General features: G+C 31.8%; 6 protein-coding genes across 10 annotated transcripts; 3 read left to right on the top strand and 3 right to left on the bottom strand.

Moving 5' to 3' along the window:
- Positions 1-2,482: 2,482 nt before the first annotated feature.
- LOC125862599 (nitrate regulatory gene2 protein) lies at positions 2,483-7,799 on the bottom strand. The gene is made up of 4 exons (XM_049542715.1): positions 6,226-7,799; positions 5,652-5,833; positions 4,383-4,606; positions 2,483-3,575 (listed from the first exon to the last, which is right to left on the bottom strand). Exons 1-4 carry the CDS (start codon positions 7,589-7,591, stop codon positions 2,789-2,791), a joined length of 2,559 nt encoding a protein of 852 aa, XP_049398672.1. The 5' UTR covers positions 7,592-7,799; the 3' UTR covers positions 2,483-2,788.
- Positions 7,800-13,196: 5,397 nt separating this feature from the next.
- On the bottom strand, positions 13,197-24,815 carry LOC125864923 (leucine carboxyl methyltransferase 1 homolog). Its single transcript, XM_049545048.1, has 13 exons — positions 24,656-24,815; positions 24,373-24,461; positions 24,132-24,274; positions 23,552-23,599; positions 23,303-23,384; positions 22,447-22,549; positions 21,617-21,737; positions 21,407-21,454; positions 19,336-19,419; positions 18,480-18,544; positions 14,810-14,861; positions 13,635-13,673; positions 13,197-13,530 (listed from the first exon to the last, which is right to left on the bottom strand). Exons 1-13 carry the CDS (start codon positions 24,733-24,735, stop codon positions 13,459-13,461), a joined length of 1,026 nt encoding a protein of 341 aa, XP_049401005.1. The 5' UTR covers positions 24,736-24,815; the 3' UTR covers positions 13,197-13,458.
- Positions 24,816-28,390: 3,575 nt separating this feature from the next.
- LOC125864930 (COP9 signalosome complex subunit 7) lies at positions 28,391-38,154 on the top strand. Of its 5 annotated transcripts, XM_049545070.1 has the most exons (10): positions 28,391-28,480; positions 28,610-28,772; positions 30,068-30,143; positions 32,139-32,227; positions 32,979-33,068; positions 33,409-33,453; positions 33,539-33,609; positions 36,817-36,955; positions 37,275-37,363; positions 37,866-38,154. In XM_049545070.1, exons 2-10 carry the CDS (start codon positions 28,614-28,616, stop codon positions 37,885-37,887), a joined length of 780 nt encoding a protein of 259 aa, XP_049401027.1. In that variant the 5' UTR covers positions 28,391-28,480; positions 28,610-28,613; the 3' UTR covers positions 37,888-38,154. The 5 variants fall into 5 exon arrangements, with proteins under 5 accessions (XP_049401027.1, XP_049401045.1, XP_049401053.1 ...); XM_049545062.1 differs by having other exon boundaries at positions 28,422-28,772; XM_049545078.1 differs by having other exon boundaries at positions 28,422-28,772; positions 37,255-37,363.
- Positions 38,155-41,341: 3,187 nt separating this feature from the next.
- LOC125864958 (ethylene-responsive transcription factor 13-like) lies at positions 41,342-41,964 on the top strand. The gene has a single exon (XM_049545108.1). The coding sequence runs from the start codon at positions 41,342-41,344 to the stop codon at positions 41,948-41,950; it is 609 nt and encodes a 202-aa protein (XP_049401065.1). The 3' UTR covers positions 41,951-41,964.
- A 19,803-nt stretch (positions 41,965-61,767) lies between these two features.
- Positions 61,768-62,473, top strand: LOC125864967 (ethylene-responsive transcription factor 13-like). Its single transcript, XM_049545118.1, has one exon. The coding sequence runs from the start codon at positions 61,780-61,782 to the stop codon at positions 62,320-62,322; it is 543 nt and encodes a 180-aa protein (XP_049401075.1). The 5' UTR covers positions 61,768-61,779; the 3' UTR covers positions 62,323-62,473.
- A 6,374-nt stretch (positions 62,474-68,847) lies between these two features.
- Positions 68,848-69,468, bottom strand: LOC125860897 (ethylene-responsive transcription factor 2-like). The gene has a single exon (XM_049540974.1). It carries the CDS (start codon positions 69,466-69,468, stop codon positions 68,848-68,850), a length of 621 nt encoding a protein of 206 aa, XP_049396931.1.
- Positions 69,469-72,089: the final 2,621 nt, after the last annotated feature.

Raw genomic sequence — 72,089 nt, 5'->3', positions numbered from 1 at the left:
AAAGTGTATATACAAATACAAATACACATATTTTCGTCTTATACACTTATAATTATACAAATACAGATCTTATTATACAAATTAAAATGTATAAATGAATTTATACAAAACTGAACAGTTTGTATAAAATTGGATGTATCTAGCGAATTATACAAATCAAAAGCTCCATAACAATTATTTAAACTATAGCTATAATACAAATATGATTTTTATATTTGCTATATGTGAAAGTTGCTCGCTTTATCCTAATTAGACTTAAAAAATGAAGTAAGAGAAAAGGATTACAAAGTAGAAATTGAACCTCCACCGATAAAGTGAAAATTCAACTAACTAATTAATTAACCTATTATGAAACTACACTAGGTAATCGGTTGTTGTAATATTATAAAATTTATGGTATAAAGACTTGGACATTTGTATAGCTTAAAATACAAATTTTGAGATTAACTTATTTCAAAAAAAAATATAAAAAGATAACAGTTTTTCCTGAGATAAATTTAAAAGAAGAATATCCCCCATGAATTGTGATAGAGGAAGTACAACTATTTATTACTCTTGCCTTGAAAGTAATACTACTATTCAAAAGGTTTGATAATGAAACAGAAAAAAACAACCACCACCACACTTGGAATCCTTGTATATGGTTTGGCGTGAGGTATAAGATATAACGATTTTAAGAAGAAAATATAATATTATTTTATCTTGTATTTGATTAAACGTATTAGACAATTTTGAGATTATTTATCTTATCATTTTCAGTGATGAGATAAGTTATTTCATATTATCTCAGAATAACTAATTATCTCAAGATAATTAATCTCAAGATAACTTGGTCCTAATTGTATCACAGTAACTCATCAAGTGTTTTTCTTTTCTTTTTCCCGAAAAAAAAAAAAATTGTTGGCCAAACATTATGCTTTCTCGCTTTTTTATTTTATTATATTTGGGTTCATTGGTTTTTGTAAATTGCTACCCTGTGTCACTGTGAGCTTCAGTTCAGTATACTCAGCAATGACTATGCACCCAGATCCAAGAAATATTTAACAGATAAATATCAGAAAATAATAGAACCCCATTATAAAATGAAGTAACAATATTATTTAAAAAAAGAAAAAAAAAAACAAGATGACAAATTTATGAACAAACAATTCACACGTTGCTGTTACACTTTTGTTTAGATTACCAACTTAGTAGGCGGATTTCAAGGGGGACACCCAAAAAAATCATGTCTATCTGACAATTTCATCATATCTTTACATATACTTGCATTTTAATAATAAAACTTCACTACCAAGACTCCAAGAGTAGAAATTCTAAATTCGAATCTTGAAGAGAAAAACTATAGTGTTTGGTAGAAAAACTATAGTGTTTGGTATGAAGGAAAATGTTCCAAAAAATATTTTACTTGAAAAACAAGTAGGTTTCTTGCTTATATTCTAGTAAATGGTAAGTAAGCAAAAACATATTATTCAAAAAGCATTTATATATTATCTAGCAAAATACTATGAGGTGAATTGGGGTAGGGAGGGTGGCGGGAGTTCGGATGGTGAATAGATGGGAGTTGAGGAAGTTCGGGAGGTGGGGAAGAGACAAATGATAATGAATTTTGATTGTAACTTATGGAATTGGTTTTCTCATTAGTAAAGTCATTTTTCTCACTATTAAAAAACTTATTTTTCGAGAGAAAACGTTCTCCAAAATATTTCGACCAACCGAGAAAATTGGACAAAGACACCCTAATATTCAACTGATTTTCCTCGTCTCTTACCTTGCATAACCCCCAACAGCCAACCAGCACAATAAACAGTGGAAAGTGTAGAAAAGTAGGTTAGTCATACCTGCTAGCTGCTAACCTTCTGTCAGTTTTTGTCATCATATAAGAGAGAAACATATATCTGAATCTTAATGTTTGCTTTAACCTGCATGCACATGCAAAGACAGTGGTGAAAGGATCATTTTCTGCATTATATAGGTCCATTGATCCAGTTATTACATGTGTACCTGAAGGTAAAGCAGAACAAAAAGAGCCAAAAGGGTATCTTCTTACAGCCTAATAATGACTAAAGGGGAGAAAGAACAGAAGAAATTTCATCATTTTGAGTTGAATTATTATGAAAGATATCAAGGGGATCCAAATCCATAAAAGCTCAAGACTTTACTGTCTTTACTCTCAAGCTTTTAAGTGTAAAAAAAGAACCCCACAAGGAGTAAATAAAGCTTTTGGTAAATTCCCTGATTTGTGGTCCATTTGAAACAAAAGATAGAGAGAGACACTCTGAAATGCTCAAGTAAAGTGGAGAAAGCACATTACATTATTCACTTGCACTGCTGTTTCAGCAGCAGAGTCTTCAACCAGAACTCAGATTTGAACTGCAATGGTCACATAAGCCTATGAGCAAAAGCACCAACGAACCCTGTCTAATGTTCTCAAAATTAGGCCATGTAATATATATTACAAAAGAGACAGAACAGTAAGAATATATTTCCACTTAGAAGGGAATACATTTATTCATCTGCTGAGAATGTTGACCTCAATGCAATAATGCAAATAATTTGCTATACATACAGAAAATATTCCTCTTCCCACCACTAGATAAAAGTACAAAACTGAAAAAATTCCACATATCTACAACATAGCAAAAAATCAAGGGAAAAAGCCAACTAGCTGAAAGGAGCCTATGACCAAAAATGCGCCGTTTCTCTTTCATCCTTGCCCGGAACGAAAGTAAGAATAGCCAAAGAAAAAAAGTAAATAAGTACTAGTATTCAGTTATCTGTAAGTTGTTTCCTACTTAATAGAATAAGAACGGGTGCATACAGCCTCAAGGGCCTCTGTCATCAAGGAAGAAAAGCTGGTCATAGCTTGGAAAACTCCTGGAAGCCCTGTCTGAATGTTGTTCAGAGTCATTGCTCTGGTTACCTCCACTGCTTTAGAATGCTTCACCATCTCATCTTCCACACGCCGTTGGCTAGCTGCAAGCTCAGCCTTTTTCTCAGCAAGAGGGTCTCGTGCATCTAAAACATTACCATTATCAGGTCCCACATCAGGAAGTCCAATGCCAACCATGGAGTAAGAATTGTAATACTTCCTTTCAATGCTCCTAACACTCGAAGCCTTTTTCTCAAGCTCCTTCGATGCAGATTCAGTCCGCTTTTTTATCTTCAGCTCCTCCGTTTGTTTCACATATATCGAATGAACAACATTTATGAAGCTTTTGATAGCTTCTGATGCAACAGTGTCAGGAATACGGTCAAGCGCTAGCTTCCATTCATCGCAAAAGATAAATGAATCTGAGAACTCCCTGTTGCCATTAGTTGGCTCAGTATTGACAGACACAAGGGTGAGCTTGAACCAACCATGAAGGGACCGGATAAAGTCCCTTTGAAATTTTATCAGGCGACAATAACTCGAGTGCCATGCAGATACAGCAGACTCAAGGTCACGTGTTGCCTGCCGGTGTAGGTCAGATGTTGATTGACCATTAACTTCTCTATTGATGAGGCCACGCACCTGCTGCACAATGTCATTCTGAACTTGATGGAACTGGTTCATGGATTTCCACATGTACATAAATCTGCATCAGTTTATACCAATATCAGTTGAGGACTAGTCAGGGGTAAACAGTAAACACTTTATTATCAGCCCATTCAAACTCAAAACATAAGCATATACAAACTATCTATTAATCTATAAGTAGAAGAGCACATATCTTCACAACAATCATCTTAGTGATTGCCAAAATTCCAGATTGAGCTTTATCAATACTGACAGGCCTAAGAACCATCACTATATTTAGCCATCAATTAGACAATTACACACATCAAAGCACAGGAGATATTCCAAATTTCAAAAATAGTGATTCCATCATGGCCACAATCTCTCCTGGAGAGGCTGTCAGACTCTAGAAAGATGCTCCGTGGACATCCTTTCATGGTCAGGAAGACAAAAGGCAAACATTTAAAGATCCATAAGTTTTCAGCTACCCACTGAAACAGACAAATATTAACACCAACACATTTTACATGTGAGAGCATGACTTTAGGTGAGATCAATATCAGGTAGGATATGTTGAGCCTATTCAATTCAATGGCAAGGAAATAAGTCTTGAGACAGCACATAATTACATGGGTGATTTAGGTTCTGGAAATGATTTCCAAAAGAAAAGAATAACTTGGAAGAAATTCCGGAAAGGAAGTAACCAGATTTCTTCAATCTCATAATGGTAGAAGGTTGGCTCCAATAAGTTGAGTTTCCTCTAAGCAGTATTGCAACATAGTATCATTCAACCTATAACCCATGCATGTGTCCACCAGCAAGTAATCTGAATAAAATTGGTTGTCAACAAATTTCAAATCAAGTATTCACAAACACAAGGGCTTACCCATGACAAAGTTCAACAAGCTGTGGGACAAGGTCAGAGTCTCTTAGACCAATAATGGCAGAGGACGTAGTGGAAACAGCCTGTGATGTGACCACCATCAGTGACTGCAACCTCGTTATTGAAGCCTTGGTTTTGTCCAACTTGGCTACGTCATCACTTCTGCTTTCCTGACTCTGTAATGTTGCTAACTTCTTTTCATGCTCAATTTTAACTCCTTCCCTGGCCTACATTTACAGTACTCAGATTAAACAAATGTGTGGGGCTAAAGCATCGTGCAAGGAAGTAGCCGCTCAAGTTGCCCAACTTTTCTTCAATTTTTTCCCCGAATAGTTTGAACTCAATGTCATCGCAATATAACCAAAAAACATAAAAATGAACACATGATGAACTTACTACTGCAAGAGCAAGACACTAGGAAAATCAAAATCAAATAGATGCGAGTCACCAATAAATAGACAAACAACGAACACGTATATGCAGCTACATGCAAACAGTTTATAATCAAGTCAAGACGAGTTCCTGTCTATATGGATTTGAAAGGATCTTAAAATTGCGCACAATTCCAATGCTACTTCTCTATTCTGCACTAAAACCCACAAAAAGAAGCAGAAGTCTATGAAAATAAGGCTTATAGTGTTGAAGATATAGTTCATTAAATAAAAGTGTGTTCTCTTTAATAAGTTAATCTTTTAGATGCTATATAATTAATTAAATAAAAGTGTATTCTCTCTAATAACTTAAACTTAAGTTTTAGAGAGATGGTCACACACTTCAGCATATATGACCAGAATGTAGATATAAGTTATTTGAATAGGTTAGTTTTAAGGCAGGCAGGGAAACCTGCATGTTCTATATCGAAATCTAATAATAGCTCAAAGTTGTCCATGTCAAGTGATGTAACTACGTGGGGTACTTTAGTCATTACACCATTATTGACTAAATTGAGTGCAAACAAGTTAGATTACACAAGTCTTTGGATGAGTATGACCCAACTGATTTTCACATGTCTATCTACCATAACATTTATAAGATCCCAACCGAAAACCTGGCACTCTGTCACTCTACTTAAATATCAATATCCCATCACAATAATTGAGTATAGTTTACCCAATTCTTGATTGAATTGGAGTGGATTTAACTACAGCTTTTTATCTTTGCAGACAACCAGTTAACCGACCGAGATGATGATTGCAAAAGACCAATTGGTATAAAACACAAAAAAGTAAATATTTCTTGAAGACTAAGAGCAAGTGGAATTGAGAAGAGCACCTTCACTTCCTGATACAGTTTCTTTTCCCATGCCAAGAGTCGCTCCAAGGTGGAACAAAGACTCTTTTGGCCACCTTCATCAATAGAACTAGGTTCAAAACGATACTTGACCGCCAATGGAGGTTTTGAAGACCAGGTGGAGCTTATGGTGCTAAATACTCCACTGGAATGATACACAGTTTCTGCAATGCACGGAAAAAACAATATTAAATCCTAAACAAAGAATCAAAAATTTTCAACAAAATTTGCTCAACTGGATTGCAAGGTGAAGATAAGTCAATGTCAATCAACTAAACCTCAACCTCAAAATAGTTGTAGCAAATGATATGAATCATCTTGATTGGTCAAAATTTGACTAATTTTACCATGAGTATCAAGCTACCACAACTCTACTCCTTTATCCAAACCTGGAACTGGCTATGCTAAGCTCACATAAGTGTATTCACATATGCATCACAGAAAACATACAACACCCACTAATTGCTATGTTATGATCAAAAAGCACAGATAAAGCAATAAAAAATCAAAATTTACAGTCCACAAAAATGAAGATTCCAAAAACAAAAAAACTCACTCTTCAACTGCTTAAAGCTCCGGTCAAGCTGCGCTCGACCTGTCTCCAACATTTCAGACACCTGCTCACCAGCAGAAGCAGTCTTATCAAAGTATTCCTTAATGGCAGCAACAATCTCTGCTAGATCCTTGTGCCTAACCACCATACTTCTATCAGATACCACCTCCACTTTCCCATTTCCGTTCCCCCAACTCATCGAAGACGACCCACCGTCCTCTGACATCTTATCAGATTTCTTCACTGAGAAATTCTTTGAATTCACATTAATATTAGAACCTTCCTCATTCTTCACGGAAGCAGTAGACCCGAAATTCGACCGGGATGGCCCATACCCAGATCTTATCTCATCCTTTTCCTCTACTTCTTCTTCTTCATCATCATCATCATCAGATGAAGTTGTAGTACTGTAATGATCGTGATCTCCCCACTCGCTGCACTGTACTTCTTCTCTCTCAGCTTCACTTTCCCAGTTATTCAAATGGTGGGCTGCATAGTTCTGCTTGTTTTCACCAACCTTTTTCTGATTCCGGACAGACCCATTTGCCAATTTCTCATCGTTAACGCTATCAGTATCGAAAAAGTCAAATTGCTTGTTCGATTTCCCATGAAGTGATTGGTCACTAGGATGATGTTGGTGCTGATGCTGATGATGATGTTGAGAGTATTGTGAATGAGATGTGTAGTTTGATGCCTTATCATCCTCATCATCCTCCAGATCAGCTTCCCGAGAAAAATTGTTCTTATTGTGGACGCGTTCGAAGTACTCTGAACTTGGAGGGGAAGGAGGGTAGAAATTTTCCCAGTTCCAAACAGAGGAAGCTTGTGAAGGAGTACTAGAATACGTCGAATTTGCTTTCGCATCGTATGTATAATCCTCGTTATATGAATTCAAACTTGACCCAGAAAGAATGTGTGGAAGCTTCAGGGGTTTTTTCTGCTGCACCGGGAGCTGACGCTGATGAGAGGAAACAGAGGAGGCAGAAAGTATATGAGGAAGCTTTGAAGAAGCTATCGTCGGTGACGGAGACGGAAAAAACGGCGGTGGGGGTGGTGGTGGGTGAAGAGAAGGAGAAGGAGATGGGATACGAATAGGGGGTGGGGGTGGAGGGATTTTGATGGTAGTAGCAGCAGTAGTAGAAAAAGACGTACGGAGGAGAACAGCAGGAGTATGATCAGAAACAGAAAGTGGTTCACCGGCGGCAAAGGTAGATAAAGCAGAGCCGGTAACACGAAGTGAACGGCAGTAATCAGAATGAGCTGCTGCTAAGTGATGACGAGCATAAACAGCTTCTTTCATCAATCGCCTGCGGTCTTTACACCGCCGGACAGTATCTTCGTTATCTAGCTTCGACGCCGCGCAACCCATCGGTAAATATCAAAAAATAAATCAAGTGGGTCTCCGCCGTTAACGGTGGTTATTGCGGCGGCGCAGTGAGTGGTGCTGCTATGGAGTTAAAGAAGTTGCGACGGCGATGGGCGGAGACGGTGAAGAAGAAGAAAAAATGCCATGAAAGTGTTTCACACACAGTGAGTTAGAGATACTTCACTTTCCTTCTCCACTCAAAAAGTACTTTTAACAATGACTGGATATGACTAATTTTTTTCAACATTTAAAAGTTTATTTTTCTATTTAAATATTAAAATTAAACACTATTACTACTTTATTCTAAAAGAAAATGATAATTAACCATTTAAGAAGTTAAAATCATTTTGTCAACAATAAAATTTTCAATATAGTTTTATAATAAAGAAAACGTAGGTTCTAGTAATTACATCCAATAATCCTATATCAATAGATCTCAATAAATTTACATCCGCACATTATAAATCTCTATTCTCATATACTCGGACATGGAACATCTAATTATAAGTTGAAGAATTGCATATTATACACGCTTAAAAGCATAAATTAATTTATTATTTTACTAAATTGACTTTATAAACTATATTTTAAAAACAAAATCTAACTAGTAATACTTTAATAAATTGAAAAAAATAATTACTTAGTAATAAAAGTAAAATTATAAATAAATAAATAAAAGATTTAGTTCTCTCTTGATTTAATAAAAGTTTTAATTATATTTTGTATACTAAATGAGAATTAAAACAAATGGCTTATATAAAAATTAAGAAATTAATCTTAAAATTAAATGTATTGATTCTCCTACTCTATAGAGTTTAGACATCTTATTATATTCTTATACGAAAAGAGTAATATTATTAATGTGTTTTTTTTTAATGTTTGGAATGTTTAAGATAATTATTTAATTTTTCAATAAGAAACGGGGTTTCCAAAATAGTGATGAATTTCCCTAATAGGATTAAAATAATATAGTCTATAATATATAATTATATTTTAATTAAAGTTTGTTTTGATTTTTTAGAAGAGAAAAAGGCTGCTTTTTGTATTTAGCTTGGATATGGGTGGCAGCTGGCAGACAACAAGAAAGTAGGGTTCACAACCCCATTAGTTTAGGGTAGTCGAATGCGGAGTTAGAATTTTAATTGGAAAAATTATTGGAATATACGTCTTATATTTTTTTTATTTTTAATAATCTTTTTTATCTCTAAAAATTTTTAAAATTTTTTATTTCTTTAATGTATTCGAGCTATGTATTGTGTACCCTTTATTTTATAATATACTCGAACTAGTTTTTAATGTATCCGAGCTACATATTATGTATTTGGTTTGTGTTATAATGTATCCGAGCTACATATTATGTATTCGGTTTGTGTTATAATGTATCCGAGCTACATATTATGTATCCGATTTGTGTTACTTTTTAAGGAATTAATGTAATTACAAACTAAAGAGAGATAAATTGTAATTTCATATTAAAATTATGTGATTCCTAAAATTTACCCATTTTAATTTATGACATTTTGAAATTATGATGATGATTTTAAATAATAATAATTAAATTTTAAATATAATATATTAACATAAATACACTAATTAAATAAAATTTATCAAATTCAACTAAACTCGTATGCAAACTACTAGCTCTGCTCTTGGAATAGCTAGGTGGTAGGTTGCTTCGGGATCTTGGAATAGAGGCCACTATTGTTGAATAGAGAATTGAATATTTTTTTAATTACCTATTTTAGAATGTTTTCTTTTTTGGTAGATTGTTGTCTTAATTCTACTACTCCCTCCGTCTCTATTTACTTGTCCATATTTCCTTTTTTAGTTGTTCCTATTTAGTTGTCCATTTTGATAAATCAAGAAAGGACAACAAATTTTTTCCTATTATACCCTTATTTACACTTCTTGAAAATTGTAAAAGTGTATGTTGTTTCCCTCCAATTTATTTCACTTGAATTCAAATAAGTGGTTGTAATTTTGAAGTGAAAAATTGTCATAAGGGTAAAATTGTAACTTCACTGTGCTAATCATTGTTGTCTTAATCTGTGTGTCATTTCTAAAGTGGACAACTAAAAAGGGACGGAGGGAGTATTATTTCTAATGTCTTTTTTGGTTGATTGTTGTCTTAATTAATTCTATTACTAGTATACATGTAATGATAAAAAAAATTGCATTTTGTTTCTTGGGAATCAAATTAAGTACAAATAATTTAGTCATTATGATATTGTTTACGTTTCAACATAGCAAAAATTATAATAATTTGTTTTCAGTTAAGTCTCATTTTAATACTGATTAGAATTCTTCAATTTTGTTCAAAATAATATTTATCTGATTTTTATATGGTTAATTTTGAAACTCACGCTATTGCATACAAAACTCGTTGGCTCATAACGTGACACAAGATAATCTTCATCTTGTGTATTTTTTTTAAACGCTATCTCTAAATTACCATAGATTGATTTCGAGTTATGTAGCTCTTAAGCATAAAATATATATTTAGAATATAGGATATAAAAAGAAAGATTAGTAGATTGAGGACCAAATAAATAATTTAAGGCAAATGGACATTATAAAAATGCAATCATTTCATTAAGACAACTACAAAAGATTAAATTTTTTATAATGTCCAAGACTATTTGAATTTTTTACACGTTGGTGTTGTGTTTGGTTATATATTTTTTTTAAGATTAATTGCAATAATATTCATGTTTAAATTCAATTGCTTAAGGAGAAGTGAGATGAAAAATAGATTATATATTATTTTCAAATTGAATCAATTTTTTTACGATCAATCTAAATTAAATAAAAAAACCATCTCAATAAATAAATAATTTTTATGATCAAACGAGTTCTAAAATTCGTATCGAGAATTATTCCAAATAAACCAAAATCTTGGGTAATGGATAAACACTACATAGGGCAAGAAAGGAAACTTTTTTTTTAGAGTAACTTTATTTCTCTTTTTTGTAAATAAAAGATATCACAAAGAGTATTCTCACATTTGGTCAAAACGATATTTCACATTTTAGGGTTTTAAGGGGAAGTGAGCCATGAAAATTCACAAAAAATTAACATTTTACCTATGCCATCAAAAAGACCATTCACTAATAAGCAATATGTTAAATTAGTGTAATTTCATTTCAACTTTTATCAAATACAGAAATTATAGTGTAATTCAAAACATTACAACTATATAGATTTGTTAAATATACAAATCAAACCAAACTAAATAAAATGTTTTTTTATATATACGTTTTCCCCATATAAAACACACATTCAATTTATTCAATATACAATAGCTCCATCCAATATGAACAAAATTTACTAGATTCAATCGAAAATCACCATGCGAACTATAGCTCTAGCCGTGGTTTCTTTAGAGGTATTAGTTTATGCTTACAGAATTTTTGTTTTATGGCAATTGTGAAACAGAACTTTTTGTAAATATTTTAAGGTAGAAAATTTAAAAGGTAAATCTTCTTCATTACGATTAATTCTTAATCCAAGCTTTATGTTAATGATAAAGTACCCTTTTTTTAGAAGATTAATGTGAAAAGGAAGAAAAAGAAACAAGAGACGAAAAAGGGAAGAATAAAATAGTGATTCTTGATTTTTGAAAGTGTGAATGTTATTTAAAGATTTTTTTAAAAAAAAGGAGCAGTGAAAAGTTCGAAAAAATTGTGTGGCCAATTCTTTTTTTCTCACATGTTTCTCTTTTTCTTTCTCACTTTTCCTCTTTTTTCTTATCTTTATTTTTTACAAAATTTTCAGATGCTTTTAATCTTCCTTTTAATTTTTTTTTTAAAAAATTGAGTTATACCACTTGAGCAAAATAACGCAGCTAAAATTTTGAATCTATGGTCAGAAAAGACGAAAGTATATGTATATTAGAATCTGAATAAGTTGTTTATATACATCAGTAGATTTTAGACATAAAAACAACGTTTTAAGTCAAAATTACTATGATAAAACTATAACACCGCTCTACTCAAATGCTATAATACTTCTCATAGACATACTTCAACATGATATAAAAGCAAATAGGTGTCATAAGCAGAGGCGTATCCAAGGGGGGTCACGAGGTTCATGTGAACTCATGCTCCCCTCCCGAGATCATATATAGTAATGTTATATTTTGTTTAAAATATTGAAATATAGATGTGTGAACCCACACTCGGAGTATCACATAATGCGATAATGATTGGGTGCACCTCTTTACGTGAGGTTAGAAATTTGAATTTTATATTTATCTTGTTTTATTTTTCTTTCAAAAATTATGTAACACTTCTCTAAGTGGTAGTTGGTAGCACTTTTGACATTTTAATTAACTCTCTCTATATATAGTAAAAACCTAAATGTCGAACCAATTAAATTTATATCATAGACCAACTTTTTTGTAATAATGCACCCATCATCTCAAAATCCTAAATACGCCTCTGGACTCACTCATAAGTTGAGTTTAATTGCCATAATTATTACTAGGGAATTGTTAATTTTACTTGTACATTATATGACACAAGAGTCGAAGGACCCAAAATGTTAGTCACTATAATAAAATTATGTGTATAGTTGAAAAGAGTCCAAATATAGCAAGGTCAACAAAGTAAGGCTGGTAATGTGTGTCTTTAAACTATGTAATAAGGACCACATTGCTCACTGTTTTTCAAGTACAAATTGATCTTTGTTTAATACTGGCTGGACTAATATTATTTTTCTTAACGGTCGTAAAACTGTTTAGGAACAACATAGTGCATGCAGTAAACAAAGAGGTTTCTTAAAGCTGCAACAAAAATAAGTTAAATGTATATGTATTATTCTTTAAAAAAAATGGTTTAGGTAGAGGCAAATAGTGTATAGATAGTGTGTATAGGGCTGCAATCCATAGAAAATGATGGAACTATAATACTATTCCCTTCCCTTCCTAAAAAGGTGAACACAAAGGGGGACCCTTTTTTCTTTGCTCTTTGCTTCAATTTCATTTGTCAGGATTTACATTATTCCAATCTCCACTTGGTGCAACCACTTTTTTCTTGCTTTGGGCCCTGCTCCCTCCCTCTTTTACTTCAATGCACTCTAGTCTATGGTCATGAGTCATGACTATCGAAAAACTTACTCTCGATATTTACATCAAAGTAATATATCAATGTCAAGAGTTGAACAAGGCAGGGTTAAGATTGTGTAGACTTCACTTGTGAGATTACATAGAAAAAGGAAATGTTTTTTTAGTTTTCCATTGCTATGAATAGTATTTTGAGGTACAAAAGTTGTTGTCATGATGAAGCATTGAGTTATCATATCTACCAATTCGGTGGTACAATAGTCAAATTAAATACAAAAGGATGATGCAAATAGATATAAAGAAAGAGAAGAGTATCTAATATATCTAATAGAAAAAAGGAGACAACAACCATGCAAGTGTTTCCCCACACAACAAGGGCCAAAAACAACACAATTCCCTTCTCATAGGGGCCCTACCACGTTTTAGCTTTTGCCAAACAGCTAGCAAAAGAGGATCTACCCTTTCATAATCAAACATCAACTCCACCTCAATCCGAAACAAGCTGGGTTCGGCTATATGAACTCTCATTGCACGTGCCACTCAAACTCATTTCAGTCCAACATTATATAAAATAAAATTAAAAAATATTTGGAGAAGATCTTCCCCTTTACGTCAAAACAAATATATGTATAGATGCATTCACACTAAGATCGTCCCTAATGCACCTAACTAGGAGCCAGTTTGAGACCCTTTCAGTACCTGAAACCCCTTTTATCCTGACAGTTGACAACTGGTAATAAGCTTTCCATTCATATTCTGATGACCTGAGATTGGAAAGAATGATTTTGTCTAAGATAGGATCCTCTTCTCATGTGGATGTTGCAATGGAGGTATTTGTTGTAGGATGTGTTTTAGGAAAACCAAATTCCTTGAACAAACCCTGAAGTATAAGACCAATTTAAAGATGAAACACAATTAGTGGAATACTCCTGGAAAAGTCTGGAACTAATTACGTAGTTTAATGTAGCTGAGATATAAGCATACCATAGCATCATTGATTGCATATGTAACACAATAGTGCTCCTGCAATTGGGTTTTAAATTATTTTTTTTAAAAAACGAATGAAAAGGAGCATTATACAAGATATATAAGGTATGCATTTTTTTATCAGTATAAAATGAAGCAATTTTCCCTAGCATATAAGTATGCACTTTTTCATCAGTATAAAATAAAGTAGCATTTTCCCCATCTTTTTTAGTCTTTCAAATACTCCCTCAAGTCCTTTCTTACTTAACCTACTACCTTTTTTGTCGATACCAATTTACTTCACCTCTTCTCATAGATCATAGATGATAAAATTTTGCCAGATCCTACAGTCCAAACTACCACAACGCTACTACTTTATATAGTTGTAGCTTTAATATAACATGTTTTCAACAAACAATACCAGTTCTCGAAAACTTAAGCAGTTCTCTGAATTACTCCGACATGATGAAATATTCCACTTTGTTCTGTTTTTTTTTTGAAACTGAAGAGGAGAAGTTTTCACTTTGTTCTGTTTTTATTTTTTAATCTCCAATTTGTCAAACAGGGTCTACATGATGAAAGGAGTATCAATTTTTGTACTCTCATTCCCAAATTCTCTTGATATAATCCAACTATTTACAGGTTCCCAAGTTACATAATGCAAATATATTGCTGTGACAGATTAAGAACTTTTAATCAGTCAAAGTCACTTCACCAAAAGGTAGGTCAGCAAATGACATAAAAGGCAGTAAACCCATCTCGGATTTCTTTGTTTTGATTGGTAAAAGGAACTTTCAGATACTACATCACTTAACTTTGTTATGGAATAACGTAATACAGAAAGGTTGTCTTAAGACTAAAGGAGAATATAGGTGTAGGCAAATAAAAAATAAAAAAACAAAAGAAAGAGCAGCATCTTGATCCTTGAAAACATAAGGTCAAGAAAAGGCAAGCCTTGGGAAAGGGCCAATCATAATAAAGCAGCCTGCATTTTGCATCATGGCGTCTACATTATCTAGGGTTATAGATCGTAAATACAATATGAGGCCAAATGCCAGAAATACTGGTCAGAAACTTGCGATACAAAAAAACAACAAAGCTGGAACAAAGTGCTCAACTTTCATGGTGGTATAGAATGCAAGCACACTGAAATATATTTTGCAGTCAAAAGCAGAAGAGTAATAGAAACTTACCTGCATCATATACCACTCTTCAAATTCATCAAATATTTCCAATCTTTCAATCCTGTCCAGAAAATTACATGCAAATATTTGAGGACTGAAACATTTTTTTTTTTGTGTCTGTGTGTGTTGTGGGGGGGGGGGGGGGGGGGGGNAGGGGAGCACAAAGTAGATAAAATGAAGGTGCACACAGGAAAAAGAGGAATCAGCCTTTATCCTGGGAAAAGGATATATCAGAATCTAAAAAAGGTAAAAATATATTTTATGAAACCCAAAGTAGCTTTTATAAAATAGAAAGTTTTTCAAGATATGAAAGCTTCTATTTTGTTTCGTAGTGAAAAAAGCATATTTTGTTTGTTGTAAAGACACAAAAAAATAACAGACAATCATATATGAGACCAAAATGTTAGCATCAGATCAGCCTAAAATATTTGATGTTCTCTTAAATGAGTCTCTTATATATTCTTAAAATTGTGATTTGTTTTTCTGCAACAAGGTAATCACTTTTTACCAGCGCAGAATCATGAAGGACAAAGTGGACAGTACAAATATAAGGAGTTATATCCCTCTACCAAAAGTCTAGGTGAACTTTATCAAATCATTTGGCACAATATTTACAAATTCAAACCAACACCAAAATGCAAGAGATCCCATGATACTAATATTTGAACATCAACTTTTGAGAAGGACTATGAACTCTTAAAAACATCTTAAATTCTATCCCTCTGCAATGTCCCAATGGATGGTGTACCAAACCTTGTTATTTCGTCCTTCTGTTGAGACCACGTGAGGTCTACAAGAGAGTGAGTGAGTCGCGGGAAAAGCTAGAGAGATAGGCAAATAGCGACCCAGGATATGAAGATGCCATGTGCACCATTACCTTTAGTGTACAATGTCACACGCCATATGTAGAGTCAGAGTAGGGATATGTATTTGGTCATTTTGCTCCATTTTAAGTTCATTCAGTTAAGTTTTTTTTGCTTGAATTTGGGTTAAGTTTTGTTTGGTTTATATAGTTTTTGATTCCTCCTAGATAGATAAACCAACCGTCCAACAGTAATGAGTTAAATTTGATATTTTGTTGGATTTCTTTCATTATGATAGGTGTACTATTGTACATTCACAAGCTAATGGTCACATATGCGGAGAGGCGAGTAAGAGCTTGTTTGGATTTACTTATTTGAAGTGCTTTTTAGCCAAAATAGTTTTTAAGCACAATTGGGGTGTTTGGGTAGATTAAAAAAGTGCATATAAGCACTTGACTTTAAGCTAAAATGATAAAAAATAAGAATTCTAACTTATGGCTTTTGGCTTATAAGTCAAAAAAAGTGAATCCAAATAGGCTCTAAGACTGAGAAGTGAAGAATTTCACACTTCGAAAGTTAGATTTAGCCACATAGTGCTTGAATTAAATTCGAGTTTGTGGATAATTAGGAGGGTACAAAAGGGTTAAGAGCACAAGGGAAAATATAATCTCTTGTAAAATAAAATAAAAAACTGACACATTGGAGCAACGATAAAATTGTCTCCACGTGACTTATGCCTCACGGGTTCAAGCGGTGCAGTCAGCCATTGATGTTTGCGTCAGTGTAGACTGTTTACATTACATCCCCTCAGGATGTGGCCCTTCCCCGGACTCTGCGTGAATGTTGGACGCTTCGTGCACCGGACTGCTCTTTTTAACACATTGACCGAATAAACAGGAACGAAAAAGAGATTAAAAGGGAAGGACTATATTAGTGCAAGGTTGAACAAGAAAAACAATAAGAGTAAATATAAAACGAAAAAGAAAAAGTTTTTGAATTATAAGAGTCTAAAATCTGAAGTTTTGTTGGGTTTGTTATGAAGTTAGACTTTGGCAATTTTCCAGATTAGCTTCGGTTTTCCATATTAATAGACAATTGTGTGATAAAATAAATGATTTTGGGTGGTTTTGAAACCAAAAACTATTGTATTCCAGAGGTGAAAAAGTAATGATTCATTCCCAAAGAGATTAAATCACTGGGGTTCATTGGAGGAAATTCCAAAGCGCCTTGGGAGGCTCCTTGATTCAGTGCACATGCCTAACTCTTCTGATTGGAGGTGCCACTTTGGCTAAATAAATGTGTTACAGATTCCTATACATACTTAAATGCAACTAAGCAGGCGGGTGCCGGTGAACACTTAGCTAATTAGGTGTCTCGGCCTCTGGAATCTGGAGATAGGCAACACAAGTACTACTGTGAAATAGACAAGAACGGGAATGGAGACCAGAACCATTGTATGATTAGAGCTCAAGCATAAAGCTAAACTTAATAAGAATTATTGATGACAGGTTGCATTAAAAAGTAGCAACTAAAAGTTTTAGGAATGTCCAAAAGTCTTGGACCTTGAAGAATCGTAATGGTGGAATGAGGAGGTGCGAAGAGTTGTTAAAACAAAAAGTGAGAAGTATAGGAAGTTACCGAAAGCAGAAGATGGTGAAACCTTTGAAGAGTACAAGAAATCTCAGAGAGGCTAAAAAGGCAATTTGCAAAGCCTACAGTAAAGAGTACGATGACTTGTATCAAATTTAGGGACACGTAAGGAAGAGAAAGAAACGTATAAATAGCAAAAAATGAGAGACTTAAAAGTAGAACTAAACTAGAGCGTCTTAAAAGATGACTGCCGACAAGTACCATAAGGGAGTGCTCTAGCATTCGAGAGATGGAGATAACCTTGGGAACCAAGGTTGACACATAGCAGTACAATGAGTTCTTCTCATCTACCTAGGTCTTGTTGGACAGATTTATCGAGAACTTGTGATGGTGGAAGGTATAAACTACCCAGTCAACAAGTTAAGCCAGATTGCCGTTCAAAAGGGTAGTTGCCAACAAGTTTTTAGATGATAGGGAGATCAAAGAGAGAGGAGATGCATTTTTGATCATTTTTTTTCAACTTAAATCATGAGAATAACTTAGCAGATCTTAATAAATCACTAATTGATAATATAGAAGATGAGTTTCCATACATGTTATTTGCAAATGATATTATATTAATTGACGAAACTGCACAAGAGTCAAACAAAGGCTAGAATTATGAAATGCACTCTAGAGAGTAACAGTTTTTGTACAAGTAGAAGCAAGACAAAATATATGCACAATAAATTGAGCCTCAAGAAGAATGAAGTTAAAGTCAGATAATATGGAACGATGGTGTCTCATATATAGACTCAGTATTTTCCAGAAAAGCGATATGATAGCTGAAAAGTTAATATATAAACAGAGTGCTATAAGAGTATGTGGCGATAGGAAGATATCTATCCAGTTGAAAAATAACTTCTATAAAACAACTGCGAGACTAAAAGACAACCAGCCTGTACATATAGATTGGTCAAGTGCCCAAGCATGTTACCTAGAGCCTAACGCATGCAACAAATTAAAACATTTACGGTGACGCTAGCATGTGAGGACCTTTTTATAATTTGTTTCTTATTTTATTTTTACTTATTTGATTTTTAGTGGGTGAGCGAGACAGGAGCAAAACAAGACTTATAAACCTCTGGGGCTCTGACTGAAACATGGACATTTTGGCAGCTTAATATGGCCATTAAAGACAGCAATCTACTCTAGAATGTAGTTCATGATCATCATCTTCAGATGAATCATATCATTCCCATGTTTACATATATCAATCTACAAGAGCAATGAAAGCTAATACTAACCTGCGTCTTTCTTGAGCTTCAATAAAATCACTATAAACCTGTAGCATGTCCCAAGCAACTGCTTTCTGCAACCAATCAATAGCAAACCATTAGTTATGAATTCATGTGTGCTTTATCATAGCAAATAAATTAACTAGAGCTGAACCACTGTTAAGTATTCAACGACTGTACAGTTCAAATTATCAGTAACTGGAAATAGGGAGTGAAAACTTGAGCCTACAACTAATGCAAGTTCAGAAGCAGCCAATGCATGCTCTTTTGCTTGGGGAGAGAGTGGATCAGCCTATAGTTTATTTGCAATGCCACTGTAAATGATTCACTATCTCCCCATTTTCTTTGCAAAAGAAGCACCAGCTGCACAGATTAAAACCCCTTCTTTGCACATTTTCCTGTGACAGTCTGACAGACTTCATGCGTTGCAATCCAACCAAAGCTAGCAATTTTGCTTGGGGCCTCAGTCTTCTGAATAATTTTCCAGGGCTACACACCTCTATTCTCTTCCAGATCATTCTTTACAAATTGCAATGAACTTAATATAATTCTCTTCTAAGCTTTAAGACCTTCAGCGAAAAAAGGCCACCTTCAGCTGAAAAGTATATAATCTACCATCCCTGATTACAGAATATGAGGTGACAAGGCAAATGGTTGGAAATACAGTAGGTCTGTCTAAAAACTAAAATAAACATCCTACACTTGGAAATGAAGGAACAGGTTATAGGACTAATACAAGCTCTTAACGAGGTTATAGACCTAATACAAGCTCTTAACCGAGGTGTGTGTGTGTGTGTGTGCTGAGAAAAGGGTATGGTGATTTAATATCTAAGGATTAAGAAGCAGTTTTGCAAATTGGAAATACCTGCCATCCTTGATCAAGAAAAAGATTTTCTTTCTCTTGTAAAGTTGGTGTAGCATATATTCCTAATAGTCCGCAACCTCGGCTCTGAAAAGGGAAGAAAGACATTATAATTCTGTTCCACAGACACATCAAAGAAAAAATCATTTCAAGGATTGAATTTACAAAAACTAGTCAGTGCAGAAGAGCAGAGATCATGCAACGTACATAAGATTTTTATAAATTGTCTAAACCCAGATCACACGCTTCCATCAGACTTTGGAACTTCAGAGAAGCCTTTTTTTTTAATAACTGTGTTGGTTGGGCCAGCTTGTGCGCACTTCGACTAATTCCATGGGATACCTCCCACTTGTAACAGGTACTTGGTAACGCTTACCACTTAGGCTTAGACATGGGAAGAAATCACCTAGTGTTTCCGTCTCCGCTGGGATTTGGACATGAGACCTCATGGCTCTCCTTCCAGAAGGCAATTGAATCAGTATTTATCAAGTTTCATGTATTTCTATTTGAGTGAAGGGTAGGACAAGTAGAGGCAAGAAAAACTTGATGCTAGATAAGGTGATGAACCCATACATTGCACAGATGATTTACGGAGCGTAATTACTAAGTGCAGATATCACAACTTCACAAGTTATCCCTGATGGGACTTCAAGTGGAATGCTTTATCTTTCAATACCTACCCCTCAATAGGATTACTATACACCACATGAATTTCACGAATAAATTCATGCTTCCATAGAAGAAAAAATCATGCTATCATTGGTAATCGCATCTGAATCTCTCCTGACTAATAAAATTGCACAGAAGCAACTCTGCTCCAACTAATAGCTTTAATATTTCAGAAAAGAAGATCCCTTAGCTAGGAGGTTGTGGAGGACACGGACTAGGGTGGAAGTTAAGTAGGTAGTATAGCATTGTCTTGCTTATCTTTCATACCAGTACACAGTAGTCATAGTATTTCCTTCTATCGCAAAGCTAAAATAAACGATATGTGTCTCCCATAGACACCATTTTTATTAGAGGTTATAATAATTTTAACAATTAATATAGGTCATCAATGAACATAGTTAATCCTTCTTACTTCCTCAGAATATAAACTTTTAGCAACTCAATAGTATGATGCATACTTGGTTCCCTTTTATATAAACATAGATAGAAATGGTGGAAAAAACTTATACATGACACAATTTATTAAAGTGCAGGACCTTAACAGCCACGTTGTATTAACTAAACTATGCATATGTGAGTTTTGGAAAGCATATCCATTCCTGAGTCAAGATAAAGAAAGAGAGTTGTGGTAGGTTCACTGCCTGCATAAGAAAATCTAACTATGATGAATCCTATAGATGCTAAATTTTTCAAAATGTGCCCACCTGAATAGTGAAATGGATACAAGTCTTCATATTACCTACCCGACTAATTTGGGATTTAAATTTTGAGTGTAGTTGATACTTGATAGTTGATAAATTGATTAATAGGAAGTTGTATTAACTACATAGCAGGGAAGAAGAAAAACCAGAGAAAGGGAACAAGTATTCAGAAAACGCCCAGGCCTGTCATGAAAAGCATAATAAAACATCTGCAGAACTACCTTTTATGGTTAGTTTAACAAAAGTTTGGTATACTGAGAATTTTAGTAGAGCAACACTAAAATCATCCGATTACAGTCAGCAGAAATATCAATTATCTTTTAAAGGAGGGGAAACTGGACTCTGTAACAAAGAAGCTCCTTATTCATATAAGGGCACCCGGCACCCATGAGGGACAGTCCACAATGATATATCTTCTTTGACTTTGTATCTCTCCAACAAGACATTGGTTTTAAAGCAACAGAAACTCTTTCAACTTTTGAAGGACTCGCTTTACAGGCACCAAGTTGTCCTTGTTCTAGTCAACATCTATGTCACTTGAAATTACTCACCATAATGTAACTTCTGGTGCTTTAAACATGGGAAGATAAAGGGCTACATAAACACGCTAATTCATGAAAGCATCTTACACCGTTACAAGACAAAGATATGTGTTATCCCTAAAATTTATGCTCAATCATCAAAAAGATAATCAGCAAAAATACCTCCAAATTCCGAATCATTTGTTGACCGAAAGCATCATCTGGGTGGATCTGTCAATAAGCCACATAATAAGCAAGCAAGTCATTACAATACATCAGCAAGGTATCCACAGTGCCTTGGGACAGGATAGCATTAGAACTCAAGTTAAAAGGATGAAGGGAGGGATCAAGCCTATAAAAGAATACAAGATTTAACTTCATAGCATCCACAACCTGCTCATACAAGAAAAATATTGATGTGGAAAAGGTTCTTGAAGCCCATCCAACAATAGCACGGCTTGAATCAGGATCCAAATATATAAGAACGCATTCTGCAATTATAAATGTTGGCAAACTGATGATAACATCAGCATGTGCAGTTAACTCTAATCAGGTAAGAACTTGGACATGTATAAATGATCAATCTTTCCAGAACATGGGAAACAGAAAAGAGAGCAAGATAGTCCTAAATTTGCAAAGAGGAGAAATAAAAGAAGACAATGAAAGCAGTAGTGTAGACAGCAAACACCTAACAGTCAATTAATCAAGTAAAAAAGCAACCACAAAAAATTTGTTGCTAGTCCTATCACTGATATGCTTTCAATTGTCCAATACATGCTATTAACTACTACATTCCAACTCAATTTTGGAAAGTTGGACTAATATCAGCATTATTGTATATTGGATGTTGAAATTAGTTAATTGCAAGTTAATTAGTGTAGTACTAAATTCCTATGTGTTTTGCTATATTTAAATTTTCTGTAATTGTGCGTTTTAGTTCAAATAAGTGTGCACTTCACTCTGTTTTTACTTCAAGCTCCATGGACTTTACTGCTTTTATGCATTTTTTACTTCTAAAAACACTGATCACTAGACTGATACATTTACATGGATCAAATTCACCATAATAATGCATACCATTATAAGAGAGGTTAAGTTAGAGGTAGTTATCCATGACTCCCAAAGCTTGACAAAGACCTAATACATAAGATCGCCTATGCTGCATTTCTGGAGATTAATGACAAAATTGTTTAAGAAAAAATAATAGGGAAGCAATGACATACCTTGGGTCTAAATTTGCTTTGGCTATAATATCATTCAAATTTTCTATGTTGCGCAAATCTACAGGCAGCAATTTGTAATGATCACTATGGACTTCCCCCATTTCTGCATGAAAGCATGAGATAAGTTAGTTGTGCTAGATATTAGTTTATTCTAGCTTTTGCAGAGAAGAAATGTCCAAGAAATTGCACTAAGCATTTAAAATCAGAGTCCAAGCCTCATTTGTTTGCACTTAATAAAGGTATTAATCTTAATCATTCAGATTTCAGTCATTAAGCATGTTTGCCCCCAAGGCCTAGCTCAAGTGGCAAAAGGTGGAGGATTTGTGGCTTAGGTCGCAAGTTCAAGCCCCACACCATGCAAAGCGAAGCCCGGTATTTAAGTGGAGAAGGGTAGAGGGGCGGGTCCATTATCCACCGAGTTTAGAAGCCTGTGATTGGTCCAAAGGGCGGGTCACAGACGGATTTCTCGGCAAAAAAAGAAAAAAGATTTCAAGGTAGGAATCTTAATCATTAAGTGTGTTTGTTTGCCTCATTCCTGAAGATATGACTAAACAATCAGTCCATAATTTATATTTATATTATTTTTTCTCCCTTTGTGCCTTTTTTCATTAAAGTTCATGCTTTATTTGCATTTTGCGCTTAAATCCCCAACGGACCTTAAAAATTTTTTGCGCTTTTTGCTTTTCATAACACTAATTGATTAAATACTTGACCTATCCATCTTACGTTCCAAAATCGGGGTACTTGTTAGGGAAATGCATCAAATGTTTGCCATGTAAATGAAATGCAGGGGTCACCAAGTTGAATCCAAAAGAGGAGAGCATTCACAACTTTACAAGATGAACGGGTCCATTACCTGAGGATATTGATGCTGTTTCACCAACTTTATCCCTTAACTGACTGTAGGTTTCAATAAGAGCTGCCTTCTTACTTGTTACCTGTAAGACAAATATATAGAGAGCTGAGCTCTTTAGTTGAGCCAATAATTTGCCAAAAGGCAAAGGATGTTGTAGCCACATAAAAATATAAAACAGACCTCATTTGTGATATAGTATAATAACAAACTTTCAACAAACTCGGGGGACTTAAAATTTGAAAATCTCACCTCAATGAAATCCAGTTCCACGTAAAGATGAGGAGCTTTTCCTTCATCCTGCCAAAGACAAATCTAACTATTACTTCTTCTTCTTGGGGGAAGGAACCAGTAACCATCCAGCGTATATTAATTATATTGGAGAACTACATTTAGGGAGCAGTATCAGATAAATCTTAATATAAAGCAATACTCCGCTTTCATAACGTGTCAACCAAGTTCAACAAAACTTGCAGATAGCAAAACCAGACACTCAAATTTCTATGTACAGTAACCCGTCTAAGCATCACTAATGAATTGCTCTTAACTTCCATTTTCTCTTGACAACTTTATTTAAGGGTCCCTGGACAGGGAAAAATATTGATACATATGAATAGAACTGTAAACAAGAGCATTGTAACTGCAATTAGATGCATACTGTCAGCTTGGCATAGTCCCAACTCCCAAACTAGTTGGGGTCAGCCATGAGATTGGCTACAAAAAGAAAAACATATTTTTTAAAAAAAAACAAAAGGTGAAATCTTAGCATAGCTCGTAAAATTTTCAATTATTGTGGAAGATATGAAAAAAATCCGCAAGAAAACTGAAGCACCTGCAACTGAAAGAACATCGTGTCGAAGCCAGCTCCAAGTGACAGTATCTGCTTCCTGATATTTCCATTTCCATCAGCATTCGCCTCACAATCAAGAAATTGATTGAGCATCTTTCGAAGAGCAGCCCAGCGGGCAAAATAACCTAACAATTAAGTAGCATATCAACAAAAACAACCCCAACTAATAAACACTAAGCACATCACCACCATGAATTAAGAAGCCAAAAAAGAGATACTATACCACGGTTAATAATCGGAGCTCGCCTCAGCTGCTTTTTAACAAACAGATGAACATAATCATCTTTCATATATCCTTTTTTCACGCACGACCTTCAAAATCACACAAAATATTTAAAAAAATTAATTAGATTCAGTTTTCACATCAATTTCCGACGTAAATTGTAGATTCACAGCTATGCTCCGAAATTAACATTATTTACACTCACAGCTTTATGTAATCTCCAAATTATGTCTAGAAAATTAACAAAGGGGAATTGAAGAGTTGAAGAAAAGGGCGTACATACAGTTTACTGGCGGAAGCGTCGTCGTTGGTGGCTTGAACGGCGGCTCTGTTGCTGCGCGAATCGGTAACCGGTTTCGCCATTCTCTTGGCCAAGTTTTGATACTCTCTGAAACAGAGCTTTGAAAATGGGGAACAGAATTTGGGCGGAGGATTTGATCCTTGTACTTACTCGTTATTACTTTTTCATTCACAATAGATTATGTTATGACCATTGTAGTCCTCACTTTTTCTTTGTCAATGTTATTTCAGAATGTTTTGGATTGTGGTGCAACGGTAAGATTGTTTCATTTTTAATCAAAGATCTCATATTCGAATTCGTCTCAATACGACTATCGAATTCTAGATGTAAATTCAAAAAAAAAATAGTACACATTTATTTTAGGGCATGTTAGATCCTAAAAAACATGTCGAATAAAGAAAAGAAATTCTTTAGTACAAACAAATTCTTACTAATATTTTTCTTTTTGTATATAGTTTTTCTATTTAAATTTACAAGTTCTATTTTAATCGGAAGTGAAATATGATTAATTTGCGCTATGGGTCAGGGTTGGATGGGTCGTAATTTATTGTCATATGAATTGAGAAATGGAAAAAATTATATTCAATAAATAAATAAAAAATATTTCATATTTTGTTGTCTAGATATTTATATAATGGCTTTTGAAGTAGAGATATAAAAAAAATTGGGTGACCTTCTTGTTACGAAAGAAAAATAAAATGTTAGATAATTATCAATAATTAAGTGACCTTCTGAGTTAGTATTATTTTATTTTCATAGAATAGCTCTATTTTTTGTTTTGTTTACATGCTTTGATTAGGCTTAGTAGTAAAAAATGTCAACTATTTTTAGATCATATAACTCGTGATATAAAACTAAATGACTTATATATATTTAGAATGCCAATTTTTTTAAACACTATGTAAAGGTTAGTTATTTTATTTTAAGCTACCAATATTCTTAGGAATACTTAACATTCACTAGTTGATTAGTAAATTCATACTTTTCAGATGTTTCATATGAGCACTATTAAAATGTACAATCATGAGACTGAAAATTTAATCCGATCGAATTGTTATATGATAAAAGTAGAAAAAACGATTTTTTTCAAAAGTAGAATGACTAATAATATTTATGTTGAAAATAATAAAATAATGTCTCGAATATTATTTTAAAAAAAATTGACATTGGATCACTTGATATTCTATGCAGGTATGAATTTTCTTTGTTACTTGGAGTGGACTATCGAAGTTTTAAAAAGGCATAACACAAACAACTCAGCCTTTTAGAATGATTATGCAAAAGATATTAATATCATATATACGGTAATAAACAAAATTTAAAAAATATTCTATTTAATTTTTTAAGAGATCAATGGATCTTAGTTCTTCAATTGTTTACATGTTTTCTCCAATAATAATTATGATATAACTATTGATTAAAACAATACAAATTTCAAATAAAAAGTTTTTTTAATATTAGAACATTTTTATCTACCTATCTTTGTTTACATTTAAAGTAATAATTTGTGCTTAATTAGTTACTACCAAATCGACTATAATTTACGTCTACAAATATACTATAAAACTAATAAGAGAATTTGAATACGACGATATATACCCTACAAACAATAAGTAAAATTAGTCAAATCGATCACTTAGTTTGTCATAATGGTGAGAATTATTTACAAATTGTAAATTTGAAATATACATTATAGATATAATATTTTTGGATATAGAAATCTCAAAATTAGGCATAGATGTGCAGCACCCGTGCAATGAATCTAGTACTACGTTAAAAGTGAAAACTCCTTAAATTAAAAATTAAATTACTAATTTACCTCATCTTTACCCTTAAAGCCCTAATATCAATAATAAACTCACTATCTATTCGCAAAATTACTAATTTACCTCATTTTTACCCTTAAAGCCCTAATATCTATAATAAACTCACTATCTATTCGCAAAATTCTGAAGAGCCGCAAGAGCCATCTTCAGTGCTCTTCAAATGCTACACCAGCCTCAACAACTACAAATATCCAAGGGAGCTCGAACCCGAGACCTATTGATTAAGGATAAAAAGTACTTACCACTCCATCACAATCCTTGTTGGTAATATACTTTTTAATTATTACGCTTTAAAATAGTTTAGATTTTGAGATGGATACTCGCCATTACATGACTTGTCAAATTTTTTAAGAGTTTTTAATGTCTATTTTATTTTACCATGTAACTATTATCCATACTCTTAGGTGTCAAAGATATCTGAACTTTGACCAAAATTGTTGTAACAATACCGAACTTTGGAAAGGACCTTTTACCCCTGCACTATTTAATAGTGTATTTTAAAGGGAAAATTGTATGAAATAACAAACTATTAATTCAAATTAAATGATATAGCCATAGTTTATTTTTAATTGTAATTCGCAGCAAACATTTCCTTTTTTTGCCATTTGATTCGGTATACAATTAACCATTTTCGGTATACAATTAGTCATTTTATACATTTCGGTAAAAAATGTATAAAATGTGTTTGTGTTTGTATAAAGCGAGAGAAAGGTGTATTTACAAATACAAATACATATATTTTCGTCATATACATTTATAATTATACAAATCCAAATTTTATTATACAAATTACAATGTATAAATGAATTTATACTAAACTGAACAATTTGTATAAAATTTGATGTTTCTAGCAAATTATACAAATCAAAGCTCCATAACAAATGTAAAATTTGTTATGGAGCGCAATTATGCAAACTATAGCTATAATATACAAATATGATTTTTATATTTGTTATATGTGAAAGTTGCTCTATTTTAAAGGTATATATGTGCCACGTGGGCATCATAAATATTGCATCATTATAAATAGTAACGTGTCCACATGGGCACATATATACCTTTAAAATACACTATTAAATAGTGCAGGGGTAAAAGGTCCTCCATAAAGTTTGGTATCGTAACAACAATTTCGGCCAAAGTTAAAGTATTTTTTAGATCTTTTTCCCATTTTTTAAAAAAGGAACTCTTTATATAAAACTCTTTAATAGTTCAGATATATTTTACCATGTAAATATAGTTCAGATATATTTCAGGCCTATTATCAAGTTTAGAAAATTTAAATAGGCCAAATATCCAAATTTATAAAAAAATAAAATTAGTTAGGACAAAAGCCTAATTATCATAAATGAAATAGCTCAATACTTAAACAAAGGATTCAATATATCATCGATATACAATTCAAAACAAAAGATGCTTTGACGAAATAAATGAAATTTATAATAAAAGACATGAATTTTATTTATAGAGCTCAAAAAAAGTCGATACAAGTTATTCATTATTATAAATTGTCCAGTGAAAAAAAACAATAATATATTACAATCGAGAAAGATTGAGACAAGTGATTGTATCACATTTGCTAAGAGCTCATTGATGAGATTATCGTAGAATGCAACTCCCTCCTTGTTAACTTTTTTGCGTAACTCCCTATCTGATCGTATAAATACAAAATACTGCTTTATTAATGAGTTAACATATAATAACTGACATTGTCATGTGAAATTAATCTAGAGCATACAACAAAGCGATTAAAATTAATTGTATGTTAATGTCAAAAATCTCTCTTGAGTATTCATAATTTGATTATGAAGCTATTATCACATTAAATATATTGTTATTGAAACTCGTTAAAATGTTCATAAACATATATTGAAAGAGGCCCTTAAAAGTAAATCAAAAGTATAAAACGACCCGCGATGGGCTCATAGCATCATACCAAATCACACAAGTACCCTTCTTCTCCGTGGGACTCCAAAAATTTACAGTTAAAAAAGCCCTCTTCTCTATTTGTTTTGTGATCATCTGTAATTCAGAAATCAGAAACCCTAATAATTTTCTTTGTCTATAAATGTTATTGAATCCCTGTGATTAATTATTGAATTCAAATTCATAGAGAGATGGATATTGAACAAAAGCAAGCGGAGCACATCGAGTTCTTTGTGAAACAAGCATCAGCACTTAAGGGTTCTGCCCTTACCAACGTTATTGTTGAAGCCACTTCGCATCCTTCACTCTTCGCTTTTTCGGAGATTCTTTCTGTTCCCAGCGTTCTCGAGGTTTCCATTCCTTCATATGACTATATCTATAATTGTTCTGATTTTATTTTATTTTTATCATAATTGGGTTAGTAGGTTTTGCGTCAATTTGCTTATTGTAATTTTCGTGTTTTCCCCTATACTGGGGTTCTAGGTATTTACCGTGAACATTGTGTTGTGGTTGTGTTATGCTATTGATTGGGCAATATCTGGAATATGATGTCATTCTAGGTATCTGTTTGTTGAGTCTTTTGGAAACAGCCTCTCTACCTCCGAGACCTTCTCGAAGGTAGGGTAAGGTATGCGTACACTCTATGTGAGATTACATTGGGTTTGCTGTTGTTGTTGATGGCATTTTCCTGATAATTTGATTAGTGGATTTTCCTGTCACAATGGAAGTGCCTGCTTTAGGCGTAGTAGTTGTTCTTGTGGTATGAGAAAAAAAGTTGGGGATGTCCTAAAAAAGGAAAGCTTTGAGTAAACTGGGATGGATTAATGACAACAATATTTTGCTAATGAGCTACAAACTCTTGCTCATTTAAAAGGCTGCACGTTGAATATTAAATAGTCTATGTAGATGTTTTAGATCATGGATAAATAGATGCAAAGTTAGTATTTTATCTTATGATAACGTACCAGATGATTTTCAAAACACAAAAGGAATGAATATCAGGAAACACAACTACAATGGACTAAGATACTACAAAAAATTTGAATGATTTTAAAAGAGGTTATAGAAGCGTAGTGGATGCAGTAGATTGATCATTAATGAGGAAATAACTTGGGTTCATCCTAGCAATTCCATCAATTTCAGGGCTTAAAACCCTAAGCATATTGAAATGGGTTTTATACTCGGGTTTTGATTCTCTTTAGAGTTCTTTTATGACAATTAGGTATACATCTGGGAATAAAGGGGAAAAGAAGTGCTTTTGGTAAGTCAGGTTAGACCATATCTGGAGTGGGCATTTTATTGTGGTATTTCTTGACTATAAATTGCACCTGTGATTCAATGTTGATTGTTGAATCATAAGATTCAGGTTAGATTCATTCACCACAGACTTAGATTATAGTTGATTCTGCTAGAACATAAATCTAATTGTGAGATTTGAATCTCGAACCGTAAGTTTTTGAATAATATGGGCATAGAAAACATTTCTTTCAATGCAGAGGATTATTGGGAGCACCAGAAAATTGCACCTTGATATACTTTTTGCAAGTTGTGTAGTTAACTCCATATTGCCATGTTGCTGTATATATACTTTAGGATCCCTTTCATATTTGTGGTTAATTGTTTTTCTGTTGGAACCTGTATGCAGCTTGAAGGAACTGAGAATTCAGTATATCTTGATTTGCTTCGTTTGTTTGCTCATGGGACGTGGAGTGACTACAAAAGTAAGCGTACATTTTTTACATCTGATTATTCAGAAGCATTTTTTTTATTGTTGGGTGGGGTGGGTAGCTGATTGGATCTGATTTTCAGGTTTGAGATTTCAACAAAGTTCTTTTTATTGCTGTTATGTCAATTTATCTGTAATACTTCATTTACCATTCCTTCAGATTAAATGCCTTAAATTTTATAATATTGTGAACTTGTACCTTATCATTTTGAGGTATTTCTTTGAGACAGAATATGCTTTTGCTCATATGTATAATAACTTGACAATTCTTCTAATTGTTAGTAGTGCGTTAGTGCAAATGAGGGTATCAATATTAAGTTTTAACTTCTCAAGTTTTGTATCTCCATAACTGAGTTCATTGCTGGCTGGGAAGTTAATAAGGCCATGGTTTAGGCCTCATTTGTTTGCACTTTATGGGGTCTAGTTCTTCTTGAACTGGTATGATTCTAAATTTTCTTACAAAGTCAATCAAATTATTTGGTTGATGTGGATTTGTCTATTGTAGCAAGACTGGAATAAAAATTTTGTTCCACATAGTGGCCATATTATCAAGTAATAGTAGTGGATAGAATTGCTTTCTTCAAAAATATCTTCATTCACCATTTTCTCATCTATTTTGCTTATTAATTTATTTCTTTGTTTCTTTTTGGCTCAGGTATATAGGGCATAACACTACAAATATGATATAATTTTTATTCCTTTTCAGTAATCACTTTCATACACAATTGCCTTTTTATAAAGTCCAAGTTTAAGTTATGATAATCTTTTTGCTAGTAAGAATTTGGTTATTCAACAAATTTGATAAGTTTGATATTTTGTGTAAAAGTGCTGTTGAAATATCAAATATTATTTTATATCTTTGATATATTATTTTCTATAAAATAAACGGAAAATGGTCAAAACTACCTTAAACTATCCGAAATAGCTTAAATATACCCTTAAACTATATTTCGGCTCAAAAATACCCTTCCCGTCAAACTATTGGGCCACACCTACCCTTCTAGTTAGCGGAAGTATCCATGTGTGTGTTAAATGCCGCATAGACGCCACATGGATGCCACATGTGCACGCCAAACATACCCCACCTCCACATAGATGACTACGGAAAAGGGTCAAAACTACCCTTAAACTATTCAAAATAGCTTAAATATACCCTTAAACTATATTTCGACTCAAAAATGCCCTTCCCGTCTAACTATTGGACCACACTTGTCCTTTTGTTTAACAAAAACATCATGTGTGTGCTAAAATGCCACATGGACTCCACATGTGCACGCCAAACACACCCCACCTCCACATATATGACTTAAAGCCTTAATTTCACTCTTTTTCCTTCATTTTGCTAAAATGAGCTTTTTATAATATTTAATTTATATTGATTATGTTTAAAAAGATAATGCACATTCGGATATTGAAAACAAACAATCTTAATTATACTATGTTCAGTTAGTTTTAGAGACATCATCTTAAAATTCAAAAATGTATTTAGATTTAGACGTCACAATAATGCATATTTAGATTCAAACATCTTAATTAAATCTTAATGGAAACAGATGAGGCCTTAGCTCCCTTTTCTGCTGATGTGAACTTCTTAATATCATGGGTGAGTCACTCTGTAACATCCTTAAGTTTACTAGTGCTCACTGTCAATTACCACTTACCACTTACCTTTATGGAAATAGATTTAGTGATGGTGGTAAAACTTTCACTAGAAAGAGGGACTGTCTATTTCTCTTTCACATGTACTCTTTCTCTGGCAAAAAGAGAGACAGTCGTAGGTTTGATTTCCTTTTTGTTTTTCCTAGTACCAAAGGGATGGAATTTCATTGACAATAATTGCTTAAAATACAGATTAGGGAAAATATCTTACTCTAATTGAACATGAACCTATGACTAAACAGGGTTGTTTTGTAAAGGAAGATGACGTACTCCTGAATTCTTTATGTAGCATTTCAAATTTGTCAGTTTTAGCATGTATGTTTTTTTCTAGGTATTGCTTGCCCTCTTCCTCAGTTGGTGTCTGCCCAAGCTCTCAAGTTGAAGCAACTTACTGTGCTTACGCTAGCTGATACAAGCAAGGTACACTACATATAAGTGTAATAAGCCTTTTGACATTGTAATTTATCTTATGGTAAAAGTGAGCAATTGATGCATCCTTAGTAATTTTGTTCCTTCAGCTAGTTAATGCTAAAAAATGTAAGAGGCTTAGCAGAGCTTTGTGGTGCTTGTTTGTTGGAATTCTTGAAATTTGTTTTTGGCATCTGGTCAGGGTAATGGATACAATCTATTTATTGGTACATGTAATTCATTGTCATTGGATCAAATCAGTACTATTAAAGTTGTTTGCTTAGCCTCCCTTACTTTGAATGTGTTCAGTGTTGTTTCCTTCATTTTGTTGTTGTGGAACATGTGAGTGTAGTCATCCCACTATGATAAAGTATTCCATTTGGTGATAACTCTAATAATGCTATTCAAGTAAATACTGGATATCTCACTTGTGGGATTACTTTGGGTATGTTGTTGTAAGTAAGTACTGGATACTTTGTTTTATGCTTACCTTGTTCAGTGTCAACAACTCTGCATATCGTGCTATCTGTGAGATGTTTTCCGGTGATTTGCATGATTATCATATCTCTCAAGTTCATTTCTCATAGTGGAAAAGAATAAAATATATGTATGTTTTTCAGTCTTTAACATTCTTTTGTGTTTCTTCATGACAACCCTTTTCATATATCAACAACCTTTGATAATGATGTTCATATTCACTTCTTTCACTGATGTCCTTTGTTATTAGAGTCACTGCCAATAATGACTCCTTTCCTCTTTCCAGGTGCTTCCATATGATCAACTTATGCAGGAGTTGGATGTCACAAATGTGCGTGAACTTGAAGATTTTCTCATAAATGAGTGCATGTATGTGGTGAGTATTAGCTCTCACTCCTTGGATCATTGTGTTATGAATAGAGATATCTTTGTACTTTCCACTATTGGAAGTGTGTTGGACTTAAGTTTATCATAGGAATTTGCTTCTATTGATGTTCTTAGGATAGTTTATTTAGCCTTCTGGATAGAAATTCAACTTATTCTTTTAATATGGGTTCTGGTGCCTCTTAGGTTATTTGTGGCTTACTTTTGCCTTTAACTTCCCTTCCTTTATTCACTCTCTCTTTGGGGTGGGGGTTGGGCTAATAACTGATTTGATGTCTCAGTCTGTTATTAAAAAAATTATTAATTCCCCATTTTTCTGCATCCATGGACAGGGCATAGTTAGAGGAAAGCTGGATCAGTTGAAAAGATGCTTTGAGGTTGGTATGGTGTTTTTGCTGTTTCGCCAACTCTTGGTTGCAGTGTGCTGACATGTGGTAATTAACTGTCTCCACTCAATTATAGGTACAATTTGCTGCAGGGAGAGATCTCAGACCTGGTCAATTGGGGAATATGCTACAGACATTAACTGACTGGTATATCTATGTTCTTGTTTAGATGGCTCTGATTGCCATATCATTGTATCACGCCCTATTATCTCTGTTTGAGTATATTATTTAGTTGTTTCTTAGTTGGGCTTGGGGTTGTGTATTGACTTTACAATATGATCTTTCTATTGATAGTCTGTTGTCCTATTTATATGACAAACATCTTCTGTTCATAAATAGCTGTTCTTGAAGAGTTGTTGAGTTCTCTTTTCTTCCCCTTCGTGTCTTGATCTCCTTACCTTCATAATGACTTACTAGGCTGTACTTTGTATGCCAGTTTCTAAGATTTCTTTTTTCAATCCTTCTTAAATAAAACAGATAGTCTAGGTTATAGAAGTGATATGAGTTACATAATCTGCTTATGGGATCTGACCAATTTCTTCAGTAATGTATAATGTTGGATTAGACCATGGTGAAGAGCAGCTCTTATGATTGTCATATTAATTCCTTTGAAGCTGAGGCTGCCGACACAAAGATGACTGAGGTGGATATTGATCGTAAGCTGAAAAATAAGGTCTTGGCTTTTGGTGGAAACATATCTTTGTAATTTCAATTTGAATTCTCACTTATCAAAAAGTTTCAAGTCACCCTTCGGGGTGGCCTAGTGGTTTGGGCTTGGGACTTCCATGTTGGAGGTCTCAAGTTCGAAAGCCCTTGCCAGCGAAAGCAAGGGGTTTGCCTCCTGGGTCGAGCTCGTCGCACCGGGCTTGCCTAGTGCGGGTTACCTCTCCTATGTGGTTTGAGAGCTATTGCATAGGAGCGGGGGTTTTACCCTGTGCGCACCAAAAGGGTAGCGGCTGCGGGATTCCCTTGTCATAAAAAAAAAAAAAGTTTCAAGTCAAGTCTTTAAATTTTTTCAAAGCAGGAGGACACAGATAAAGAAAAGGATGCTCTGCCTTAAGAAAACTCAACACTGGGTTTACCCATCACAACAACCAAAAAAAAAGAAGCAAAAAACTCTGAACACTAGATCAGATAGCGAACCAAAAGCTATGGAATTTTTAGTGAATGGGCTGAGAAAACAGTTATTAGTGAAAAGGTTGAGCTCAGTCACCTTATCTTTTTCATTTTTTTTTAATCCAAAAGGGGAAGTACCTTTCCTTTTGGAGGTAGGAAAATCAATGATCGGATAGTGAACCAAAAAAGCTATGGAACTTGGGTGTGGGTCTTTTGAATCTTCATTTTTGTTTTCTTTTTAAGAAAATCAAGTGCAGCCATTTCTGTTTGGTTGTAAGATCTGCCATTGTTGTTGGCCTACAATATTGATGATCAGATGGAATATTCAGATTTAGTTGCTGTTATTTGAAGTTCAGCACTACTGGCAAGCAACAATAAAATCTGTTAGGAGTAAGGGAAAGGAGATGTAGATTTATGGTGTTTCCGGTGAAGCGCTCATAAGTTAGTGGGTGGTTTTCCGTTCACATGGATAGGCAACGAGGGGCCTGGTAAGTCATGAGGGTCCAGTGGAGGCTGTATTTGAGATTGAAGTAGGTTTGATTAAGGAAGATGGGCAGAAAACATGAAGTTAGGTTTGAAGAATGAGATTTGAAGACAGAGTAAGTTTTTTGGTTGGGAGGGTATTTTCTTTAGTTGGTTTGTTGTCTTAGTGCCGTTGCTTGAAATGATGAAGGGAAGACATGCAACATTGTGCATGCTGGGATGTGACACAAGCTCAATGATGGATGTACCAAAGGGGAGGAGTAAAACATTGAGCCTGCTGTCCAGATCTGAAATCTGGGGGGGTTCTGGGAATTCTGCTTCTTGCTTGTAAAAGCTGAAAGTGGAAAGATGAACAACTTATCAAGGAAAGAACCATCAGGCAACAGTAACAAATGCTTGTGTTTGTTGAAAAGGTCAAAAGAAAGCAGGATAGAATGAGGTTCTTGGGTAGTGGGGTGCATTCATGGTTCTTGGGTTCTTTTATTTGAGCCCACTTCGAGATATGTAACTAGTTATTATTTGGTTGTATTATTTTGCATCTCCCCTTTGGGTTTTTCTCTAACTGAGTTATGTTCATGTTGAGTTCTATTTTCTGATAAAATTTATCGTATTTACCTACCAAAGAGATTGTTGAGTGTGGATTAGTGTTCGGATGTGTCCTTGTTGAGTCCTTGTGTCCGTTGAATGAATTATTAGTCAATAAATTGGTTAAGTATGAAATTGTGTCGGGCATGTGTCCAAGTCATGTTTGGCGTGAAGTTGTGCTGAGAATGTTCACACAAACTTGCCTAGATGATGCATCTATATTCACTAGTTTTGGTATATTGACTAGATTTAACCCATAATAAGTAGCCATTATATAGCATGTTATTCCTTGTCTATTCTGGTTTTAAGGAATTAAGGTTAGTATCCTGGGAGCCAATCCCGAGACCCATAAATGATTCAATCTAGGATCCCAATTTTGAGAATGTCATTATGCGAATGTTATTGGACTGCATGAATTTGTTTGAGCCTCCTACACTTCCCCAAGTCGGTAGAAAATCTCACCATGCTGTGGGGTCCTGGGTCCACAGGATGGAAGAACTAGTCGGAACACCTCTGTGGTATTTGCTAATTGATGCTGACTCAGAGGTCAGTGAAAAGGCTGCTAACTTGTCTTCCAGTTGCATGTTTTTATGAATATTCATTTAAGTTCTCTCTGGTATGGCATAAAAATCATCTATTTTTTGTAAACTTATCTACCTTGTCAAAAAATGAAAGAGAAATCATGTCAAGATGATCATTCATTTTATTTGAGCTAATAATAGTCTTGCTGCCTTATTCTTGCCATTTTTTACAACTGTTGATTATACTTGTCTGTTTTTCAATTAGTAGTTATACTTAATTCTCTTATTGCAACTATGTGAACAACACAACTTTGGAAATGTAAATTTGTAACTTTTGTGGTGGAAATTATATGATAATTGTTTTTACTGAGTACAATCCCACACAACTTTCTATGCCATAAATCAAATGTAAATTGAATCTGCAGACTTGTGGTATACTACCGAAGTTAGGTGAGGGATAAGATTAAAAGAGTTGGACCTTTTTGTGTACGCTGTGGTGTTACTCTGGTGTAAACTTGATGTGTTCCGTCTTACAATGAGAGGTCCTTGTGAAGTGTGAACTATGAATGTTCTGCATGCTATAACTATAAGATCTAACTGTAATTATCAACCTACTCATAAATTTATTTCATTTTTTGATGAAAAACAGGTTGACTACTTCAGACAATCTTCTTGTCTCAATTCAAGAGAAAATCAAATGGGCAGATACAATGAGTGAATCGGACAGGAAGCACCGGAAGGAAGTTGAAGAAAGGGTTGATGAGGTGAAGAAGTCACTCTCTTTGAAGGTGAGTACAGTATAGATTTTCAAGAGATGAGTTCTGTGTTGATTCTAAAAATTAAAAACTATGGGCATTACTTCACAGTGCACCAGGCCATATTGAATGGCGAGCATGTCTTTCTGCAGGTGGACTTGGTCTACCTGGGTTGTGAGATTCCTTTTTTGGGGTAGAATATCTTCGTAGTTTGCCCATTTGAGTCCTAATGACCCTCAGTTCGTGTTTAAGCCTTTTGTTATGTTGAAGACTCACTTTATATTTTAGTACTGGGATATTTTTGTCGATCTGTCTTACTTACTCTGTGGCAGAAGCTACAAACTGTAAGCAGGCCGATGTTGACTTCAGAGGGCATGAGGAGATCTACTCTGAATCTGGTGGAGTGATGGATTATGAGGAAGACCGAGGCCGACCGAAGAGGTAGTAGTAGTCTTATATATCCCGGGATTAAATTTTCCAGTCATTTAGCAGCTAGTCATGGTCTGTATATTGACCTATGAAATATATCACATTAAAAACCTGACAAGGGAAGAAAGATCCTATGATTGACTGATCCACAAGTGTGGCCAATGGAGTATTGTATTCTTGGGAAAGGGGGGGACTGCAGGGTCACTTCAGTCAATTCCAATGCCATTGCAAGAATGCTTCAAACCAAAATATGAATTGGCGGAGACATGAAACCACATCTATCCTTCCATGCCAGTTGAATTCTAGAAACCCTAGAAGCCTTTACTCTCTAATGAGTTTAATATCTTTACACTGTCATGAATGTATTTTTACACTTATCATATCACTTTTAAGAGATATTGGTAACTTGGAAAGAGGTTAAATTCCTCAAAAATTCTTTACACGGTCAGTGTCTATTTAAACATTGTACAGATAGTCTCTCATCTGCTGATTTTTGACTTTGTAAAATTTGCAGGAGACGACACCCTATTGGTTAAGGTGATGGAGTAGGGCAATGTTAGGAAGAATTAGAGGGGCTGCTGGCCAGTTTTTTTTTGTTGTTGATGGCATTCCGACCATAGATGCTTTCCCTTTTAAAGTTTGCCGTGCTGTGAATGGAACTTGTAGACTCAAAAGTATCCGATAGCCATATTTCCATCTTGTTTGCGTTTTTTGAGTTGGAAAGATTTTAATATGACGATGATGATGCGGCTGAAACTTGTGGAGCTGATTCATTTTACATTCATATAAGTCTATATGCTTTCCCCCCAAGTTTTGTTTTGAGTGATTGCTGCTATAAGGTACAGGTAATTTCCCATCTTCATATGTTACATTTAAGCCTGAATTCATCATATTAGGTGATAGATTTTTCTGCTGAGATTGTGGGTAGCTGATTTACATTCTCTCTTCAACAGCATGTTACAATAAAATTGGTTGAAGTTAGAATGCCTAGATATAATAATATAATAATAAATTGAAATAGGATTGGTTCTAGGGTCAAAAAAAGAAGCAGAAAACCTTAGATCATTTCATCTACTTTAAATATCTAGAATTTAGAAAGCGTAAATTCTTAAAAGGAATTATCAGAGATATTATACCTTATATTTCCAGAAGCCCTTCTAAGTATCTTTGATAAGACTGAAAGTACTCTTAACCTGTTGTGGAAGATATCAAACTAAGCGTTTTTATAAAAGTGTCTTTTTTTTTCCGAATAAAGTTATTACTTTCATGGAATATCGAATTATGAATTTCAATCTCATAAACGGGCTATGAAAGAGTAGTGGGGTATATGAAGATTTTACCCCTTTATCTTTGTGGATCTAAATATTCTATAGTTAGAGAAACTAATTTTCAAAAATGTTATTACTACTTTTTTACTTTTAATTTATTAGTACTACTTTTCTTGGACTATGATGTTTGTAGTATTTTTCAAGAAGGTTATAGGTACGGATTAGGAAAATGGTGCACCAAAATATTCCTTTCATTCTTCCTTCTCATCTTGACTTTAATTTATTTTAACAACTCCCATAAACACGTTATTGGTAAATTATAAAATACTCCTCCTATGTTGCTAATTAGTTTTTGCCTATGTTGTTGCAAAAATTAGGATTTTTTTTTCTTACCTCGCTGGCCAATTTTAAATTTATCTTACTCTTCCTCCATCTCTTTCACATATTGGTGGATATAAATTCAAGGGAAAGAGATGCTACAATTAGTTTCTTGTTACATATTGGTGGATATAAATTCAAGGGAAAGAGATGCTACAATTAGTTACTTCAACAAGATCGTTGTTGGTATTAAAAATATCATTAGTTCCTCGATTCATTTTGGGGTCTAAAAAATTCTTGAACTATATATTTACTGGATTTAGTCCTCCATTGGATAAAATTAGGACTTGATCTTCTTTCCTCGTTAATTTTATTTTGAATCGTTGAAGTTAAGTTCTTTTCACAAGAGTAATTGGTGGAATGACCTGAGAGACCCCTGTAGTTGGCTCTATTTGTCACCTGGACCTTCTACTCACGAATTTGTCGACTGAACACTTCAAGTGATTAAAACGCGTTATTTTAAACCCCTCTTATTGTTGACCAAGCTTATGTGGCGCTTTATTTGTTGAATGAGATTAAATGTGTGATTACACATGTTTAAAAGCAAGTGAAGACAAAAAAATTGATTAAAAATATTGAAATAAAAAAAATTATATAGTGAAAAAAAGAAGAGAAAAGATCCCCTTCTTGGCTTCTTCCCCGTTCCTTTACTGGTACTCTTCTTCTTCTTCTTCCTCATAAGTTACCACTGCCACCATCATCGTTGCCCTCCCCCCTCCTCTCTCCCCCACTTCATTTATCTTTCTCCACCCTTTTTCTATGATAGTTATTTTTTGTTTTTCTCTTTCTAACACAAGAAATTTTGGGAGAATAAAAGGGACAAGAAACAAATAAGAGAAAACAAGATTGAAATGGCAAATAGATGAAAAAGTTTAGAAGAGAGAAAAAAAATAAAACTCTAGAAAGATTAAAATTTTCTCCACTTTCAATTTTGATGGATCTTTTGGCCAAACAATTCGTCGGCGACAATGACTGCCTCAACAGTGGCTATCTGCGAATGAAGTGGCCGGAGAGACATTTTTTCCGGTGAATCAATTTCAAAAGGCTGATTTTGAAGATGAATATGAGATTTTTCTTTTTTAAAAAATTATTTGTAATGATAAAAATGATATGGCAATTTTTGTCTATCTGACGATTTTTATCTGATGTGGATAATGATGTGTCATCCACATCAGTGCGATTGAGAGACACTCATACTTAGAGGGGTTTAAAATGACGTGTTTTAATAACTTTAAGTGCTCGGTTGGCAAATTAATGAGTAAAAGGGTCTAGGTGACAAACGTAGTCAAGTACGAGGGTCTCCCAGGTCATTCCGCCAGAGTAATTTGAAGAAAAATAACAGGGAGAGAGAAACAACTAAAAAAAAAGTAGCGTATGTCTTTGGTTAAAACAATAGGGACTAAAATTGAAACTAATGTATAAAGTCAGGGACCAAATCCATTTTGTTTCTAGTTAAAATTAATGTTTTATAAATTATTTATTTTGCGTTCATATCATCACATGTTATAATTTGTAAGCTTTTAATTTTTTAAATTGACTTTTTCTATATAAGAATATATGACATACGTACTTGTATATTCGTTGGGATTATATATTACAATCTATAAATATCACTAAAATAAGTTGGCCACATCGAACATAATTTTTATTTATTAAAAGAAGCAATTTATATTGTAAGCAACAGCTAAGCAGAAAATAAACTAATATTTCCTATCAAATGAGTAGATGTTTCATATTCTTTTTATAATTGTGGGATCCGAATAAATTTGCACGCATCTCAATTAATTTTATGAAATATTTATTATCTCCCACCTACAATAGACATGTTACCTATCTACCAAAGCTAAATGATACGAGAAAAAAATACCTTATATTAAAATTTAAATCTGATACCTCATGATATTCAACTTTGCTTCGTGACAACTAGATTATACCTTGAACAAAAGTGTTGGTAATTTAATAGTACCTTTTTGGACAAAACAAAATGATACCTCAGTGTGACGGTGTCCATTCCAAGAATAATACATAATTAAATCAATTATATATAAAAAGAAGAATAAAAAAAGGTTATTAAAAAATAAACACATGTTAAAAATAAGTACTTTGATTGATGGGCTCGTTGCTTCTACGAAATTCCAATAAATTACACTCATGATAATTTTAAAAATGAAAAAAAACATGTGTTGGATCACATAAATATTATTTTAAATAAATAGTGGACAATATGGTTCCCTATAAAATGAAAAGAAAAAATATAACTTCATCATTCATTCACACTCATCAGCTCAACACTTCTTCAATTTTAGTAAAAGAAAATTTTTCCTTAAAATTCAACATTCAAAAAATGTACCAACAAAAAACAACAACCATTTCAGATTCTGATCTTTCCGTCCTTGAAAACATCAAATTTCATCTTGTTAATGATTCTGATTTTTCTCAAATCCTTTCAATGTTCGATCCAATCAATATTAGTCATGCAGATATTATTAATAGCCCGAATTCGAGTTATGGTAGCTCTACATCAGCAGCAGAGATTAGTTGGGGAGATATGATAACTAATATTGATAGTCCATGGCAACGTGTCGATAAATTAGAGCATGAGGAGGAACCAAAAGAGGAGCCTATAGTTGCACGTGGTGTGCACGCGCCTGGTGATTGGAACCGGTATAGAGGTGTCAGGCGGCGGCCGTGGGGTAAGTTTGCGGCGGAGATAAGAGACCCGGATAGGAAAGGTGCTAGGCTCTGGCTAGGGACTTACGAGACACCTGAAGATGCAGCATTGGCGTATGACCAAGCCGCTTATAAGATCCGTGGCTCTAAGGCTCGACTGAATTTCCCTCATTTAATCGGCTCGAACATATCCGAGCCGATTAGAGTGGCTCCGCGTAGGCGTTGCCACCCGTCAGAGTCATCATTGGTAGAATATACCTCTTCAAAGAAGAGAAAATTATAAATTAGCTAAAAATTAAATTAGAGCAAAAATTGTATTAGTCATATTAAGGTTGCCTTGCATTTGTTAAATATAGTGTGTACGTCTTCTTCACACTTTTTAACCTTGTGTATATCTCATCAATAATAATATATTCAGTAAAATTTTATAAGTGGAGCTTGAAAAGGATAGGGTATACACATACCTTATTATCATAACTCGTGGAGGTAGAGAAACTGTTTTCGAAAGATACTTGACTCAAGTGCAACAAATCCAAGTACAAAGACGAAGAACTTTATAATGTAGAAAACATAGCAATTAACAAAGAAAACAATGTAAAATCTACAAGAAAGGAACACGAATAACAAAATAGTGCGATAATCAAAACGAACAGTAAGCAATAACAAATGATGATAGATATTAAATGCAAAAACTATAATAATACGGTTAGTACAACAACAATCATCAATAAGCTTCAAAAAGAAAAAAACACTACACTACCTACTAACTTCTACCCAGGAGCGGACCCATCCTTGGCCGAGGGGTGTCAAGCAACACTCCTTCGTCGGAAAATTACATTGTATATATGATCAAATTTTGCTTTAAAATATGTATAAATAACTATTGACACCTCTTGACACAAGTGGAATGTTTAGTTTAGTGGTTAAGGGGTTGCAAAAATTTCTTAAGGTTGTGTGTTGAAGTCGTAACCTCTCACACTTCTTCTCTAAAACCTAGCTCTACGCATCTTCGCAAGAATAATGTAGCTCAACCAAACTACTTGGTGCCAAATTTTATTTTAATGGCCTCCTCTCGAGGCCTTGCAACTTCATCATTATTGTTTCTTGATATTATCATATTAATTATTATCCACCTACAAATTAAAGATATAATCATACGCAAATCCTTGTTCCTTAGCAAATAAGCTAGGATCTAAATGTGATGCATGCATACAAAAGTAAACATATAAAATGAAAAAAGAAATCACAAACCATATATGCTCATGGAACTTGTTTGATTTATAATCAATAAGGACTTTAATTTCTTAAATTTGTAAAATAAAATCATTAGGATATAATTAGTTAGACACATATCCGGGCTATCGCTCCGTATGAATATCTTTATCGAGTTCCTTAATAAGATATTCTCAGATACAATTCCATTCTTTTACGATTAAATTTTAATTTGTATAAAGCCTATAATGACTTTCTTATTAAATATTAATTTTTATTTTGCTATAAATTTCTAATCTTTGTTATATTGATCCCATTTTTTATCCCTCATAGCATTTGGTGGGTTGTTCTAATATGTAAATTTATAAGAATTAGGTGTCAAAAGGAATCACTTTTTCAACAAAAATACATAATAGGTAAGAAACTTATGTAGTTTTTATTTTCCTTTCTCAGAATAAGTAAAAAATATATATATTAAGGAATCAAAATGCTTTTTTGAATAGGTAAAACCGTAAAAGAATCAAAGTAAAAGATTTTCTGAATTGTTAAAGAATCACGCGAAAATCTTTATTTTATGTACTAGACACAAGATTTATAGAATATAAAATTTTATTTAGATATTACAATTATCGCATATTTTGATTGAACAATTGAGCACATGATAAAGTGTTCTTATTAGACACATTTAACTCAAAATTTTAATTTGTTTTTTTTTTTTGCAAGTATTCTCACATTACATTAACAAGTTTTTTTTAAAAAAATCTCCAGAATAATCCATAATCGTTACAACGTCTACCAGGTTCAAATGTTCAATCAAACAAATTATAATTTCAATGTCAAAATAAAATTTAAACTAAATAAAACATTTAAGAATAGTCAATGTATTCCACCTTTATACGAAAAAGAAAGATAAAGAATTGAACGTGAAACGTGGGTTTTTGGGTGCAGAAGTATTTAGTAAAGGTCCTAAAAGGCACGACTCTTGAAGAAAGAGATTATTTGTTGAAAAATGTCTCTTCTCAATTGGTCCACTAATATAGATATTTATAGTTTATCAAAAATAAATATTTTATTTTTTTGTTACAATTTTATAAAATAATAACAAATGAATTTAGAGTTTCAAAGCATCATTAAAAATATTAGTTAACTGGTAAAATACTTTTTTCGGCTTCATTTTAGTTAATCATTATCTAAAAACAATTGTCCTATATTAGTTGTCCATCTTACTGTCACGCCCCAAACTAGGCAGGCGCAACAGGCACCCGGTACCTTATTAACCGAGCTAGCCACTGAAACATACTGGAAAGGAAACATCGAGGGCCAACAAGGCCCTCACAATCAACTGTTGTCACAAGATAATTGGACCGGCAAGGTCACAAAAATATTAATGACATAGTCAAAGGGCCTGCAAGGCCAACTTAACTAATAATGAACTAGCAAGTCGAAAAGGCAATAACTGAAATCATATATACAATAAGCCAACAAGGCTATAAAAAGAAGCTGAGAAGACCCAATAAAGTATGTCCGCAAGTCTCTATGAGTACTACAACTCGAATGGTTGGGAAAGGGCGCGCGCCCCTAACAATACAAAGACCTATGCACAAAAATCAAGTATGCAGAACCTACAGACAACCAAAAGCTCCAGGAAGAATGAAGCTTACCAATCCTCAACTGAGCCAACACCCCTATTGCAAAGGCTAGTCAGGACCTCTATCTGAACTTGCAGTACGACAAGTAGCGTCCCCAGGCAATGGGACGTCAGTACGGATGAAAATGTACTTGTACGTAAGGCGGAAAGTGATCATAAATAGTTGCAATAAGAAAGGGTAATAGAGATACCACCTGAAACTGAAACTCAAATAGCCCCATGGCTACCGACATCTGACCTCATAGTAATCAAACATGCATGGTATGCTCATGTAATCGTATGTCGTGAATACATATATATAGATGCAAATGCATGACATACCCAACCAAATGCTAGCAATGGTGGTGGCTTTCAGTAGCTAACCGGCATCATATTCGATTTGTGGCCATTTGTGTCTCATACGTATAAATATAGACAAGAGGCCTCATACCTCCTGATTATAGCTCGGGAGTAAAATGCATAGCATGTCATGTCATGGATTCATAAGGCATATTTTTAACCATAATCATGTTGCCAATCTTTGACTGTTGGTATTCTTGTTCTCCTAATCTTGTAATAACTTTCGTATAACATGTAAATATCTTGTAGAACCTTATATGACCATTTAGGCCTATAGTACTTATAGTAGGCTTGAAGCTCTTGACTCGACTTCAACTTAGTAAATTAATCATTTAGGAATTCAAAAGGAGACTGACATAGTTGACTTAATTTAAGAATGACTCCATTTGGTAGTAGTAGTTTTTTGAATTAAGGTTGATCAATAAGTATATAACCAAAAGAATAGAGTACAACATTATTATTATTATTATTATTATTATTATTATTATTATTATTACTTCTATTATATAGAAAGGTGAAAGACGACCAGGACGATCAAGGGCAAATTCGTAAATAAGCAAGATGTACAGCTTAATAGCAATTGTACTTCGTGCATAGGAAGTACTGAAATTCCATAAAAACCACCCAAATTTTAGCATATTCTTAAGTCCACGTGACTATCCACACATTGGAAGAGTAAAACAAAACACACAAACTTCTATAAATGTAGGGCCCATTATTGTCTTCAAAGTTATCACAGTAGTTTTCTTACTTTTTTTAATATACTAATAAGCTTATACATTAAAAAATCATATAGAGTACTTTTTTTTTCTTTTTCTTAAAGTAGTGTAACATTCAATCTACTCAATTGTTGTATTTTGTTATTCCTTCTTAATTTCATAAATAATTTATATTCATCATTTTTACGAAAAACAATTAATTTCATATAAAAGGCTATTATATATATATAAATATAAACACTAGACACAACATTCTGTATTAGAAAAAACATAATATTATATATCTTTTAAATTTTTAAGTTGTTAATTATTACTCCCTCCATCCCTATTTAGTTGTCCACTTTAGAAATGACACACATATTAAGGCAAAAATGATTAGCATAGTGAAGTTACAATTTTACTCTTATAGTACAATTTACAATTCCAAAATAAATTAACTCAAGATAACTAATCAATGTTGGAAAGTTAATAAGTTTATTTACTTTATTCATGACAACTTTATTTAAATAAGGGTATAATTGGAAAAAAAATGTTGTCCTTTCTTGATTTGTCAAAATGGACAACTAAATAAGGACAATTAAAAGAGGAAATATGGACAACTAAATAGGGACGAAGGGAGTATGATTTACAATATTATTTACGTCAATTTCAATATATATATATATATATATATATCAATATATGTGATACAAATAGAATTTGGAGAGTCAGTCAATTTTTAATTGTTTTAAATATTAAAAGTTGTTAATTTTTGTATTATATATATTTTAAATTATTAAGTTGTTAATTATTATGATTCACAATATTATTTACGTCATATGTGATACAAATAGAATTTAGAGAGTCGGTCAATTTTTAATTGTTTCAAATATTAAAAGTTGTTAATTATTGTATTATATATCTTTTAAATTTTTAAGTTGTTAATTATTATAATTTACATTATTACTTACCTCAGTTTCAAATAATGTATGTTACTTCATCTATCTTATTTATGTGGCACTGATCGAATTTTTGACTTACAAATACAAATATTTTTATTGAAATTTCATTAGTTAATTGGTTGTTCAGTGTTATTTTTCTTTCGTATACAATTAATTGAAAATAATTGAATATAACACAATAATGGGTTATAAGGAAAAGATTAATGGATAGTGCCTTATTTTTAAAAATCAATATTCTTTCCATACACTACTTTATTTACCCTAGAATAATATAAGAAATTTTCAAAAGTAGAATTCAAAACTAAAAAGGGTCACAGTTCCTTTGCACATTTAAACTCCAAATCATTTTTATTTTTTTGGTATTTCTCCGAAATGTTAAATAAATAATTTAAATTATAATTTCATGTAGGACATAGTAGAAAACACAGAGCAATTTATCGTCAACATAAGCCAACATCTAATATGACCTGGATAAATTTAAAAGGCATTACAAAACTTCTTACAAAATCTAAAGAAATTAACTTAAGCTTCATATTATAACATTATCATAATATGCATTAAATATAGGAAACTGCGAAACCAACATAAATTTAGATGGTTTCAAAAAGTTAAAATATGTGCATTCACACACTCAAATTAAAACTTTTTAGATGAATTTAAGAAAAGTAGACAAATTGTCATGAAATCTTGAATTATTATAATAAAAAGGTAAAAAATATGTGAAATCGCATGTTCAAATTAATATTTTCTTAGAAGAACTTAAGTGGAGTAGACAATAAAATTGCCATAAAATCTTGAATCACTGTAATTAAAAAGTCTTGAGTATACCATTTAGTTGTAATAGGAGAGTTCTTGTTTTCATTTTAATTTCTTGTTATGAAATCAACTTTTACCTATATTTTTGAGTCACAAACTTCAAAACAGTTTTCAAAGTTATACAATATCAATCATTAATCATGTTCTTGAACAAATTTAATCTAAAAAATATACAACATAAAAGATATTGTAATAAAATAGATTAGTCTTTGTATTTTTATCTCCCATCTTTTAATATATTATTACCTCACATTAATAGAATTAATTAAGAATTATAAAATTTGAAACTGAATGAAGACATGAATATTTATTAAAATCTCTAATAAAGAAGACAATTATGGAGGGAGGTGAAAAATTGATTGAATTGAATAAATAATTTTTTAATTATAAAAAATTAAATAAGTAAATAAAATTTTCTCCCATCTTTTAAGATATGCAAAATTAAATAATGAAACTTATGAATATGAAAGATTAGATAGTTATGAGTATTTTATTAATATAATTAAGACTATATAATTTATAAATATGTAGAGGTGTGAGTTATAAAGATGAATTTCTTATATTAATTAATTGTAAAAATAAAAAATAAAAATCAAAAAAGGAGAAAAAAGAGAGATAAAAATAACTTTGCTTATATCTGATTTTATAGATTATATATATATAAATAATACATTTGTAATATTTTAATTACAATTATATTTATAAATGTTTTAAATTAAATAAAGAAAGAAAAGAAGGAATCTTGAAAGGATAAAAGATAGTGGTATAATATAAATGAATGAGGAAAGAGAAAATGTAAGTGTAGTTATTAAATCCTTTTGGCTATAAATTTGGTCAGAATTTGGCCAGAAAATTAAAAAAAATATGTTATTTTACCTTTTAAAATATTTTTACCCTTTTAACTTTAATATATTTTAATTAAAAAATGAAAAAAAAATCAGTTTAACTTTAAATAAAAAGAATATTATAGATTTTTTTTAATTTTCTGGTCAAATTCTGGCCAAATTTTCTTGTCATTTAGCATTATTCTTTCAGAAAATTTTAAAGCATAATTATTTTGGAAAAAAAAACGGAAAATAAAGAATGAGATTGAGAAATCTTAGGAAGATATAAAATAGTGTAGTAATAATGAGGAAAGAGAAAATTTAAGTGTACCTATTTTTCTAATTTTTTTTTAAAGAACAAATTAAGGGGAAAATATTGACAAAAAATATAAATGGCAATCCTAGCCAAAGAGAGGTGCCACATCACATCAGATTTTTATCATCCAGCTTTATAATATCTCTTAAATATAGGGGTGGGCATAAATACCGAAAAACCGGAACACCGAACCGAACCGAATTTTTTTGATTTTCGGTTTCGGTTTTTCGGTTCGGTATCGGTTCACATTTTTTGTTACTTCGGTTTTTCGGTTCGATTTTCGGTAACACAATTTTTGTATTACGGTTTTTCGGTTTAACCGAAATTTATGCATTACTATTTTAAATATTATTTAATTATTAATATTATATTATATATTTTCTAATATCTGCTGACTATTGGTCCTAACTAGAGTAACTATTAACTATATTTTCTTTTGTACCCTTAGCATCCCTTAGGTTTTCATTTTTGACTTTGTCCAGCCGCCGCACCTCCTCTTCCAACTCCAACTTGCAGGCACAGCGTACGTTTCAATTTTTTATTTCTCGTTCCAGTTTTTTTGTTTTTTTTACTTTTTCGTTCAAAATCTTAGGCTCCAGCAATTTGTAGCGTTCATCCGTCGGCCAGTGTTGTCTGCCTGTCAGCAAACGGCGTCCACCTAACGCGATCCAACACCGGTGAACTACAGTACTACATCAGTAAAAACCGAATTTAATAAACCGAACCGAACCGAACCGTATTACAAAAAACCGAACCGAACCGAATTTATTCGGTTCGGTATTCGGTACAACAAACTCAATAACCGAAAACCGAAAAAACCGAATAAAAAAAACCGAACCGAACCGAACTACCGAATGCCCACCCCTACTTAAATATTTAAGTTGTTCATTTTTGTGATTTATTATGTTAGTTTCAAATAATTCATGTTACTTTCTCTGTCCTAATTTATGAGACATTAATAGAATTTTGAAAGTCAACCAAATTTATTATATGTTTTAAAAATATCTTAAATTGTTAATTATTGTGATTTATAATATTTTTACATCATTTCAAATAATATATGTTATTTTGTGTGTCTTCGTTTACGTGTCACTGTTAGAATTTTGAGAGTCAACCAAATTTTTTTATATGTCATCTAAATATTGTAAATTTCTAATTATTGTGATTTATACATATTTTAAATAATTTTTAAATATATAAAAGATTTTTTTAAAAAGTAAGACAAATTAATTAAAACGAAGAAAATATAAATTTGATATGAATTCTAGAAAAAACTATTAACTCTATATCATTCTACACGAGAAAAGAATATAAAGAAAATAGTGTGTCATACTAATTACTAATCATTTTTCTATTATTATTTAAAATAAATTACACGTTGAACTTCATGTAATAATGAGATGCACTTCTTAATTCTAATTTTTACTTGTGAATAGTAAATTAAAAATATAGGCATTTAAGAAAATAACATATAACAATTTAATATAAAAATAAATTATTTTTAAAATCTATAAATTTATATCAGTATGCAATAGTAAAAAGAAAATTAAATTTTAAATCATGAGTATTACCAAAATAACAAATATCCCCATAATTAATACAGATAATACCTGAAATTTGTTTTTGAGTTAATCTACATTATTACATTATTTTATTTATGCAAAGAGTTTGATTGGGGAAAAAAATATTGATCAAATTCGATTTAATATTTTTGTCAAAAAATTTATTCTTTAAAAATAATAATTAAATAATAGTAAACACTTAAAGTTTCTCTATGAAAAATTGATATTAAATTTGTAAGTAATTAAATTGGACTCGTATACGGGCCTTCAGTTATCTAGTTATATATAGAAGAGTGAAGAGTAATGACGACCAAGAATAGTTTTGTAATATTAGGTTCATATAAGGAAAAAACAGTAATTGTGTTGTTAGTCTAGAAGAATCTGGTTCTCTCTATCTCTAACCAAAAATAATAAAAAAAGTAAAAAAGTCACAGCGACACAGCTTGCATAAGCAACTCTTTGTTTCATCTTCTTCAAATTAGTGAATCGCCAATAGCCAGGTATGGTTTCCTTTTAATATTTGGTTGAAGTTTTATTTGTTTCCTTTCATTTTTTCAATTTTCGATTCACCTTTGTTTGATCTGTTTTATATTTTTTGCATTTTTGATCCCACTCGACTTTATCAACAAAAAATTTCAGACCTGAAGTTTCTCAAAAGAGTACCTCCTCAATCAATGGAGACTTGAACAGTTATTACCAGTGTTAGCTGCATATTGACAAATTTAATCTTAAATTATTATCACCAAATTAGATTTAGTTGTCAATAACATAGAAAATTTCAATTTGAAACTCAAACTTCAACAATGGTGGAATTCTAAGTTTTTCACTAAAGAAATTTCAATTCAATGTGTTCCATCGAATCAAGTTTTCAGCTTTCAATTTCATCTTTGGAGGTTCCAACCCTAAATCTCAAATGCCTACAACGAAATTTTAAGAAATGTAACACATCAAGCCTGAAATTTAAAATTGTAAGCTAAAGCAATTTATGAACCACCTCTATCAGTACATAAGAATCCTATCTTTTGTCAAAGAGATTCAATAATTTATATGTAAGCAAAAAAGATCAATTTTTTGCCCTAGACAGTATAAATTTCAACGAAGGAGATTCAACTGACCCCCCTCGTCCATCTAACGGTGCCCCTGGATATAGGGAGATCACAAAGGCAAGAGACAATGGATCTATAGGGGAGAAGTTTGTTCAAGAGAGAAGCTTAACTAGCCAACAATTCCCTTTGGAACAAAGTCCCAAATCTAATGTAAGCAGATCCAGACTGCACAAACATATCCGTAATCCGTTCGAGTGATAACTTGACAAACATGGATTCTGTAACAACAATTAGAGAGTTTAGTGTTATGTTTTCATTGCTGCACATTATTAATAAATTAATATTCGGACTAGAGCCATTCAGACACCAAAAAGCAAACTGAAAACATCTGAACGAAACTCGCAAGTGTTAAAATTTGGTAGAATCTTTTTTACTTTTTCTTTTTAGTCTAAAAATATTTTATAGTATTTAATTTCCTTTCAAGTCTAGGGTTTACATTAATTTCAAAATATTTAGTTTTATTTTAGTTTAGTATCTAGAAGGGTTCTCCTTTAAGAAGGATTCTTCTTTAAGAAGGATTTGCCTTAATTATTTATAAATAGGGATGTACTTGTCTATTTGAATCAATGCAAGAATCAATACAAAAAGTTATCATTCGTTCTCTCTTTAATTTTTCTTTCTAGTTTCTTCCATTCCATAACAGTGGTATCTGAGCCTTGCATTGATCTTAGTAGATCTGTGAGTTCGTTGAAAAAGAACTTTCAACCACTTTTAACCCGTGCTTTTATTTTTAACGTAGAGCCAATTTTAACCCGTGCTTTTATTTTTAACGCAAGGCTACTTTTAATCAATTTTTAATCTATATTATTTTAAACCTTATTTTTCAAACCATGACAAACAATACTCTTTCTTTCAATGCTCCACAAACCTTCAATGGTGAAAATTATCAAATTTGGGCAGTTAAGATGAAGTCTTATCTTGAGGCTTATAATTTGTGGGAAGTTGTAATGGAAGACAAACTCATACAACAACTCACTGAAAAATCTTCTGATGCTGAAATCAAACTTCACTCAGAAGAGAAAATAAAAAAACACAAAGATTCAGTTGCAGATTCAATCTTTTCTAAAATCATTGCATGTGAGATAACAAAAGAAGCTTGGGAAAAACTTGAGAAGGAGTACCGAAGAAGTAAACGAGGCAGACAAAATCAAATTCTAAATTTGAAAAGAGATTTTGAATCTCTTAGTATGCAAGAGGGTGAAACTATCACTAATTATTCTGACAGAATTTCCTTGATTGTCAACAGAATCAGGTTGCTTGGTGAGGATTTTAAAGATAATAGAATAGTTGAAAAGATTCTTGTAACTATTCCCGAGAGATTTAAGTCTAAAATCTCTACTTTGGAAGAGTCTAAAAATCTCTCTACCATCTCTCTTGTTGAATTGATAAGTGCTCTTCAAGCACAAGAACAAAGAAGAGCTTTTAGACAAGATAAAATTGTTGAAGGTATCTTTTATGCAAACTATCAAAAAAGAAAAGTTGATTATCCTCCTTGAAAATATTGCAAAAAGAAAACACGTTTGGAAAAATTCTGTTGGTGGAGATCTGATGCAGTATGCGGAAGTTACAAACAAACAGGTCATGTTACAAAAGTGTGCAAGTTCAAAGACACTCAAGATAAATCGCAAGCATTATTATTAGAAGAAGAATGTGAGGATGAATTCTATTAGAAGATATTTTTGAAGAATAATTAAGTGTTCAAACTCAAGTTAGATATACCAACTTGAGTTTGAGGGGGAATGTTAAAATTTGGTAGAATCTTTTTTACTTTTTCTTTTTAGTCTAAAAATATTTTATAGTATTTAATTTCTTTCAAGTCTAGGATTTACATTAATTGCAAAATATTTAGTTTAGTATCTAGAAGGGTTCTCCTTTAAGAAAGATTCTTCTTAATTATATATAAATAAAAATGTACTCTTCTATTTGAATTAATGGAATAATCAATACAAAGAGTTATCATTCGTTTTATTTTTAATTTTTCTTTCTAGTTTCTTCCATTCCATAACAACAAGTACATTAATAAAGAAATACTGAGGAATCATGCTAATTTCTTCGACTAATTTCCCGTACAAGGCAACAAGAGAATCTACAAAATTGAAACAAGCTCACTAATTTAGAGAAAAGATCATCTCAACAAATTGACTGGACTCGAAAGAAGATGTTTTGTTAACGGGATAGGTGAACATCTTATCAATTTGTTCGTCGAACTACCATGCTTTTATTCTTCTAACTTCTAGTGAATCTTCTCTAAAATTGTCTTCAATGTCATAGTGACCATAACCATGAAACAATACGTTAATCAGACTCTCTTCCTTCTTCCTATATTCTTTTCCATAATTTGATATGTTTATTAAACTTTCAGAGCTTCTATCTAACATATAAACATAAATCGAGGACCTGCAACAAAAAATTAGGAAACATATCAACAAAATCGGACGACAACAGATTCTAGAATCGATGCCTTAACCAGCGTCATCCAGAGATTACATGTAGCTACTAAGTTATTTTCTGATGAACACTTATTATTGACAGACCCATGGACTTAAGTACAATAATGATGGCTTCGGGTATAAGCGTGCCATAGATATTAGTGTTGATGTTAGGCTGTTGTCAAGAATGCAATGAAGTACAATGATGGCAAGTGTGATGGAGAAAATATTACTGGAAAAAATTGAGGAGAAATGGTTACAACTTCTGCCAAAAGTTATGTTCTTTGGTATGGCTTCCGTAATTTCTTAATATAATGATGCTTGTAGTCCATATTTTTACCTGTATGTTCATCTTTTATTCCAGGAAAAAAAGACGAGAATCCCAACTGAATATGCCAAACTAGCGAGGGATGTGTGTAACGAGGTAAAAGCCAACCTAATCTTGAAGCTTACCTTTTCTCAAAGTGATGGCTCAGTAATTCCCTCAAAAAAGCTTGATCTGGCCTATGGTGAGTCTGAAATTATGTCAGCTTTATGAAGTTGATACACACGTGGAGGAACTCAGAGAGATGGTGGTCACAAGATGCAGGTTTAGCTGAATGACTGATATTCAAATCTATAATTGCTACCTTTTATCTGCTCTATTTGTTTTCTCTTTTTCTCCTGGATATGCTGCAATTCCTCCGTGCAGTGGCCAGTTCTGTCAATGTGCTCTCAGATAGGGAACAGAAATTGAATGAAGAATCATTGCATGATCAATTAACAATCTAGTTTTCAATATCCAGGTGCTAACAACAACCAAAGGCTCAACTTGAGAACCATAAGATACTTTTACAACAACAATAAAGGTATTAAAGTTTCTCAGCTTCAATAATATCTTTATTTATTATGCCTCTGTTGGTATTATTCTGCAAAAGAGTTGGTAAGTTCCGATCAATTCTACATGCACGAAACTCGAAGTGGTCTTTTGTTCAATTCCACTCACCTATGTTTTGGAAATACTATTTAAGTTCTGGATTAAGGTACATCTGATAACCTATTTTGATCTTCTCATACTCTATTTGTTCTAGAGTATTTTCTCAAGTAATTTAGAGCTCTCATGGCTCCTGACTGATATTTACAATTCACTACTTTGTTTTGTGGACAATGAGTTCAATAACAGAGGGAGTACTATATTTAGACAATCTTTTACTTTTTCTTTCTTTTTCATCTCTAAGAAAGAGAAAAGAAATAGACGTAACAACTTCTCTTCACCATCGACTATCCCTACTGCTCCCTCTCCAGTGCAATGGCAGACTTTCTTGCCTCTTCTCCAATAACCGCTACAATGGCAGACTTTCTTGCTTCTTCTCCAACAATCGTTGCAATGGCAAACTTTCTTGCCTCTTCCCCATCAATTGCCATCGGTACTGTTACTAATATTTAAACTCATGTATCCAAAATTTGGCTGTAATGTTGAAAATTCTCATATTTGACAGTCATCTGCTTTCCCTCTTAAAGAAAAAAAATATTGGTTATTGAGTTATCAAGAACATTTCTTAACTTAAACATATCCTGGATAACAATGGATATATTTCACTATTTTTGTATCCATCCTATAATTAATTTCTTTTATAGTCAAAATTTATAAAATAACTGTAGTTGAAATTCTTTTGTTTTTCTGACAAAATTTAGTTCAACATTTGGAGTTGGGAATTGTAATGTGTTTTTTAGTGGACCGGTTGTTAGTATAGTGGTATCAGAAGTGGTATTAATTCTTGAAATTGATCAGTGTTGCATCCTAGAGAAAAATTGTATCACTAAATGTTGTTAGTGTTTTGTCCTGATTTTCTTATCATATTTGAATTTTAATTTTACCTTGAAGGAAAATTAAAGCATTACCATAATTGCTTTTATTTTTCTGAAAGGAAAATATAATTTTCTTCCCTATTTGGTCTATTCTTTTTCCTTAGAGGAAAAGTTTGGAGATTTATAAATTGAAAATCCCTATTCTCAGAGCATAACACAATAACATCCACATTGTAGTTTATGGGAAGCTTTTCTCTTAAACATATTTATGTTTTTTTTCAATATTATATTTGTTTTATAATATGTATGTCACGTGATCAAACACTATTAATAATATGTTTTTAGTATGTTTTTATTTGTTGTCTAATTTAACAATCATATNATTCTTTTTCCTTAGAGGAAAACTTTGGAGATTTATAAATTGAAAATCCCTATTCTCAGAGTATAACACAATAACATCCACATTGTAGTTTATGGGAAGCTTTTCTCTTAAACATATTTATGTTTTTTTTCAATATTATATTAGTTTTTATAATATGTAGGTCACTTGACCAAACACTATTAATAATATGTTTTTAGTATGTTTTTATTTGTCGTCTAATTTAACAATCATATGATTTGCAAATTATAAGCTTCCGCATAACGCCTTAATCACCTTCAGAACCCAATAAGTGGTATCAGAGCACATGGTTCAATGATCCAATGGTTCAACAAGATTGAAGAAAGACTCAAGTGGTTTCAAATCAATTTGCAACAAATTTGATGATAATAAAGATTTTTGTCAAGCTACATATGGAGAAGTCATTGTGAAATGTATAAGTTTCATGTTAAAAGTAATTATGAGAAGTCATTTTCTTTTGTAATCAAGATTTTACTTGATAATGTTGGTAGCTTATGTCTGTACTACATGTTATTGTGCTCTTATTAGCAAATTCCTTCTGGAATCATTTATATATTATCAATAGAGACCATCGTGTTTCATGGTTGCAGTATGTGATTCTTTAGGATTGCCTCTTCTTGCCTTTTGTCAATAAGTGATGGAAGCTATGCCTTTTAAATTATATGGTTATTCAAAAGTATTTATTGTTATTTCAAATTTCCATCATATTTCTAAGTTAGATTTGAATAAATAAAATTACATCAGAATTTAAAATGTTACCATCTAGTATTAGTAGATAGATAAATATAAATTATACTACTTGCTTTGCCATGGACCCACCTGTTGTGGTGTCAAACACTACACCTACCCCATCAATTTCATTTTGAATATATCACAACTGTTGTGTAGAATTACCCTAAAATATAACATAATTTGAATATATCACAATTAATAGATAATTATTTCGAATAAAACCTTACTCATATCATAATAATTCCTCGATGTAACTATACTTAGTACTTTTATTAAAATATTAATTCTTTATAAAATAAAAAAGTTTCTGATTATAAATACATATATAAATACATCTTAACCAAAAAAAATTAAGTATATTTATTATAAGATACTTTACGAGGAAGAGAGAAATATATTATGACTAATTTTTTTAATTTATAGTCGATATTCCCAAACACGAGTTGTGTTAACATAAAACACTCAAATTTGGGTTCCTAGCCTTCGATACTAGACAAAAAAAACAACCGTAAAAATCCTCGGTGCACTTACTAAGAGTTTGTTTGACATTCTGGTTAGAAGACCAAAAACACTTATTTTGAGAAAAAAATATTTTATTTGAAAAATAAAATGTTTGGCAAATTAATAAAACTGCTTTTAAATAGAAACAAAAGCAATTTTTTTGTTGTCGAGAAGAAACTAAAAAATATGTTTCTTATAAAAAAATAGAAGCTGAAGTAGAAAATTATATCCCGTCCATATTTTCATATTTATCCATATATTCCTTATTAATTAATTGACATATCTCATAACTTTTGGTAAAAGTTTCATTTAAGAATTTGATTTTTATATAATTTTTTTTTATTATTTTAAGTTTATTATCATTACTTTACATTTATATTTAAATTATATTTGAATCATGATATTAATATTATATCGCTAGTTATTTTATTTATTTATTTATGTATAATATTAATTGAAAATTTTAATATGTACATTTTAATTCAATAAAAATAAAAGTTTGATTAAATTTTTTATAATAGATATTTAAAATAATTTTTTTCTATTAAATAATCTTCATATTAAAAGTTTATTGATATTTCTCATTTTCTGTAATTTAGCACTTAAAAGCATTTTTTTAAAAAAATTAGTCAAACACAATTTGCTTATCAAAAACATTTTTCAAATGAATAAACAAACACAAATTGCTTTTCTTTCAAAAGTACTTTTCTGAAAAATTATTTAAAAAAAGTACTTTTAAAAATAAGCAGATTTTAGTAGCAATGTCAAATAGTCTAAATCAAGGAAGCATTAATTAAATTTTCCTATATTACCCTTACAATTAGTTCTTTTTTAAACTGTTTACAATGGTTTGTAAAATTTCCAAAAAGTTTTTTAATAGAGTGAATTATAGTAAAATTATCTTTTATTTATGATTTCTTAATATACATGTAAAAAGGAAAATGATCAACTAATATGAGACGGAGAGAGTACATTTTTAACTAAAACTTTCTTTAAAAGTGTTTTAAGTCAACACGAGTAAAGTAATACCAGACAAAGAGAGTACGAGGATAAATATCTCTAAATAACAATAACAATAACAATTCTGTCTCAATCTCAAATGAGTTAGAATTAATTAGAAATCCTTGTTTGTTCATTTAAGTTGATATCATATTGTCATCATATTAACTAATAAATAAAAGTAAAAAATACGTTAAAATATATAAAAATAATATTAATAATAAGAATAAGAATAACAAAAGTTTACCCATCCTCAATTGGTAGCTATCATTTATATTGAATTTGAAATTGAATTCATTTTTTATCGTGTTCTATCTTTAGATAAGTCTGTATTAATATCGAAATTTTTTATTTTCGTATCTTTGAAAACCACTTCCTTCCATGTAATTAATTTTCGCTCTACCCCGACATCTTAACATCTTCACATAACATATAGATTTCACACCTATGACCAATATATTTATAAGTTGAGGTAGAACATGTTCAAACCATCTCAAATAACCTTCCACGATATGCGGGACTTGCACTTTCTCACAAAATATGATCATTTCTAAACTTATTTAAATTCGTCTGAATCATTTATATAATAATAATAATAAAGTGCAAATAAAGAAAATGATGTACCAATAATTTAATAATAACTTACATTTTTAATAGTATTTTTTCTCCTCCACATTTTATTGTGTTTACATATGACTTTGACCATGCGACTCGTGCTTCTTCATATGTTGACTTCAATTTCTTCAAACATTAAAATTCTCTAGCGGTGGACACACTAATATGTCTTTTGGTGAGCCATTAAAAAAGTTTCATTTTATTATTTCTAGGAAAAGAGTTAAATATATCTTTGAATTATTCAAAATAAATAATTTTACGTTTTATCTTTAACTTAAAATTTTCCTTTTTATTAACTATTGTTCTAAATTTTGTCTTTAAAATATACAAAATAGGATCGTTTAATCCTTGTTCTTTTTTTTTCTTGGATGGATAAGAGAATTGAATGTCTGAGACATATAATAACGTACATAAAAATTAATAATATAAATCCTTTATTTCTTCTTCTTCTGATGATTCCTTATACATTATGAAAAGGTTTTTATTTCTGAGCATGACGTCACATAACTTTTTAGTTTATTTTTCTACCTTGATAATAATAAATAGTTCAATTGCTTATAAAAAAGATGATTAAAAGATTGCAACCATTAAAAATAAAAATAAAAAAAATGAAAGAATTGAGCACTTCTTGCTCGTTTTCAAAATAACTAATCTCTATAGTATATGATCTTGCAGCTTCCAAGAAATTCCAATAAATTAAAATTAAAGAAAAGGCCATGTGCTATTGAATTAAATAAGTTAATAAATATTTTAGTATGTCCTAAATATGATTAAATAGTGGAAAATACAATTGTTCTATAAAAATGCGAATGCAATGGACCTTGTTACCTATTTATTTCGTAGTATTGAGCTCAAAAGAAATTAAAGGCAACATATATATCTTAAAACTCGAAAAATATATAAAACTGGATTGATCTGATCTCTCCATTTTTGAAAACATCAAATTTCATTTTCTAAATGATTCTGTTTTTTTTTTATTTAACAATTTAAATCCTTTTAATAATGTTTGATCTATTAATTAGTAATGTCGAAATTAACTGAAAAAACATATATGATAAGTCCAGTGGCGTAGCTAGAAATTTAACGAAGGGTGTCCAAGAATTATATAAGCAATTTTTTTTTTGATAAATAGACTCACTAAAAAATTTAAAATCGAACTATGTACTATTAATATTTTTTTTATGAATAAATGTTCTACAATTTTAAAAATCAAATCGCATGATATGTAGCTTAATCATTTTTAAGCTTCAAACTTACACTAATCTCTAGTGACGATAACAATATCGAGACACGAAAAATGGAACTAGAAACAAATGAGGTCTTCTTTTGTTTGCTTTTAACAACGTTGTACAAATATTAGAATTTTATTTCAAACTTTAATGAAAAGAAATAAAAAAATTAAATTCATTGAAAATTCAATTAGCTTTATTAGATTTTTAAGTTAAAGATTTATAAGAAATTTACTAACTCTTAGACAATTAAAGGAATAATAAAATATGAGCTCTTTAAAAAATGACTTGCTTTTAACATCGTTATACAAATATTAGAATTTTATTTTCAACTTTAATGAAAAGAAATAAAAAATCAACTTCATTGAAAATTCAATAAGCTTTATTAGATTTTTAAATTATAGATTCGAACCTGCGCGTCAAAGCTCTACAAGAGAGCCTCCAACCGCTGAGCCATAGTGGGTTATTATGACATGGGTATCCAAAGTATTAAATTTAACCATTTTGAACAGGATTTTACGTAGGTGTACGGTATAATTTTCCAACGAAGGGTCAATTGGACACCCTCAAGACATTGTAGCTTCTCCCCTGATGATAACTAATATCGATAGCTCATGCGAACAAGTCAAGACTCAAAAGAGTAAAATAGGAGGCACGTAGGGTACGTTCGCTGCGTTGGCTTATTACAAGCTTCTTATAAGATCCATGGCTCTAAGGCTTGGCTAAATTTTCCTCACTTATTCGACTTGAATTCGAAGATGATATGGCATTATGATGGAGGGCAGGTCGATAATGGAGTATCGATAGACTTTCAATTTGATAAGTTTTTAAAGGGAATATACGATATACCTTAGGTGAATTCCTCATTTGAAAAAGAAAAGAAATGGAAGGTAAAGTTCTTTATAAGACATGTCATAATATGTCCTTAGAAACTCTTAATATGAAATGGAAGACACAAAAAATTACTAGATATTTTAAGGAAAATATTAAGAAAAAGGTTGGTTATGCATGTATAGCAATATCCTTTTTAAATTACTACGAACTTAAAAAATGATAAAATAATTTTCCATAACTAATTATAATTTCAGAATTGCTACTTGATAAAAAGAAAATTAATAAATATTGGGTTTATTAATTTAATTCTAAAATTAACCCAATACTATATAAAAGGGAGTTCAACTGTGCATCCCACAAACAACGTGGGATCAACATTACAACCTAATAACATTATAACAAATAAAAGATTTAATTTATTGGTAATAATATAATTCTCGTTATATTATAATATAAATATTATTTATAATCAACACTTACGCTATAGCCTTTAGCGACTCTGAATATAATGTTATTGACTCAATTATCATTAAATATTTATATATCGCCACTAAATATCTCTTTTAATTTATTGTAGTATAAAGACAAACCCATTATAGTTTTCTAGTTATTCTCTTTTCAATAAAAAATATTTGGAATAAGGTATCAACTTTTTATAAAAATAAATTCTACTCAAATTCAAACGAACACTGCTTTTGCTAACTTACAATAATTTTCTCAAAGAAGAGAAGCTTCTTTTGAGATCTTAAACATTAAAAAAATCAAAAAGAAATAAACGTGTTTTTTTTTGCCCCACCCAAATATTTATTAGTAATTATTACGACACACGGTCTACATCTGACAAAAACAAAAAAAACCCATAATTGTCAAATGGAAAATAAATAAATTCATTATTATAGTACGAAAATATATATTTCATTATTCAAATAAAAATAACCATGTTATGCAGGTGTCTTAAATAGAACCTTCCTAGCAATTAATTCCCACAAACTTTATTTTAAAAAGTTTGTCTTATAATTATAAAAAATAATCCACCAGCCAAGCATATAAATTATAAATATTGCACGTTCTAAAACCCTAAACTATCAACAACAAAAATAAAATGAATCCCTCTGATTTTTCTCTTCTTCAATCTATACAACATCATCTCCTTAATGATTCTGATATTCCACATATATTTTCAGCTATTGATTCCAATAATACCCCTACTAATTTTACACAAAATAATTTCGATTATGGGGAATTAACACCATTAATAAACCCTAGTACTACATTACAAGCCAATGAAAAATCTGAGGTTGAAGAGTCCAAGGCCATGGTGGCGAGTGTGACACACGCGCCACAAGATTGGAAGCGGTACCGAGGAGTAAGAAGGAGGCCGTGGGGTAAATTCGCGGCGGAGATAAGGGATCCGGATAAGAAAAATGCGAGATTATGGTTAGGGACTTATGAGACACCGGAGGATGCAGCATTGGCTTATGACCAAGCCGCTTTCAAGATTCGTGGCTCGAAAGCTCGGCTCAATTTTCCTCATTTAATCGGTTCGGGTGTGCCCGAGCCGGCTAGGGTGAACCCTAGGCGTCGATCGCATTCGCCGGAATCGTCATGTGAAAATGGAACACCAAGAAAACTATATATTATTTAATTTCTTGTTTAATTACGTTTTATGTTGTGATTAAGCGTAAATTTTCAATTTTGTAATACTGGGAAACAAATAAAATAGATTTTTCTAGGACTGTGAAATGATCCCTTTTGTATTTGATGACATACTAATGTATCCAAGATACAATTTAGTGAGTCTTCACAATTTTTTTTTTATTTATTTATTTATTTTCCCACCCAATGTTTGTACTGCGTTTGAGACTAACTATTTTGAGTTTGTGTCAAGTTGAGTGCAATTCGGAGGAAATGACTCTCTAGTCTCTACCAAGGATTTTTCTGTACTCAAGACTTTTAATTTAGGGTGTGTTTGGTATGAAGGAAAATGTTTTCCATGGAAAATATTTTCCTAGAAAATGTTTTCTTGGAAAACAAGTTGATTNTGATTGATGACATGTGCATATTCATTATTCATCTCATGTGTGAACTATCTATTGCATGAGTTCTGAGACACTGATATGAGGATGGATGGATATGAGACACAGTTGAGATTAGCTCTGGCTAGCGATTTGGATGCCGATGGGATCTGGTTCCGGCGGTGATACATGGTCCATGTGTGGCCCCCATGGGTTCTGATTTGAGTATTCAGCGCGGACTGACTACGTCAACAGATGTGTATCGTAGAACAGACATGCATCACGACTACATGACATCATTATTGCATTTGCATCGCATTTGACTTCATCTTTGTCTGTGGTATGTGGATTTTACCTATTTGTCCCTCTTCATGTGATATATGATCTATTTGTTCTTATATGAGGATATGAGGTTGATGTTGAGACACTGTTGGATATATCTGTTGATTATGAATTGTGTAGTATAGGTTGTTGGTTCGCTGTTAGAATGAAGTTTCGGTGGTTCGGTTGGGATTGAAAGGAGTTGTTTGTAGCTGTTAGTTTAGCTTAGTTTAGTGTTACTTGCGAGTACCTGTTGCTTTTGGTACTCACCCTTGCTTCTTCACAGTTGTGTAGGTCGATAGCTCTATCAGATCCAACTTTTTACTCATCTTCAGATTAGAGCTTCCAGACTTACTTGAGAGGTAGCGGTTCATTCTAGACGTGCCCTCAAGTTATCTATATTTACTGTTCTATTCTATTCTAGAACTTTACTATGATACTTGTATATTTTATTCAGATTCTATATTAGAGGTTTGTACATGTGACAACCAATTCTGGGGTTATGTTGAGTTTATTTAAAGACTTCCTCTTATCTTTCTATCTTATTCTTGTTTTATTAATTCTGTATCGTCGAATTTTTGGGTGTTAGGCTAACGTGTCCGGTGGGGTTTGGGCACGTGCCATCACATCCGGTTTTGGGGTGTGACAAATGTTTTCCTCAAGTTTTGAAGGGAAGTCATTTTCCTTAAATTTGAGGAAAATGAGTTGATTTGGAAAACATTTTCCAAAACATTTAACCCAACCAAACATGAAAAAATTGGAAAACATTTTCCGGAAAATGTTTTCCTTCATACCAAACACACCCTAAGGGAGGAGCAATTTCATTCGCTACACACATTCATTGCTAGTTAGTCTTCACAAACTTTCTTTTATTGAGAGTTTCTAAAAATATGTGGATTTCTAAAAAATAAATTGCTACTTCCTCTATCCAACAATAGTTGTCAATTATTGATTTGACACACTCCTTAAGAAACAATAAATAATATGAGTAATATTACTATATTAGCCTTTGACTTTATTAAATTTAATGTTTTGAGAAATATGTTAGATGATAAATAGTATTTAATTGCAAAGGTAAATAGACACAAAAGATAAATTATCTCTTTTTTTCTAAATTGGACAAGTATTGTTGGACAACTTTCTTTTAGTATAATGGACAACTATCGTTGAACGAAAGGAGTATTATATATTTCTCAAAGTTTTAGATGTGGTTAGAAAGAGCAGTATATTATTCATTCAATATTATTTTCAACACGTGAGTTTGATTCTTTTTCATAACCTCACACTTTTCTTTTTATACTTTGATATAAGTATGTAATTATTTTATTTAAAAATTTATATTAAAAAAATACATATTTATATTTATGATTGAATACATGGATATAACCCCTTATATACATTAGCCTGAATACGTTGTAAAACTCGGGTACATTTTGATTGAGGCTAAAGCTTATATTAAAAAAATATTATTTTATGTAGTGAACTTATAAACGTAATGAATGTTTGAGACCACATATATAAAAGAAAATTAAAATTTGAGACAAAAGTGCATTCTAGGAATACTGGAACATTATTTATTCATGTTCTTAATTGGTTGACATACTATAATCTTAGTGTTTAAATATATTTTTTTCACAAATTTAAGAAATTATTGATGCATTAAAGCTATTTCGATATGTAGCATAAATTAACCCACAAGACGATTTTCCTTTGTTTGATATGTAATGTAATACTTAAAAAATTACAAAAGAAGAAATTATGAATTATAAACTAAGTAAAATTGGTCAAGTTGGATTAATTTTCTTTTTTTAAGCTTATTTTAGTTTAAATATTTTTCATTATCCACTTATTTATTAACTTAATTTATTTTAACTCGTTCATATTTAATTCAAATTGCTCATTTGACTCGGAGTTCTTATACGGTACAAAACAATTATGAATCTTCAGCCGAATTCATTCCCAGACTAATTTAACAATGTGAAATATTATTGATAAAATTTAAGTTATAATACTTGAAATCATTTTTTTAGGAAGAGATTTTTNCCTTTGTTTGATATGTAATGTAATACTTAAAAAATTACAAAAGAAGAAATTATGAATTATAAACTAAGTAAAATTGGTCAAGTTGGATTAATTTTCTTTTTTTAAGCTTATTTTAGTTTAAATATTTTTCATTATCCACTTATTTATTAACTTAATTTATTTTAACTCGTTCATATTTAATTCAAATTGCTCATTTGACTCGGAGTTCTTATACGGTACAAAACAATTATGAATCTTCAGCCGAATTCATTCCCAGACTAATTTAACAATGTGAAATATTATTGATAAAATTTAAGTTATAATACTTGAAATCATTTTTTTAGGAAGAAATTTTTTTATTAAATATTATGCATCAATACAAATTTTTATTTTGAGGGGACAACCAATGGAAGAGAACATGGATTTGTTGTCGATATACTATCAGACCCAAAAATATAGATACAATATAACTAGAGCTGTCAAAAAAGATCAGTTCAGCTTGCCCGGTTCAAGCCTCATGAGCCAAGAAATTTAAAGGACTAGGGGGGACCGACCCTTCATTTGGAAGGACTTGAAAATGCTCAATTCAACCCAACCTACAAGGGCAGAAGGCTGAGGCGGGATAGCCCTTTTTTTTTTTCAAACTTATAATTCTATACATCAAGAAAATGAGAAGATTTTCAAATCAAATATGACAAACAATGATGTTATTTCAATAACACCAACAAAAAATCTAGTGTAATTAGCATGTATCTTGCATACCAGATACATGGACGAGATAAAAGAGTGACAAGCAAGATGGGAGGGAGTCGAGGGCGCAAGATTTGTCTATGTATCCTAGATACATGCGAATCTACTTGGATAGAGTGTATCTAGAACAAATTAACCTAATTTTGAGTCAATATATTTCGAGAACGTGTAATTGAACGTACCAAAATCTAGTAAGATTCATAATATTACAACATAACATGTATTTAAGTAATTAGATTATATACTAATGAAGTTATTGTAAGTTACCCTTGAATAAAAAGTTTTGGCCTATGGGCCGACCCCGATCAAGCCTCAATGGCCAAGAGCTTATATAGGCCGGGCTTATAAGCCCTAATTTTAAATGGGCTTGAAGATTTTTATCCCAACTCTACATCAATAACGGGTGGGATTGGGCCGACCCCATGGAATAAGCCCATTTTGACGGCTCTAAATATATGACAACTTGTGCTTTATATATATTTTATATATATATATATATATAAATTTTATTTAGCCATAATGTGGATTTTTTTTAAAAAAGTTTATCAACCTTAAAGTATATTAGTTTTTTTTTTACCCGCAGTCTTATCAATACTTACTTAATTACTTTAATAATTTTTTTAATAATTTTTTTAGTTACTGTTATTTTGACAAAACATTTTATTATTGAAGATATTTTGAGAATAATTCTAACGAATCAATATGACTAGATATCAACCCAAATTTTAATATATTAAAATAACTAAAAAGATCAATAATCAATCTAAATTTAAACATATTATAATTGCATCATGAGGTAATTTAATCACCTCTACCATCTCAACCGTCATCAAACATTTCTATGAGACTATATACTATACTAATTGTGTCGCATGTAGGAATTTAATAACAATTACTCAATTAGTGAATTGCTCTTATTTTCTAAAAAAAGAATTTCAACTTGACACGCATGTCCATTTTACGGTTGTTATGTGTATGGTGGTAGTTAACATACTATATGATAAAAGAAATAAATTAGGATTTCTTATTTTCAAATTATTTCTTCATTATTCTTTCCTTTTCTTTCTTATTTTTTGGGTACAACGATAGGATTAGGTGTAATGTAAGATATATTTTAAATGTTCTCATAATTTCTTGTACATTGTCTTATTCTTGTATGGTTAAGTAAAGATTACAATCTCTTCTTCGCTTGAAATTTAACGATCGAAAAATCGATATGAAGCTTGATTTGAGTCACCTAATAACTTGAATATCTTTAAACGTATCTTAAAATAATCAAATTCAACTTCTATCTCCTGGATATCAAGTGTCTCCAGAATATGACTCATAGAAGCCAATTTTAGTTTAAACACACACACGTGTATATATATATCATCTAATATATGACAAATTTGAAAACAAAAAAAGTATTAGCATGTGTTTGGACGGTTTAAGTGCCAGAATAGAATTGGATTGACATTAAATATATGATATACACCAAACTTGAGTTGTTGTGTAGCGATGAGACTGTTTCACCTTAATTAAAGGTTTCAAATTCAAATTCTGAATATGGAGAAAATTTTGTTGACAGCATCATTCCAAAATGAGCCCTACATCGCGCAATTCATGAAAGCTCCAACCTCCCATACGAACTTAGAATATCGGGTGAAAACAAAAAAAATAAAAAAATATATGATATATGATTTTCAATTTTACTCTTCAACACACGTCTCGAAAATATTGAATGTGAACATATACTTGCATTGATTATTAATATTATCCCCATGTGTACATGAAGTATAAATAAATTAATTGAAATGAGTTTAAGAAATTAAACATATAGGTACTATTTTTTGAAAAAAATAAAAGAAATCATAGTGCATACTGTTGAGAAGTATGGTCTACAATAAATGAAACTGAAATTTTTGACAAGATGCACAAATGACAAATGTATACTCTGAACTTGCAATTCAGACTTCAGAGACAACTCAATTCATTGATATTGAACAAACTACTCATACCCAAATTAGTCAATTTTATATTAAGTAAAAAAATGTTTGTTTAAAAGAAAATAATACACTTATTTTGGAAAAATTTAGGTGTTTGATCTTATTTTTCAAAAAAAAACAAACTATACTCATATATTTTTGTGCGGTGAATAGTTTTTAGAAGTTAAAGACAGTTTTTTTTCCCCTCTATAAACATTTTTGAAACATTTTTCAAGGATTAATTACTGTAAAAATATTGATAAAAGTAATTTTTAAAATTATTTAGTCAAACAAAATTTGTTACTTGACCAAACAGACTATTAGAAGTCCATTTAAGGGTGTCAATTGATATTTCTTCGTCAGAAAATTATATCAATAGAAATGTTTTTTTATATACATTACATATTGACAACTCTTATCTTATTTGTGAATCTACTTATTTATCTTTTGATATATTTTAATGATAATTCTGATTGTACCACTAATTAAAACAATGAAGCTTAATTGCATTGATCATACCAAGATGTGCAAATAAAATAAAGATAGATATATTACAAGTTATTTGAACACAGAATTATCTTCCTTTCAAATAGCTATGACTAGGGGTGTCAAATGGGCGGGTTGAGTTGAAATTGGAGATATTAAAATGGGTTGAAATAGAAATCGGGTTGGGTCTTGACCCGCCCAAGTTTACTTTGGGCTCAAATGGGTTAAAAAATGGGTTGGGTCTTGACCCGCCCAATTTGACCTCCTTAATCTCAATAATTTTAACATAGTGATATTTAACTTTTATAATCACAATTTGAATTTCAACTCAATAATTTTTTTTAAAAAAATTAGCAAATGGATAGATAAATCCTAAAATATATTAAATAGATAATAATTCATACCTTCAATATAGGAACATATCTTAATAAAGAATTTTAAAACGGGTTAAAATTGAAGATTGAATTGGGCTCAATTGAGGATTCTCTTAAAATGGGTTAGGCTTGAATGAGTTGAGATTGAACCCAATTCAAATTATCTTGAGCCCAACCCTTAAAAATCTAGACGGGTTGGGTGGGTTACTTATGTTTGGGTTCATTTTTGACACCCCTAGCTATGACAATTAAATAAATTGGCTTTCGCTTTGGCTTTAGCTATCGAATTTATAAGATCTATTTTCCTTTTCCTTGTCCCATTTTCCAATGACGTGGATGAAAAAGCCGATGGCTTGAGCGAGTGCGTACGATGCCTCACTGTTAGTCTAGCCGGCTCGGGCATGTTTGAGCCGATTAAATGAGGAAAATTGACCTTAGCTTTTGAGCCCCGAATTTTAAAAGCAGCTTGGTCATAAGCCAATGCTGCATCCTCCGGGGTCTCATAAGTTCCTAACCATAGCCTCGCGCCTTTCCTATCCGGATCTCTTATCTCCGCCGCGAACGTCCCCCATTGCCTCCGTCTCACACCTATGTACCGCCTCCAATCTCCCGACGCATTTTTCTCACGCACTACCACCATAGGCCCCTTTATAATTTCCACCTCGGATTCAGACTTTTCATGGGATTCGATTGAAGGGGAGCTACCTAAACTTGAGTTAGGACTATTAGGTAATTCGACGTTGCTTAAATTCATAGGTGAAAAATATTCAGAAAAATCAAAATCATTTAGAAGATGTTGCTTTACTGATTCAAGAAAATCAAAATCAGATAAAGAGAACTTCGTATTAATATTCATTTTTTCTCTCTCTAGATATTTGGATGAATTTTCATTTAGGGTTTCATAAACTATGTTTATTTATACCCTTTGGACTATACATGTAGCGACCTAGTCCCTACATATTATTTTTAAAAATATTTATTGAATTTCTACGTTGGTTCCGTTTTAAGCACATGCATGTTATGTTTTTTGTCTATATTATTATTCTAATGTACTTGAAGATAAATTAAATAAATGTATGAATTATTGCAAGATGTTATGCCCATCACGATAAAGACACGTTCTTCTGAAAATTTAAGTCATAAGGGAAATATAATTATTTGATGAGTGATGACCAAGCTATGCCTAGTATATACATAAATATTTTTTCCCTTTTTTTCCTGTTTTAATTTATGTGATTTATTTTTCTTTAATTTTATTCGAAAAGAATGATAAGGTATCAGTGGCGGATCCAGGATTTAGAGTCCGTGGGTGCCAAATAAACTTATCGATTAAATTAATTTTATATTCGATTAAATTAAAAACGTCAATAACAATTATAAAAAAATAAAAATAATGTGCAGCTGTTTTCCTTAAAAAAAGGGGCTTGGGGCCTTTTTTTTTTAGCATTTTTTCAAAAAAATAGGTTCAAATGGGATTCGAACCCGCAACCTCAACCTTCTAAAGTTGCCCTCCTACCATGGCACCACAAGCCAATTTTGTTCTGTGGGTGGCACACTTTATATTTATATAAATATTATGTATATATACCTATGTATATATAGAGTTTCCGTCGAAGTTCGGGGGTGGCGTGGCACCCCCAAGGCCCTTCATAGATCCGCCCCTGTAAGGTATATCGTTATATTTAGAACAATTTACGTTAATGTTTAAACTATTTACTATCCTTAATGAAATAATTTATACTCATGTTAAATAAGTACTGTATAACTTATTCAAGCAACAATTTCTGTTCAAATAGATTGAGTTTGTGGGAGTATTTTCCTTACGTTTTAGGTACAACGTAACGTAATTAAATATATTTCTCAATAGATGTTATATTAGTGAAATCATTTTCAAGTGTTAATTACATATATTGAATTGCAAATAAATGTTTTTGCTGATATTTTAAATTAGAGTACCATAAGACCTTGATGATTATATATTTAAATTTTGTTCTTTTATACGGCGATGACTCAATTTAAAAAGTTAAGTATCATTTAATAATTCAAATTTATTAAAACACAACATGTACAATTAATAAAACAGATTCATTTTATTATGATTTATTTTATTACTAAAATAAAAAAAATAAAAACTCAGTAAAGCTAAGTGGTAGCGGGCTAACTGGGGTGCTTGAGAGGCTTTGGGCCAACTAGCGGGCTTATTTGGGCTGGACTCAAAAATTATTATTTCCTTCTTAAAATGATTGAAACAAGAGGAAATTTCGCAAATTGCCACAAAAATGAAATTAATTAGACTTCATAGCTATAGTTTGCTCATTACGATTCATAGTTACACGTTAGAGGGAGAAGAGAGGCGAGCGGTATTGGGAGAGTGAGGAGAGATGCGAGCGAGAGAGGGCAGAGAGTGGAGAGAGGCGAATTATATTTGTATATCTATGAAATAATTGTATATATGTAATTGATATACATATGTATAAGAGAGGAGAGAGGAGAGAGTTGCACGTAATTATAGCTAAAATCAAGCCGAAAGTGGTAATTATTGGAAAATGTAGCTATGTTAGCAAATTAACTAGTAAATGACTTCTCTGCGTAATTTCCCCTTCAAAATTAGAAACTATCTAATTCCTACCACATTTACTAAATCTCCATGTAGTTTGAAATAATTACAGTTTATATCTCTAATTAATAATGGCATACCAAATTTCAAAATCAAATACACTTAGATATAGATGTTTTTTGCTGCCAGATACATTGAATAGGAGTGAGGCAACAGAGAATAGGAGGGAGGCGAACAAGATTTGTCTATGCATTCCAGATACATGTGAATCACACTAGATACATGTACTTATATGTATCTTGTGTGATTCGCATGTATTTGGTAATAGGAGAGTGACGAGCGAGATGAGAGGGAGGAGAGCGAGATTTCTCTATATATCCCAGATACATGTGAATCCACATGGATATTGTATATCTAGAACAAATTACATCTAATTTTGACCTCATGTGATCCTAGATACATGTACTGAAAGTATCTGAATGCACCAAAATCTGATAATATTCGTAATATTACAAACTAGATAACGTGTATCTAAGTAATTAGCTCCTAAACTAGTGAAATTTTTAGTAGTTACCCCCAAAATAAAAATATCTTTGTTCAATATCCGAAATTATTGGATTATGAATTGGATTCAAATTTTATTTTTAAAATATACGAATTAAGTGAGCTTGTTTGAATTAACAGACTCTGTTGGCTAAATATTTTTTTATGTTAGTGACTACTGACTACACTACTGAAATTGATTTAATACTATTTTTGGAATTTAACGTTTCCAACAGTTTTGCCATCATAATCAATTAATCAATTATTAAGTGTACGTGGTACTAATAAAAATATCTGAAGTTGACATGTTACTTTTAAAATTTTGGATGTTAGTTAACCTAATTATAATGTGCAATTGTCAGCACGTGGTTTCCTTT

Source organism: Solanum stenotomum, chromosome 1 (genome assembly GCF_019186545.1).
Source record: "Solanum stenotomum isolate F172 chromosome 1, ASM1918654v1, whole genome shotgun sequence".
In the NCBI taxonomy this organism is placed as follows: Eukaryota; Viridiplantae; Streptophyta; class Magnoliopsida; order Solanales; family Solanaceae; genus Solanum; species Solanum stenotomum.
Note: the sequence above shows the minus strand (reverse complement) of the source record. Positions and strands in the feature narration are given on the sequence as shown.

Bases quoted from the DNA above. Each gene is read 5' to 3' on its own strand.
- LOC125862599 (XM_049542715.1), bottom strand. From the start codon at position 7,591: ATGGGTTGCGCGGCGTCGAAGCTAGATAACGAAGATACTGTCCGGCGG. The intron at 5,834-6,225 runs GTGAGTTTTTTT...CGTGCATTGCAG, and splicing joins GAGCTTTAAGCAGTTGAAGA to AAACTGTGTATCATTCCAGT. The intron at 4,607-5,651 runs GTGCTCTTCTCA...CTGTAAATGTAG, and splicing joins AACTGTATCAGGAAGTGAAG to GCCAGGGAAGGAGTTAAAAT.
- LOC125864923 (XM_049545048.1), bottom strand. From the start codon at position 24,735: ATGGCGAAACCGGTTACCGATTCGCGCAGCAACAGAGCCGCCGTTCAA. The intron at 24,275-24,372 runs GTATAGTATCTC...CTTAATTGTTAG, and splicing joins AGCTCCGATTATTAACCGTG to GTTATTTTGCCCGCTGGGCT. The intron at 21,455-21,616 runs GTTGTGGATGCT...GCTTATTGACAG, and splicing joins TATTTTTCTTGTATGAGCAG to ATCCACCCAGATGATGCTTT.
- LOC125864930 (XM_049545070.1), top strand. From the start codon at position 28,614: ATGGATATTGAACAAAAGCAAGCGGAGCACATCGAGTTCTTTGTGAAA. The intron at 30,144-32,138 runs GTAAGCGTACAT...GTTTTTTTCTAG, and splicing joins GACGTGGAGTGACTACAAAA to GTATTGCTTGCCCTCTTCCT. The intron at 33,454-33,538 runs GTTGGTATGGTG...ACTCAATTATAG, and splicing joins AGTTGAAAAGATGCTTTGAG to GTACAATTTGCTGCAGGGAG.
- LOC125864958 (XM_049545108.1), top strand. From the start codon at position 41,342: ATGTACCAACAAAAAACAACAACCATTTCAGATTCTGATCTTTCCGTC.
- LOC125864967 (XM_049545118.1), top strand. From the start codon at position 61,780: ATGAATCCCTCTGATTTTTCTCTTCTTCAATCTATACAACATCATCTC.
- LOC125860897 (XM_049540974.1), bottom strand. From the start codon at position 69,468: ATGAATATTAATACGAAGTTCTCTTTATCTGATTTTGATTTTCTTGAA.